This window comes from Acinonyx jubatus, chromosome B2 (assembly GCF_027475565.1).
Source record: "Acinonyx jubatus isolate Ajub_Pintada_27869175 chromosome B2, VMU_Ajub_asm_v1.0, whole genome shotgun sequence".
Classification (NCBI taxonomy): Eukaryota; Metazoa; Chordata; class Mammalia; order Carnivora; family Felidae; genus Acinonyx; species Acinonyx jubatus.
In genome coordinates this window covers 102,162,341-102,234,429 of record NC_069385.1, presented here as the reverse complement: position 1 = coordinate 102,234,429, position 72,089 = coordinate 102,162,341, and the positions used below count along the sequence as shown (strand labels likewise).

Here is a 72,089-nt window from a genome sequence, read left to right as displayed (position 1 = left end):
CAAGTGTCCTGTTCATAGTATATTTACTGCCACATTTTTTTTTGCATTTTTGTGCTTGTTGGGGGGATTTCACTGTTTAAAATGGCCCTCAACCATAGCACTGAAGAGTTATCTGGTGTTCCTAAGCACAAGGAGCCTGTGATACTCCCTATGGATAAAACATATGTATTAGAGGAGCTTCATTCAGACATGAGTTATAGTACAGTTGGCCACATTCCATGTCAATAAATCAACAATAGATATTACATAAAATGTCTTTAAACAGAATCACATAATATAAAGTTAGGTATTGATTAGTTCACCAAATGTGAGCAGAGGCTCACAGGAACCTAACCCTGTTATTTCCCCTAGGAGCAATGGTTCAATATTTGCTAATTCAGTGTTTGTAGTGACTTCTAGAACATAATTACTGCTAATAATGAGAATATGTATACACACATACATATATATATGTATATTATATTTGTGTGTGGGGGGGGTGTAGGTTTTGCCTTTAAAATAAAACAAAATCCAGAAGTTATCACAATTGAAAACCTCTTAAAATGTCTACTAACTGAGAAAATATTGTAGGGGAAAAGCAAAAATAACATTGGGTTTTAATTGTGTATAATATTTTTAGCCATTGAAATTTCCATAAGGAATTTTAGCACATGCAGTTAATTTGCATGAGAGGCAGCTGGAGCATATTGGCTCTTTCAAAGCCACTATGATTTATCAGCTCAATAATGCATGAGCTTAGACAAAGTTATACAACCGTCTGTATTTTTAACAAGGTGATGGAGTAAGAAATTTGCTAAAACAGCCATTCCAGACCCAGGTGACTAAAAGGAGGTTAGATCATTTACACAAACTGGAACACAATTTTATCAGTCCTGTTCTATTTTGGGTCTCAGACTTTTTTTTTTTCCAAACAAAATATTTTTTTTGGAACAAGTGCCAGACTGACAGATAGACAGTCTGAGACACTGAAGTCAAGGATTCGTATAGGCTATTAGTATAATTTGGAAAGAGTCAATTAAAATCTCCACTAAAGTGAGCTCTGGAATTAGATTCATCCTGTATAGGCAGCATCTGAGGAAGAATAAACGATTTATTTCTGTTTATTCAGTAAAATGTATGACATTTATTAATTAAAACTTAAATCTCACTAGGCAAAAATAGCTTATTGGAAATGTCTCCTTTTTAGAGTCGAGTTTATGTCTCATGTTAAGGTTTGAGGCCCATGTTGCCAAATGCCACTAAGAAGCTATTGTTGTAGTACAGGTGTTCATTAGAAAACCTCCCATAGGGACTCTGAGGTCAATGGCAGCAGTGTGGAAAATCTAGACAAAATTACGAATTCAAACTGTAAATGAAAAATTATTCGATAGGACAACATATAATGACCATTGGTATAAAAGAGAGAGATGAACTATTTGAAGATTCCAAGTTTTTAACCTAGGTGACTAGCTGTATTTGTTTTAGAGCTGCTGTAAAACTTTGAATTTATCCATTAGAACTCATTTTAGGCACTCACATCTAGACTATAAACTTTAGGGGCACCTGGGTGGCTCAGCCAGTTAATCATCGGACTTCGGCTCAGGTTATGATCTCACCATCTGTGAGTGTGAGCCCCACGTCAGGCTCTGTGCTGACAGCTCAGAGCCTGAAGCCTCTTTCAGATTCTGTGTCTCCAACTCTCTCTGCCCCTCACCCACTCATACTCTGTCTATCTCTCTCTCAAATATAAAATAAAGACATTAAGAAAATCATAGACTATAAACTTTAATATGTAATATGCTGATTTTATAAGACAGCAATTCTCTACTCTAGATACTCCCACCCTTTTTTCTCTGTGAATATATATATATATAGGAAAAAGGAAAATAAGAGATGAATTTTATGAGAAATACTAGCGCCCAGTCATCTTATCTGCTAGAACATCTTGGGTTAGCAGGTTGAAACAAGAAATCGGTCCTACCGCCTCGCCAAGTATGTTGACACAGGGCTAAGAGTTACAGCAGGTCTCTCACCATAAAAGGTCACTGAAGTTTAAGAATAAATCAAGCTTCCAGTGATAAAGTTACCATGTTTCATTTAGGTTAATCTTACTTCAAATACCAAGTCAGGAGACTGAAAGGGAAACCAGATATTTATTACATTGCGGCCCTAAGACTAACTGGAGAAAACTTCCTCCTTAGGAAGGCAGCCACACTGTCAGAGCTGAGAGTAAGACATATTAACTATGACCTTGCAACGATAACCCCTCATATTATAATGGGAAACCTCAGACCCAAAGTTGTAAACTGAATCAGGGCAGGAATGAAAATAGGAACAAGTCCTCTAAGTCACACATTCTCAAAATTGAATGACCTCTTTCAGTGATCAACCATTCTCTAGACCAGCAGCTCTCAAACTTTTCTGTGCATCAGAATTACCTGGAAGGCTTATTAAAACACAGACTGCTGGCTCCACCCCCAGAACTTCTCACCCCATAGGCCTGGGATGGGACCAGAGAACTGTTACTTTGACAAGCTCCCTGGTGATGAAGACACTGCTGGACTGGGGAACACGCTCTGCTCTACAGACCTTCTAGTCTAATAAATCTTCCCACTCCAACAAATCCCCTTTCAGGGGGAAAAAATGGACCCTCCCCTGAAATACCAGTACAGTGATCCAAAAAGAGCATTTGATCTGAGATACTGGGATAGTAGGGGCCTATAATCACACAGCCAGCACAATTCTATCTATTCAGAAACTAAAGTGTTCTTCACTAGACAGGTATGATATGGCTATGCTGAAATGATTGCTGAGAGCTGGAGATCATTTGCTTCCCATCCCAGTGTGAAAATTTCCTGGCCTTTGAGCAAAGTGGATCATTAGGATTTGTCTTAATGCAACTAAAGGTGACATTATGCAGCTGTCTTTTTCCCTCCCCAAATTGAAATAATAATATAACAATTATATTGTGACAATATCGAGTATCTAAAGTCTAGGTACAGAATTTAGCAAACAGATATATACACAGAAAACATCAATAGATAATAGAGAAGAGGGAGTAAAATAGGGGGAACTGAATTCCACTGGAATAGAATACAAATACAAAAAACAACTGTACAACCACTATGTACAAAGCACTGTACAAAGAGGAAAGATGCTGAGAAAGGCCTAGCCCTCCTCTCAAAAACCTTGAAGTAATTGACATTTGAAGGATATTAAATAGATGCTGAACATAATATTATGTATATTATATATATTTATGTGTATGTATACACATATTACACTGGGCAAATTTAAACAAGTCTCTCAGAATGAATATTGAAAGACTTTTTAACAAATACAACATTTCCAGAAAGAAACAACAGTGACAAATCTAGTGCACTGTAATCATGACGAATTTGAATCATAGATATCACAGAGCACCAAAGGAGGATCAGTATCTCTGCATAAAACACAACAAAAATAGATTAGAAACTGTTTCAGACTTTATTGACTATTTTGAACATTCTAGTTTTTATCTACTTGTATACCTACATCATCAGAAACTTGATATTTTGTCATTAATACTTAGAACCATACAATTGTCTGTTTATAGATCCCAAACCTCACAGTTAATAATCAAATACAATCATCAACCTTTACATTTTACTTTATTTTATTTTTTTTATTAGAGAAAGTGGGAGAGAGAGAGCAGGGAAGAGGAGCAGAGGGAGAGAAAATGAGAGGGAGAATCCCAAGCAAGCTCCATGCTCAGTGTGGAGCCTGATATGGGGCTTGATCCCACAACCCTGGGATCATGACCTGAGCTGAAATCAAAAGTCCAAAGCTCAACTGACTGAGCCACCCAGGTGCCCCCTACATTTTACTTTAAAACATATTTATGGAATCATATAAGAAGCATATAGAATCCAATTTTTAATCCACTCTTTAACAATTAAGTTAAAACACAATGATCCAGTTGGTTAAAATGACATCAAAGAATCTGACATCGTATGCCTTTCATTTAATGGAAGTGCACTGTGAGTGCAATGGTGTCTCCTGACATACATACGTGGATCTGTTGATAATACTATAGAAACAGACATAATTTCTTCCTGAGGTTGGAATCTGCCAGGGCCTTCTCTGCCTGTCATGTGGAAGAACTGTGATGTTGAATATATTTGTAAGAGCAAGAAAGCAATTCAGCATATACAGAAAAAAAAAAATTGCAAGCCAACTGTCAAAAGGAAAAACATGCCTTATGCACCAGTCACTAAAGGACCTATCAGTGTAACAAAAACGGTATCATCTATGAATGACAACAGTTTTAAATGTAGGATAAAATGGAACTTTGTACAAATGCACTGCAAGGAATTCTCTGAGTGCCAAAAAAACAAACACAAAAAAAAGCAAATTGAAAGGAAGGAAGGGTCTATCTAATAAGGGTTGCTTGTGTCAACAGAGATCTTGGTGAATACTTCAGCACTCACTTCTCCAGAAATAACTCCCTTATCAGCATGTCTGAGCTGTCCTTTTTCCAGGGCTAGTCCTGTATCTTCAGCTGGATTTCACTGAAATTTTTACCCAGCCTCAAACTCAAAGCAAAAGTATTCCTTATGTTTCCCTTACCTAAACTGCCCATGACTTATAAGCATTAGTAAGCCTGAGTCACCTGGGTTGAAGCACAGTGGCAGATAAATGACAACGGATATCTCTTAACCATGTATTGTTTTCTTTTACAATAGTTTGAAAAGAGAATCCTTGATCACTGTGGAATACTAGCTGAGTTCCTTGGCATGGTATTCAGGGGCTCTTCCAATGATCTAATACCAACATACCTTCCTCCCCTCTCCTTGTATTCTACAGAAAATTTGTGCTCTGGCCAAAATATCTTTTCACTGTCTCCCTTAATTCCATGAACCTTTCCTTGTTTATGGCATGACCCCTTGCCCGTAATGTCTATCTTCACTCTTTTCTGAGAATTTCCTTGTTCAATAACATAAAACCCTGCAGGTAAAACAAAAGAAATCCAGATGAAAAACTCCTAGTGACTGAAGTCATGAAAAGCTCATTGGTGACTTTTGCCAGACCCGTTTTAGTAGCATTTCAGAAGGAAGAGCTAGAAGGCAGGTTGAGAAGTGAGTGGAAGACTGGCATGTAAAGATGGCAAGTACAGCTCAAAAACATAATGAGGGACAGAAGGGAGGAAAAGGGAGTACCAAGTAGACAAGAGCATAGGTTGCAGAAGGATATCTTTTCTTTTTCAAAATTGAAAACAATTGAGCATATTTAAAGACTGACTCAAAAGGAGCAATATAGGAGAAACTGGAGACACAGGAATAAGGTCATAGATGGACCAAACACCTGAAAAGGTATGAACGGATTACAGTTAGAACATTCATGAGGGGGTCAGTCTCAGGAATATACACATTTTCCATTATTTCACATGATGAAGACAAGATAAATATAGGTAAATATAACTGTCAGGGGCAGTGGGGGGGCAGGTGGAAGAATGGGAGAATCTGTTTAGGGGAATATCTAACTAGTAGATAAATATGTTCTGGAGACCTAATACACAGTATAGTGATTATAGAAAACAAAACTGGATTATAAATATCAAACTTGCTAAGAGACTAGATCTTAACTGTTCCCAACACTAGAAGGAATGTTAATTATGTGATGGTATAGAGATACTACTAACACAACAATGGCAGTCAGACTACAATATAAATGTATCAAGTCAATATGTTGTACACCTTAAACTTACACAGTGTTGTATGTCAAATATAACTCTAAAAAATAATTAATTACTATAAGTTGAAGACATTAAGAAACTCCCCTACATGGTTATTTTTACTGTTGTTGATGCATTTTTTGTTAGTGGTGGCGGTGTGGTTTTGTTTCTTTAGCAGTGTTGAAAGCAAAAAGAAGGCAGAGGGATCCGTGCCCTTTGGAAAACAGGGAAGATTTCAAAATTTAGCTGTGGGAAATTAGTGAGGCAGTGCTTCAAGAACCTATAGAGAACTTCTTAGGCAGTGACAAGGGCCCAACAGATATTGGAGACCATGTATTTATATTTGAAGGTTATTCTCCAGCAATACTCAGAAAACTTAGCACTGCATCCAAACAGAGAAGCTGGAGAGGTGGTCAGTAGGATCCATCTAGGAATGGATTTTTGGAATGATAAAAGAGAACGGAGTTGAGAAATTTGGTAAGCATTAGAAGCAATGATCCTAAGTCAAAAATAAAATAATACAAGACTGCAGAGAGTTGATCAAACAAACAAAAACTTAAGATATTAACCACATAAATATAAGGTGTAATGAGAGGAAAGAATTGAGACAGCTGGAAATATATGGCATGTCATCAGAGAATTGGAAGTCTATAATACGTTTTCAGAAGTAAAAGAGTTCCAAGTCCTAAAAAGGTCCAGTCTCTGAGTTACTATTGCCAAATCTTATTCTATCCTCACTTTTTAAGAAGGACTCACTATTTGGTTGTTGTTTCTCTGAAAACTTCCTCCTAATACATCTGGGCCCCTCATAGAATATGGAATAAGATAGGTATTTACCACATTCTTTCCACTGTTGGATCCTACACAAAACCTGGATGCCTCCTTCAAAATCTGAGGGAGAATCTCATTCTTTCACAAAGCATGAGCATTACACATAGTCAAGAGAAAAAACCGGTTACTGGTTTCCAGTCCTCACATACCATTAATTTTCTTTTAATGTCTCAAAACCTGCTCTCCCGAGGCTCTTCTTAAAGGACAGCACCTCCTTTGTCTCTTCACTGAGTCACTCCCCAATTTCACTGACAACTCTGATGCCAAATTTACTCTACACTAAAATTGAATATCTGTATGATATCCTGAGTGTTTAGTGTCCATATGGATGCTTCTACCTACATATTAGATAGATCCTCAGTTATTTCTAAGACCAACAAGTCCTGTGGATCAAACAAAGGTGAGTATATTAAACTTACTGTAGTATGGGGAAACACTACTTTGGTGGAGTCCTAACTGCTTCGGAAAAGAAGGAAGAAATTAAAGGGTATTTGTAAAATTTGGGGATCTAGGCTCAAATGATTGAAGATGGATCTTTCAAGAGGTCTTAGCTTAGACTCGACAAAGTCCATGACATAATAGGAAGGGTCTTGAAGCAAGTCTTGATGAGCTGATTGTTGTCCTTATAAATGTGCTCTCAGTCCAGGTAAGAAATCTAGTGTCCTGTTTAGATAGCTATTTTCCCAGGTAAGCACAATGTCTACCGAGATAAATTGGTATAAAGAGAATATTCTGAAGCAGAGTGAAGTTATTTATCGGTATGCAGTCTGATCTTTCTGGCTAAAAATTTTTAAGTGCAAACAGTTATGTTGACACAGAGGATCTCAGTTTACAGAGATGACCAAAAGGGGAAAAGATCCTGCTTGAATGATTTCCTCAGGACAAAATTATTCCTTGTGAGGAATAAGAAATTATAGCATCAGATCTAACACATTATTTAGATCTTGAACATGAGTTTGTAATTGGATCTCAAACTAAAGTCAGTTCTCTAGAAATTAAAGGACAACAGACTTGATATAATTCTTCTAAATGACACAAGACCATCAGCTCTTAGTTATTCTTGCAGACAAACATCTCCCCTATGGAAGGAAACCATTTCCAAGGTGAAGTTCTCATAAAAGCTCTTCTTCCTGTCCATCACAACTCCCTGGCAACTTGGACTCTGTAGCTCTAATACAGGAAGATTTCTCAGCAAATCTGCCTTCCTTCTTTTGATTCTTTTCTTTTCTTTTTTTTTTTTTTTTTTTTTTTTAAAGTTGGCATGAATCTGTTCTCTAACCAGCCCTCCCCTGGAGCCATTTCTCTTACTCTTTCTTTTCTCCTTCCTCAGTTGGTATGAGATGTTTGCCTCCTCCTTTACACTCAACGGCCACATTCTAAAAGTATTTCATCCTCTTGGCTTTCATAATGGAAATGTTAAATTTTCCATGGAGGACGTGCCCTGGAGGGGAGTTTTGCTCACACCCTAGAATGGATGTCAGTTAATATTTAGACACAATTAATTAATGGTAAACCCTAAGGCAAACTTTGCTGTTAGGAAAATCAGACCATATCCCCAATTGAATGAAAGGCTGCTTTCCTGACCAAGTCAGCAGATGTTCTATTATCAACAAAGACTGACATCACAAGGTGGTGGATGGGGACATAGATTAATTAAGAATACTTAAAATGTATGGCTGAAATAGCATCAGACTTTCTTACGCTAAGTTGCTGAAGTTTCCCTATCTCCTGAATTTCTCTTCTGCTACATTTCTCCTCCTTTCTACCACATCCCAGGTTTCAATTCAAGAAGCTATCAGGTCTCAAGATTTCTAAAAAGCTCTTTGAGTCACAGTGAGGTCTTCTCAGACCTTTTTCATATAATTCAGCCTACATTGATTTGAAGTTTTTATTGCCACCATATACACTGAGAACTTTTTAAGATACTCATGTTCATATTTTCACCTCAGTATGTACACAAGGCTGGATATGGTTGAATATAATGATTGAAGGGCTTATCTTGACATTGTAAATATCATGAAAATATACATGATGTAGAGTATACTATTCACACGGTAGTAAATACTAGAATTTACTCAATCCAAGAATTTGTAATTCTTCTTCATTTTAGATCAAGTCCATGAAATGTGTTTATCTTCTGATAACTTATTCAATATTTTGTGAATGTCTCTTGTGTACTAGCAACTTTGCAAGAAGAAAAAATAAATTCAGAAAGGACCCACTGGTAGGAAAATATGCAGAGTGTGTTGGGAAGGGAACACACTTCCTCCCCCTCCAGATATGGAAGGAGCCCACATCTAGCCTAATCCACACTTTTCTTTCATTCATGTCCAGCTTGAGAAGACAAACTGGACATGGATAGCTACCCCCCTTCCTAGTCCCTTTACCTTATAAGTTTTGGGATCTGCTGGAAGTTCTCTCACATTGTGCCACACCTAGAAGAGTTGGCACATGGCAGGATTTGCTTTTTCTAGGGTGTTTTTTACTAAGAAGTTAATTGTCTAGTTTTTGAGTTCAGTATCAGGGGCCCCATATGCTACTGCCCATTTTGAGCTTTATCAAAATAAATACATTTTATATCCCACTCACTTTATTGTTTGATCTTAATTGGTTCATAACTCAAGGGAGAAGAGGGGTACAATTTAATTGATCAACACTTAGACCTCAATAAAGTAGGGAAATAACTATGATAAAGATTTAAGTTTCAAAGAACTAAGAGAAATACAGAAAGGAAAGCAAATAACTCTAACTGGAACACCAGCAGTTGCAGAAAGAGAAAATCAAGGAAGATTTCTTTAGATTATAAACTCAAGGATGACAGGGGTCTTGTCTGTTTGGGATCATACTCTCTTCCCAGAATATAGCCATAGAGAATGAATTAATGAGAAAGGTCAAGACTTCCATGATCAGGATTAGGAATATGGGATGGACAAGAAGAGAGACATGGGAATCTCTCAGCAGAGGAGGAAAAACTGATAAGTGGGCAGGGATAAGAAATACACATTTCTCTAAGACTGAATATACCAAAATGTTCACTTCATCAAAATTTGCCATCAAAATGAAAGCATAGAGTGGCTTTAATATAGAAAATGTACTTACCTTGTTATAGTATTTTTTTTTCCTCACAGCAGCCTAGGACATCTTTGTTATTTACACATTTAAGTAAGATAACTGATAAAGAATAAGACTATCTGTGTACTGTAGATTAAGAAGTAAGTTAAAGATTTATTTATTCTGATTTTTTATAATACATTCTGAATGTGGCTGAAATCCTTAAGCAGCCTTCCTACCACTCAACCAATTGCTTTAATGAACTATGAACTTTCAGCCTACAATATTTGTATTGATATAACCACTAAGAGGTATGATTAGAAGCAGGTTTGATGCCAAACTTTGTAGCTGTGTTTTTAAAGATACAGGCATACTCCATTTTATTGCACTTTACTGCACTTCACAGATACTGGGTTGGGGGGGGGGGGTGTTTTTTTTGTTTTTTGTTTTGTTTTGTTTTGTTTACAAATTGAAGGTTTATGGAGGCAATCCTGCCTCCCGCAAGTCTATCAACACCATTTTTCCAACAGCGTTTGGTAAGTTTGTGTCTCTGTGTCACATTTCAGTAATTCTTGTAGCATTTCAAACTTCATCATTATTATTATATGTTATAGTGATCTTTGATCAGTGATAACTCACTGAAAACTAATATGACTGGCGTCTTTTAACAATACTTTTAAATTAAGGTATGTACTTTGTTTTTAAAACATAACACTATTGCACACTATTTTTTTTAAGGAAGTAAAGGAAGATAGGGACCATGGGGTATTGGACTGTATTTAAATTGTTTTATGTTTATTTGTTTTTGGGAGAGAGAGACAGAGATAGAGACAGCATGAGTGGAAGAGGGCCAGAGACAGAGGGAAACAAGAATCCGACACAGAGCTTGAACACATGAACCTTAAGATCATGACCTGAGCTGAAGTCAGACACTAAGCCACCCAGTTTCCCCAAGACATAACATTATTGCATACTTTAACAGACGACAGTAAGGTATAAACATAACTTTTGCATGCACTCAGAAACCCAAACAATGCATGTGACTCACTTCATTGTGATACTTCCTCTCCTGCGGTGGTCTGTAACCAAACCCACAGTATCTCCAGGATATGCTTGTATTGGGTATACTAAATTACAGTTCTTTCCAGAGGCACTTCCTCATCTGTCTTCATTTCAAAATGTGGTGTCTATCTCTCCTGCCCCAATTCCTCCTAATTTTACAGTCAGCAAACCACTCAGCTGAGGAACTGCCCACTGAGAATCCTACCAAGTTAGGGTACAGCATGGCACCCCTTGAGATAACAGCAAGCCCTGTTTTGTTCTATAGAGTTACAGGCAACAAGGCTTTGAAATTAGGATCAACAAAAACTTTGTTTGTTACCCTTTTTTATAAAAAAAATTGTTTTCTTGTTTTGTGTGTGTGTGTATGTTTTTAAAGAATAAGAAATGAACTCTCTGAAGAACAAAGGAAGCAGAAACTCCAGAAGTATTTTAAGCCTAAGGAAAGTTAGAAGCCAGAAGAGAATATGAGTGGCAGGACATATACAGTCGACCTTTAAAGGTTTGATTTCTGTTTTAAGTTCTGCAAACGCCCCCGGCTTTCCCCCACATAAAATAAAAAAACCTGACTTATGTTCAAATGTGGCCTTCGCCCTTCACCCTAACACCAAACACCACGAGGAAAAAAAATTAGGGGTGGGAAGGCAACATGTCTATAAAGATATGAATATCCATCCCCCGTACCAGCTGAATCAAAGATGAAGCTCTGAGATTTGAGCCTGGTGGAGAATCACGATGTAGTACGATGATTCTTAAGCATGGGGGTCACACTCAGAAAGTGCTTTGTGGCAGTGCTGGCGAAGAACCTGAAACCCATCTCCTCTTCTGACCATCCTTCCCGAATCACCTACCAAGAGCCTGCATTTGACCCTGGATGCAAGTCCCCGCAAGGCAAAATCACTTTGATCTGTGATCTTTGTTTCATCTGAAGTTTACATCCTGGGATCATTAACACTCTGGCTATGTCCACACCAGCATTATTAAGCAATGCAGAATTGAAGAAGTTATCTGGCGAATCAGCCCCACTCCCCCTCCCAAAAAAAAAAAAAAAAAAAAAAAAAAAAAAAACTCCACAAGACAAATCTACTTTAGCCTAAAATATTTAGAAAATGAAGAAAAAATGACCTTGCTATTAGCTGAAAAGTATACATAATTGATTCAATTTTCTATTTTACTTTGGAATGGACTGAGTTTTATTCTCTGCTCAGTTACAATTTAGTTCATTACTATTAAAGACCATTAAGAGGATGGTTCAGAACAATTTCTGCCAAGTTCAGTATTATTTTTTTGCTAATGGTCATTGTGGTGAGAATGGTTTAAGAAAGTAGGAATGAGTGTGGATTCTCGCTTACAATTCAAAATCCTGATATAGAATATTTTGAAGCCTATTAAAATTATGAAATTCAAACAGTCCCATGGGTTTGTATGCTTAATAGTTACCTTTTTTTTAATCAAGGAGAAAGACAACACATCAGGAAAAAAAATTGTAAAAGCCTGTATAGGCAATGCACAAATCAAGTAACACAAATGGCTGATAAGTGTTCAACTCACCACTGAGATTTAAAATATTAAATTAAAATGAGATACAGTAGCAAAACTTACCAGATTGGCAGAGACAAAAAATAAAGAAAAAAGAACACACCAAGGCTTCTCCAACTTTCACATGCAACTCGCAATTCAAGGTGAAAACACCTACAACCTTTCTGAAAGCCAATCAGTAAGCTACAGTGGAAGTTTCAACAATGTGCACATCCTTGTTCCCTACAATAGCACTTCCAAGGTTTATTCCCAATGAAGTATGAAGGATGGATACAAGCTTCCATCCTTAGCTTCAGGGAATAAACATTATATCCAAAAATAAGAATCGGTTAAGTAATTTGTGTTAAACTCACATAATAAAACACCATGCAACCCTGAAAAATAATGCATCTATGTTTTAGGTAAAAGTAAATTTAATGATATGGAAAAAAGGTATTTATCACATAACATACTGAATACAAAGCCATTTTACAAATTAATGCATAAAAATAATCTCTGCTGTGTTTTTTGAAAAGGTATATATCACCAAAATGTTACCAGGGGTTGCTTTGGTTGTAGAATTTTACATATTTTTAGTTTTTGACAACTAAAAGGCACATAATATAATTTCTTCTTAATTTACATTGAACAGTTCACAAGGAAGTAAAGATGCACAGGTCATCTACAGCAGCGAGCAGAGAACTAAAATCATGAGCCCCACATCACTAAGTAAACCAAGATTATTTGGTTAAAAGCTATATGAACATAACCCCAAATAACTTAAGAAAAATACAAAATGAAGGCATTCTCTGTTAGCTGCCTATTTTGGTCTTCAAGATACAATTTACAAAATTTTACACTTCTTATTGGAATGCTTTAGTCAAAATATGACTGTCAGGGAGTTCAGCTTAACTGTTCAGGAACAAGAGCTCAAGTCTCCTCACATGAGTATTGGATTTCAATGCCATCCTACACTGGATAGTTCTTTAGTAATCATTTCTAAACATTAATGGAATTCCATTTACTTTCCTAAGTAAAAGATGTCATATAAATTCATAAAGATGATAATGACATGCTGTTATAAAAGAAAAACATGTTTTTATTTATAATTCTCTTTCCCAGTGGTATTTTCTGTACTCTAAACAGAAGTGGAGGTTTTGCCTGAATTATCAGGATATTGCCACACTTCTGATCTTTGTTTTGCTAGGAAGTATCTGACATATGGGGCTTGCCCAAGGTTGTTTAAAAATGAAAAAAATGCCATGAGGGGAATACAGACATTCTGACTAATTCAAATGTACCTCTCATTATTTATTCATTCATTCATTCATCCACCCATGCCAACCCAGTTGAGTTTGTACAATCCATTTCTCCCCTACTGGGATCTTCTCTTCTTCTTCTGACCGCATTTCACAGACCTGCTTCAATACAGATAGCTGTCTTCCACTCTCTTCCTTCCTCAAAGTTGACATGTCTTTAATTTCATAAGATCAGATCTTTAGTCTTTTAATAATCAGATTTTAAATCATACACTAACTCCCTATAGTTGACAATGCCCACCTGAAATGATTGTTAAGGATTCTGAAGAAAAGAGCAAAAGGATTCTGACTGTATCCCAATTCACTTGGAAACACCTTCATGACTGATTAGTAATGTCTGCCATTCATAAAATTGAGGGGAGGGACAGAGAGAAATAGTTTTCATTTTCAAGGAGTACATTTCTAGTTTGATCCTTCACTCCCCTCTGTCTCTATCTTACTGTTGGGGACACAGCTACCCTGCAATAGACTTGCCTCATCAGCATCCTGGACCTGAAACATTCACCTATGTGGAAGCTTGGTGAGAGCTGTCATGGAGCCCCATATTCTTCTTCCTAATTAGGAGAACTTTTCCTCTGTTCTGGGTACTCAACCCAGTACAACTCAGTACAATCCATTACAACCCAATACAACTCAATACACATGAATGTCCTTGTACTACGTAAGCTTGTGGGTCATAAAGAACCCGGCCAGTCCAACCAGTCCATCTGCCTCCAGAGGAAGAGAACCGGGTCTTTGCCAGCAACATCAGAGTGTTATGTACAGTCCACTACCTTGAGCGGCCATCAGAGAGACCTGTTAGCCATATTACAGACACTGATCTTGCTGCATTTCTTCTTTCTCTGAGTAGCCTACTCTTCTGACCAGTGCCTTGTGTGTTGAGTTCTCTGCAGGGATCTGAAGCCTACATGAGGCAGTGGGTAGAGAGGTCTGTGGGCTCCTACTGCTAACAGTTGGCTGTGTTCTGATCTTTGCTGTCTTCCAGTGGTGGGGGAGTCCTCACTTGGGGTTGGTACTTGGGTCTTCTGGCTCAGCACCTACCATAACTAATTATCAATATTTCTTTTTTTTTTTTTTTACCTACAGTAAAGCCTGTCCTGGCACCTTTCAATATGACAAAACCACCCCTTCCTAATATTCTACCATATTTCAGTTCTCTTCTTAAGTCTTAATCCCTCCATTCCATTATATACGGAGCATTAACTAAGTGCCCAACTCAGTGGCTGGAACTCCAAGAAAAATCACTGCGACCTGAACTGGACAGTGAAGAGCCTATAGCCAACCACACGTCACTCCAACACTCATAGCAAGCCTTTACTTGGATTTATATAGAAAGTGATGCCTTTTAAGACTGCCTGGGTGGTTCAGTCAGTTAAGCATCCAACTTTGGTTCAGATCAAGATCTCACAGTTCATGAGTTTGAGCCCCACATCTGGCTCTTTGCCCACAGCTTGGAGCCTGGAGCCTGCTTCAGATTCTGTGTCTCCCTCTCTCTCTGCCCCTCTCCTGCTTGTGCTCTCTCTCTCTCTCTTTCTCTCTCTCTGCCTCTCTCTCTCTCTCTCTCTCTCAAAAATAAATAAACATTAAAAAATAAAAATAAAAAAGTGATACCTTTCAGGCTAATTGTATCTCTAGTTCATACTGAGGAAAACAATACTTCCTAAACATTTAATGGGTAATGAATGACAATGTGTCCCAGGTTTTTTCTCTTCCTTTTTCTTTTTACCTTCCCCTCCCTGCCTCCCTCACTATATCTGAAATGTAGCTTAAATAATAATATCAGGCAGAAAGTCCAGCCCAGGAAGCTAACTAAACTCCTGTCCTAAAGTACTTGAATACAACTAAACACAAAACAGGAGTTAAATGCCACTGAAGACCATCAACCATATGAACGGAGTAAGATTTTAAGCAATTGCATAATATTGCCTCGAGCAACAAACCTTACCTAATCATGTGAGTCCACACTACTTCAGCACAAATATAAACATTGCGAGACAAAGCCACATTCAGCCTTGAACCGAAAGCAGCAAGATGTGTGCTGAAAAATATTCATCTAATGTAAAAGGAAAGGGCTAATGGCACTAAGTTACATGAGGAAACTATCTACCCAAAGCTTTCTTTGCAAATAAAACAAAACAGAGCTAATGTGCTGCAAACAATTAATTCTATTCCCCATGAAGGAAAAAAGTCTAAAATTTGCATTTACCATTAGGGAAAAAATTTAAATATTGATTAATATGTTAGGTATAAGTGCTAATAGGCATTAGGCTCTTAGAACAATGCCTGTACATGGTAACACCATATGCTTTGGCTATTATTATTATTATTATTATTATTATAGTACCCCTATTGTTAATTCAGAAGTCCCTGTGACTCCTCCATCAACTGGACCCAAATCTATGTACATCAGAAATCATTTTTTTGCTGTGACACTGAGCATCTCACTTTGCCTCTCCAGATCTCATTTGTACTCCTCTTTAGAATGGGAAGCCTGTGCTCTGTGACTAAGCCACCCTACATAGACTACCTGCTCCTCCTGTGGGGAGGGACAATTGAGTAAAGGCACATGAAAAGGCTACAGATGCCCATGCTTCACAAGTACACAGGATTGTAAAGTGAAGGGGAGAAGACTTCTGCCTTCATGGTAAAACAAACAAACAAAACCCCTCTCCCTAAAACAAAAAATAGTCACTTTCCAATTATTTTAGTGCCAGATTTCCCATGTTGTTTATGACCGTGAGTTCTGTTCTAAAAGGCCACCGCACTAAGTCCACCAGAAATAAACACCTTATTGTGAAGGAGTCTCTAAGATAAATTTTCAGTACTCTGAAATGAGTCAAGAGAATGCGGGGGGAGGGGGGATACCAACTACATACATTCTTCTAGAAAAGCCAGTTAAAGTCTGAATCGTGGGGAGATGTCTGCAATGGAGTACCCTAAACAGCCTGGAAAAGATGGGCACTGGACAGAGAGCGATGGTAGCAGTAAGGGGAATTACTGCCCATCTGCAGTTTTATTTACTTAGCCATTCTATGAAACTTAACCTATCTGGTAATTTTAATTCCTGACGGGAGTCCTCAAGGATAGCATGCCCTGGTTTGGCTCAGTTAGTCTGTTTACTTGTTTTGTCTCAGTAAAATTACTAATAATACCCTCTTTCTCTCAAGTAACCCAGTTTGGATCATCAGTCATATGTTGATCCTGAATATGAGCAGTGTTAAAAAAAAAAATGTGATGTCACTTTGTTCTTTCTCTTCAACTAGGAAGTATCCAATGCTCCCATTTGTAGCCTCCATCCTCCCTACCGTTTCTGATGACATATTCCCTTACAAATATAGAAGGAAAACAAAAATAGCTTTATAACAAGGTAACTTCCTATAAAAGTTAGAAAAAAGAAATTCAAGATTGTTCTACATTTACTTGGACTATGATGACATATGCCTGGAAAAATATAAAGTGAGGGGTGCCTGGGTGGCTCAGTTGGTTAAGCAATCAACTTTGGCTTAGATCATGATCTCACTGTTTGTGGGTTCGAGCCCTGCATCTGGCTCTGTGCTGACAGTTCAGAGCGTGGACCCTGCTTCGGATTCTGGGTTTCCCTGTCCCTGCCCTTCCCCCACCTCTACCCCCACTCACTCTCTGGCTCTCTCACTCTCTCTCTCTCTCAAAAATAAATGAGCATTAAAAAAAAAAAAAACTAAAGTGAACACAAGTGAATCTGTAAGCCACTGAACCCGAAGCCAGGGCTTCCATGCACACTGTCATTCCACATTCAACAACTGAAAGAGTGGCAATTTCCTCTATGTAGGACCATGTTCCTTCAGTTCCTGATAATCTCTTTCAATACATGAAAGACTTTGTCACCTACTTTGTCACATACATGCTTGAGTTCCAATTGTAATGAACTGTTTAAATTACAAAAAGGGCATTTCTACATAGAACCAAGATCCAGAGGCTTCCTATTTGTGACTGCCAAATTGATTCTGCAAATATTGTGGTTAAATGCATCATATTCATGTAAAACTTACCAATCATTGATATTTGCTTTTATGATTTTAGGACTGTAAGGATAGTGTGCATATGTCCAACATGTCAGGTTGTTAAAATTATTTAAAATTCCAGGGGCACCTCAGTGGCTCAGGTGGTTGAGTATCCAACCTCAGCTCAGGTCATGATCTCATGGTTTGTGGGTTTGAGCCCCAAGTGGGGCTTTGCACTGACAGCACCAGAGCCTCCTTCGGCTCCTCTATTTCCCTCTTTCTGTGCTCCTCTCCGGCTCATATGCTCTCTCTCTCAAAAATAAATAAACATATAAAAATAAAAATAAATAAAATTATGTGCCTCTTTTTTACCAAATCTTTGTTAGTATTACTAGATACTGAAATTCCTCCCAATGGACTTTGTAACAAGGAAGGAATTAGTAAACCCTTGAAGGTGCCTAGATAAAAAGGAATATGAAAGAAAATCCACATTTATTGCACTGTACTATCTACCAAGTACACTGAGTTAAATGTTTTCCTTTTGTTTATCTTGTTAATTCTTGTGAGAGTCTGGCAAGATAATCCTCCATTTTACAAATGAGGAAACTGAGCTCCAGAGAGCAAATTGTCTAGGATTCCACAAATACTGGACAGTAAATCTGAAGCTCCAACTAAAACCTGTTAGTTCAAAAGCCCGTGCCTTTCTGCTGCTCTCTGATGCTGCTCAAATTTGGGGATTTCATAAGGCATTTCCACAGAATGACTGTCCCAAGGAACAAAACTAGGAAACCAGGGCGGGACTATCTCCTGCTAGTATTTTTAAATCTTTACCTGTGTACTGTTTTCTCTTATAAACAGGAGATAACAAATGTGATAAATTTTTGAGAATTTTTCAAAAATTATATAAATGCAGGGAATTATTTCTTTTGTTAAAGTGAAGAGGAAGTAGGTAGGCATGTCTACACTCCATTTTACCCACAGTCTGCTTCTTGCTTCATATATAAAGTCTCTGGGGGCCCAAGTAGTGGGAAAGGCTCCTGTTACCAAATTCAATAGTGAGTCTGTCTGCTTTTTTTGGCTATCCTTTCAGCTACCAATTCATCAAACTTCACAGGTTTGCATATAATCTCAATACCAAATGGACCCAAAGAATCTGGATATTTCATCATGAAAACAAATGTAGAGTGGAAGAAGAGGAGCAAGAGGAGAAACTTTTATGTAGACTGAATGAATTTGAATAGGATCTTAATAACAAGGCTAAAATAACAAAAACAATAGCAAAATGCCAATTTGAAAGGCAAGTACTTGTACAGTTAATACTTCTCTTCCCAAAACAAATGGACAGTTTTCTGGAGCACCTGGGTGGCTCAGTCGATTGAGCATCTGACACTTGATTTCAGCTCCAGTCATGATCCCAGGGTTGTAGGATTGAGCCCCACATCAGGCTCCATGCTGAATGTGGAGCCTGCTTAAGATCCTCTCTCTGTCCCTCTGGACCTCTTCCCTGCCAGCACTCTCTCTAAAATAAAATTTTAACAAACAAAAGAAACCAAATGGACAGTGTTCCTCAAATACTTGCATTGTGTCTTTCTCATGTTGAGAAGGACTCAACATCACTTCTTGGTATTCCTGACAAAAATACATGATCTGAATCTAATCGTTAGGAAATACTAAACAAACCCAAAATGAAAGGTAATCTCTACTCTTCCAAATTATTGAGGAATGGCCTGTAGTCTTCTAAAATATTAATGTCATAAAACACAAGAGAGATTTGTCTTTTCTGATGAAAGACAAACTGCCTCCCCACCCCCACCTCAGCCAACAAACAAGAATATAAAGAAGCAATATGGACACTTTTGGATTCTGGGACTGAAATTTTTCTTTTGCTATAAAGACACTGTGGCATGAAATTTGAACGATTTTTATATATCAGATCTGTATAGATGTACATTAATGTTAATTTCTTGATCTATTATACTGTGGTATGTCAGAAGATATTCTTGCTTTTAGAAAATACACTAAACCATTTGGAAGTAAAAGGACACTAATTCTTCAACTTACTCACAAATTTTTCAGGCACATGCACACACACATACACACACATAGAAAAAGATACACCCAGAAAAGAAGAAAGGAATAGAGATCAAGAACAAGCCAAAGATGGGGAACACATGGCTCAGTTGGTGAAGTGTCTGACTCTTGATTTTGATTCAAGTCATGATACCAGGATCATGGGATTGATCCTTGCATTGGGCTCCAAGCATGGAGCCTGGTTAAGAGTCTCTGCCCCTCCCCCACTCGTTCTTCTCTCTCTCTCTCTCTCTCTCTCTCTCTCTCTCTCTCTCAAAAAAAAAAAAAGAACAAGACAATGAGAAAGTAAATATGATAAAATATTAGCCATATTTAGAGACTGTAGGTGAATTATACATGGAAAGTCTTTGTACTACTTTTCAAATTTTCTGTGTATCTGAAATTATTTCAAAATCAAAAGTTAGAGGAAAAAGTCAAAAAAATCCCTCATTCATGAGACTCATATCTCCTGACCAAGATGAAGCTTTTCCCCTCTCCCTACAGCACCCAGCCCTCAACCAGGCACATTAAGCATTCTGTATAACATACTGGCTGGCACAGAGAAGGATCTAAGTGCACATAACTTAACCCAAAATTGAAGCCTACAGATTAGATTCCACTCATAAACACGCTTTATTTGTCTCCCTCCATGTTCTGACATCTGCAATTTTCAGCAGATAACAAATCTGGAGATTTCACTTGAAAAAAAATCACACTTGAGGGCTTCTTCTCTTTAAAGATCAGAAAATCGAGCAACATTGGGCTCACATGAACTGAGAGCAGCTTCCCTCTTTAGCTCATATGGATGCCATTTCTCCACAGGCCTCACCGCTTGTTAATTTCTCCCAAACTAAGATCTGGTGTGAATGGCTGTTGATCCTGCTCTTGCACAATTATCTGCCTGTCTTTGTCTAAAGTGAGCAATAGAAGAGAGGCTGATAGCACTTTGCTCTCAGGCCCCTGTGGGCATTTGAGTTTGAGACTCTTGACTTACCCCATTGTGAGGGTCCGGACTTAGTTTTAAGGCCAGCAAGATACTTTGGCTCCAACTAAGCCCCCTCTCATCGCTGAGAATTAGAGTTAATTCCCTGTTTGAACAAGCTTGAGGGAACCTTCAATACGTCAATATCTACTAGTGATTGAGCAGATGCTGACAAGGAAGACACTACAGGAAAGAATCATTAGATAGATTTCTTTCTTATTTTCTCTGACAGAGCTAGGAGTCAAATAATAAGGTAATGGGAAACAAGGCTTGGCAAGAAGTGGAAAGGTGGAAGAGGTTTATCACCTGGAATCCATGCAAAATGCGAGTCCTAACAGTTTCCGTAATTAGCTTCTTCCTTCTGTGGGTAAAAAAGATAAGAGAAAACAAGTTTCAGAACAATCTCTCTTCCCCAATAATAGCAAACGGTGTAGCAGTTAACGGTATGCCAGATTCTATTTCTTTATATGGTACATGCAGTCTTTACAACAATGCTGTGAGGTGGGTTACTATCATCACCCCATTTTATGGACAAGAAAACTGAGAAAAACATGAATTCACCCATAGTCACACAGGTACATTATGAAGTCAGGATTCTGTTCCCAGAGATGACTCTCTTAATCACTACACTTCTTTTGTAAAAATGGCTCTGATTAACTATTTGCAGTGAATTCTGAAGCAATTCTGTTAAGGTTCAGATCCTCATGCCCACCACTACTAATGCTTTTAATGAACTTGCATACTACCAGCTGAGGAGAAACAAAACAGTCACTTTCTATTAAGAATTGAAACCATGACCTAAATGTGTGACAGTTGGTTTTAAGTAACTCTGGGCTGAGGAGACATTTGACCGTTGAGGCTCCTAGGAGTACATCTAGGATGGTGTGTCCTAACTTTGGCCTGGGGCCCTCTGTGTGGCTCTCTGAGGCCCAAACTTCCAGAGTAGCCCTCTGGCCATATTTCTGCAGGTTATAGCTAGGTCTTTCCATCTGAATCTGCTTTCAGAAATGATAAACAGTTGACTACGGATGCTTTGCAGAATTAGAAGCAATGACCTAGCTAGCAGCTTAGACATACAGGTGGCCTTGTAGACATTTAACAATCTTCACTCCAACAGGTACCCAGAACAGGCTCACCATGTACCATTTGCTTTGCAGGAAGCAGCTGTTCAGCAGAAAATAAATGTGTTCTTGCTTCCTTAGGAATCTCTCTCCTTTCACAGAGCAGTGCTCACAGAGCAAAAGGTCAGGAAATTAAAAGACTGCCCAGGGCCTCAGAAGCTCAACCCATTTTGCTCATCCCTCCTTCCTCTGAAACTCTACCCTCTGGATTCCCAAGGTCTGTTTTATTTCATGCCTTTTTGCCACTTTGCTGATTTCCTTCAGTGTATTGGGCCGACTTCACGGTCACCAGGTGTCCTCTGTCCTCCCATCAACGGACACTTAAATGAGCAGATGGTGCAAATGGGCTGGCAGTAATGTGATGCCTGAGCAGGTGGACTGAGAAAGGGAAAGAAAGCAGCTTCAAGGAAAAGGACAGATTGGTTTGGTGTTTGTACCGCTTAGAATCAGCTAAGTGCAGAGAGAGGTGAGAGGCAACTCTTTTTGTAATGTGGAAGTAAGATCATTTTGTTTAAAAGGAAGAAATGGATATAAGAATACAGGGTTCTCATGCTTCTATGTGGGGGAACAATTGGCACAACTTACAAAAGGAGCTTTCTGAGATTTTCAAGGCCTTGTTGGTCAAAATGACTTGTCTTTGAAGTTGGCTGGGTAAGAACACCTTTCTCCTCATTTGTTTATTCATCCCATAATGCACTCTATGCCAAGGGCTCTATTAGGGCTTGTAGGACAGTCCCCACCATCCCTGTGCTCAAAATAATAGTGTTTCAACTAGAAGAAGCCATAAGAGCCTTAAGCCCAGGGGTTCTTGAACTGCAACATTTATAGAAATCACCTGGGAACTATTTCGAATGTGCATTCTGATTCCCAAGGTCTACAGTGAGGCCTGAGAGTCTAAGTTCTAACCAGCTTCCAGTGATGCTAATGTTGCCGGTCCATGGACCACACTTTGAGTAGGGAGGTCTAATCTACTCTGTTGTAGTACAGCTCAGCACAGGAAGTTCCAACTATTAGAGATGTGTCAAGGATCACAAAGCCAGTTAGTGACAAACCTAGGCTTGCGAACCCAGGCTGGACCTTATTCCACAATGATACATGGCTTCAGCAGCAAGGGGGGATCCAGTGCTTTGGCTCTTCAGTGGCCTCCCTCTCATAAAAATGAGTTGATAATAACTATACTCACCATCTGTTGTCAGGGTTAGTGAGGTAAAATCATTTAGGCGATTCAAACAAAAGATTATCTTTACCAATTATCCTTTGTAGTCTGAATCCAAACCACAGAAATCCTGACAATCTTTCTATTGCCAGATGCTCAATCTATCTGCAAATTTTCATTGAAGCACAACTTGTTTGCAAAATGTAAAATTAGAAGTGACAGACAGATCTATTTTTATAAATCTTAGTCTGTCTATTTTGAGGCTCTGCATTTTAAAAGAAGAATTGAGGCCAGCTGTTGAACTTGGCTGAAATATCTAATGATGCTACTCTATTTCCTTGTAATTTATAAGATATAGCCATTTTCCCCCAGTATTAAAAATATGCACTGTGATGTAGGGCACCTAGGTAATCATTTCAGTCCTACAGGGGACATGTTTTAGCCTGGTGTTTGTTAGATTAAGGCTGAGAAAGTGGCTGTGGTTGGGTAATTCGTGATTTCCTAGAAACAGAGTACCGGCTTAAATTTACTTTCCATGTGACTTTAAATAAAACACTGTACTGTCTAGACTTAAGTTTTTTCATGTGTTAAATAGAGATAAAATGGCTTATTTCCTTGTTCACCCAACTATTAAATTTGAATGTCTTGTAGTTAAAAATAATGCCTTGCACTTAAAAACAAGCATCACAACAGGAAATTTAGACTTCAAAGAGAGCCTTAACCATATATGGAACTTTACTTCAATTTGTGTAGAATCAATGTCTCAATCAACTGATATTCACTAAGCTGTTCCTACATGCGAAGTAATGCAATCAAAATAGGGGTCTTAATGTTTCATGGGCCTTGGTCTCCAACTAAAACAAGTTCCAGCACATTCTTATTTAAGATATAATTAGAATCATAACTAAATGATGAAACACTAAGACATCCAAGTCATTTATAATGCCAGTAGACATAAAATTTCCAGTGGAATTCAACAAGAAAAAGGTGGACACTGAGAGTGAAGTTCTGATAGCCACCATAATGGTCTATTAACAGAACTGGAGGGCACTCAAACAAAAATGTGCCCCATCTTCCTGGCTTTTTGTCACGGTCAGTAATCAGACCTTCTTCTGAAGCTAAATGGTCTTAATTTGTATAATGGCTTCTCTTTTGTTTATTTGTTTAAACCCTGCTAATTGATTGCTTCAAACTACGTCTTCTCTTTCGATCATTGATTCCATTCTTTAGCCAATGTAGGTCTTTTTATATTTATTGGGGTTTTTTTAGGTTTATTTATTTATTTTCAGAGAGAGAACATGCAAGCAGGGGAGGCGCAGAGAGACAGAGAAACCCAAGGAGGTTCCTCACTGTCAGCGTAGAGCCTGATTCAAGGCTTGAACTCAGAAACCATGAGATCATGACCTGAGCCAAAATCAAGAGTTAGATGCTTAACCAAATGAGCCACCCAGGCATCCCCAACGTAGGCCCTTTTTAATAGGAACCCACTTCATCTCCTCCTCACCTTTCCCAAAGCTCCTCAACCTGACTTCCAAAGAGGTACGTAAAACTTATAGGTAAACTGCAGTTTTCCAGTCAGAAAGCCTAGTTTCCTTCCAGCCTTCCATGATAATAATAGGTAGCAAAATTGGGAGGAGACTAACAAAAAGCACATTACATGTGCATGTCAATTTAAAATGTTCAAATGTGTCTCAAGAAGAAATATGGCATATCTAATTCTTACAGTAACCCATGTGGAAGGCAATAATTCTTCCTCCCATTCTAGAGATGATGTTACATCTAATGCACAACTGGCCTAAGGTCTCATAGTCTGAACCTCAACTTTGTCTAAATTTTCTGATCTTCCTGCTATATCACATTCTAAGTCCCTCATTTTCCTCTCCTTCCTGCATTCTTCCTTATTATCCTTCTCTTCCTTCTTATCTTCTTCATTATCTTCCTAAGATTAAGAAGAGACTTTTTGATTCACCTTACCATCTTTCCTGGCAGGTCTCAGCCCCAAGGTTTAGAGGAGGCTAAGGTTCTTTCTAGATTTAGCATCATCAATCCCTGAGCCTGTCGAGAGCAAGAGATTGATTTAAAGATATTTTAGGCTTTGGGATGACCCTCAAAAATAGGTGGTCAGAGTTGATGCTGAAGAGAGAGAGGGATAGCTAACTGCGTTATTTTCTTTCCTGCATTTTTCCTATCAAATCCTACTCAAAATTCTTTGCTGTATTTGATATATTTTTTAAAACCCTTGGTCTTTTCTTGTCCACGTAAAGAACTTCAATCCAACTTTTCTCTCTTTCTTAGCTTCTTTATAGATGCAGAATTACAAAGCATATCATCTAGTGAAGACCTGACTGGTCTTACTGATTACCATAGCAACTCCTCCCCCATCCAAAGTAGCAAAGTACCTGAGTATAGTAAGTGATCTCTTAATGTTGTTTAAAGAATGGATAATTATTATATAATACAAGAAGATTAGAGTTCATATAAAATAGAGTTCAGTATCCATATACAGTAATTCTGTACCAAATTTATCATTTGGGTGTAAGTAGTGGTTCCTATAACTAGGGGTGTTTTTGTACACATGCACACACACACACATCAAAGACATTTGGCAATGTCAGGAGACAATTTAGTTTTCACAATTAAGGGAAAGTTGTTATGGGCATCTAATGAGTAGAGGCCAGAGATTCTTCTAAACAGCTCCGCTACACACACACAGAGCAAAAGACTATTCAGTGCAAAAAAAAAAAAAAAATCCACAACACAATATTGAGGAACCCTAATACAAAGATATTTAAGTAAAGGGACCCTAGAAAGACTTCAGTCATCTTGACTTCAATCCTGAAAGTGTGTGTTCTGTGCTTAGTACTCAAGCACACTGCACTGAGCCCAGAGTTACTGACTGATGCTCTCCAGACAGCACAGGTTCCCTCTTATGCCCCCAAGAATCTCACAATCACAATGTGACAGATGCAACAGATTGTGTTATGAGCCCATGAGATAAGGTACCTGCCAGACCTGCCACATCTTCTGAGCAGTGTGGTGCATTCAGAAGAGGGCATTCTATGACAGAGCTGGGTTGGAATCCCCATGCTGCAACTTTATTAGCTGAACAGATCTGAGTAAATCACTGAAAGTGTCTGAGCCACAGTTTTGATAAAACAGGGATAACTCCAAGATTCCAAGGTTGCTATGAGTGTACAAAAGAAAATGATAAAGTGCCTGGACACTTTATCCATATTTGAAAACAAAAATGGTGCATATTTGAAAACAAAAATAAGGCAGCTAGTAGCATTTTCTCTGACTCTGATTTTACAAACTTCACTGTTTTAGGCCCATCGGTACTTGTATTCACGCCACAGTAAGGACTACCTTTCTAAAAATGTATACAGATTTAGTCCAACTCACTGTAGTTGATTTTATTATTACCCAAAGCATTTACTATCCCTCCTGAAGAGAGGATTATATATCTCACCTCACTGACATCATTGGAAATCAAGTGGTACGTAAGTGGGATGAAAACCACTCCCAAGGTTCTGCCATGTTGTATCCTCTCTGTCACAAAGATAGGCCACGTCCCAGAGAAAGTCAGTTCCTTCCACTTAATATTTTAATGAAGTCAATGGGGAGCCATACTTAATCCACAAGACATGCACTGACAGTAAGAAATAAGCCTTTGCTAACTATCTAAGGTTTAGGGGTTGTTTTTCCCATGTTAATTTCACTAGGTTGAATGAAATTGCCACCAATCGCTCAACCAGAAATATAAAACTCCCTTCTAGCCTAGGAAATCTGGCACCATGTAGATGACAGTTTACTGGGAGGCTAAATGCTAAAAAGGACAGGGTGTAAAGTCTTCTCAGCCTAGAGTCCATGAAAAGCTCCATGACTTGGAATAGCACCAATTCCTTGGTACTGAAAGCATTGACTATTAAAGCCAGAATCAGAACACGGCATGTGGACTTGTCCTTCGTTTTTTTGCTCGAAAATTTGGTTTTTAGCCTTCTTCAAATTTACCTGGCCCTTGGGAAGTCCTTGCTTATCTTAAATGGGCTTCACTTTATGGAGTAATTCAGAAAGTTGCCAATGACCAAAATCAATTTATTATACATAACCACGTGTGCATAATGTGTCTTCTTTCAATTACCTGTTAGTACATAATTCTCTCAACAACCTGATTATTAGCTTCTCCTCCAAACTTCACTTATTTCTAGAAGAGTTGTAATTGCTTAACAGCTTCTTCTAAGGACTCATGATTGCCTCTCAGGAAATGTCACTACATGGTGAGAAAGTCCACAACATGGTGAGAAAAAAATCAGTTTGTAGATGCCCTTTTTCCCTTCTCTATTGAAAAAAGAAAGAAAGAAAGAAAGAAAGAAAGAAAGAAAGAAAGAAAGAAAGAAAGAAAGAAAGAAAGAAAAAATCATTTTCCTCTCTGCCAACTGATTATGCAGACACGTTGTTTGAAAGCTTGCATAATTTACATTAGCATGCTTAAGATCTCAGGTGACTATGCCTTTGAGGCCAGCATGCTAACCCCAGTGGGCCGATTTGATATTCTTCCCAATATCTGACCCTTTTTTCCTTGTTAATTACAGGCAGACTTCCCTGGTCTGGCCCTGGATCTGCACCTGTTTCCCATCTTTGAGCAGCTGCTAATTAGGTTGAAAATGGTGGGGCTGGGCAGTGCAGGCCACACATGCCTCATCAGGCTATTGATCAGGCTGGCATACCACACGGGCAGTAATGGAGGCTGTACAACCCAATTCCAAAATAAAAGCCATTCTTGGAGTTGCATGTTTGAATCTGAGCATACTCCAGGCTCTACACCAAATATAAAACATGTGAAAAGAAGAGACCTTTTAGTTTCAAAATAAAGTTTTTCTTTGAAATGCCAAGTAGGCCCCTAACTACTATTTGCTTCTCATTCGATTCTTTTAATTTGGAGTAAGAAAAACTAAAAAAACTTCTTTTAGGAACAAGATATGTATATTTATATGGAAATAATTTAAAAGATATATGAATACGAATTATATGTTTGACAAAATCCTTATTCTACATCCCCATTCGGCCTTGTGCATAACACAGTTACGTGGAGCTTCGCACTTCATTGTGATTTAGGGCTTGGGTAACTATGAACATGTAAAACACTGATTACCAAAGGGACATTACAGCTCTCTACGGGTAGTTTTAGAAATGGGTAGGGGTGTTTTGGGGTTGTCATAATGATTAAGGGGTGCTACTGGCAGTTACTGAGTGGATACCATGTATTCACACAACGATAATTTGTCCAACATCTGTTACAAACCACAAATAATGGACCAGGTTAAAATCACTTTACAAATATCTGTATCTAGAACCTAAGTCCATTTCATATATAAATATAAAACTTTTGCAACTTTAATATACTGAATTTTAGTATCTTAAATTTTCCAAGAATGCAAATCCAGGGAAGATTAAGCTTTATTTGGTTTGAAATTTTCCTAGAGTTATTCAGTGTTTTGAAGAGCACATCACTATTCTGATATTTCAGTTACCAATAAGTCACATCATAACATTTCTTTATTTGTAGCTTCTGTATTCACAATTCTATGTACAGCTGTAGCACCTGACTACCTCACCGTATCATCTAGTGTAGTCGAGCCTAAGCATTTACATACTGAAAAAATATACATTATTTTTATATACTATTCCTTGGATATTACAGTTAGATGATTATATTGATTTTTTAATTACATTGATTTTTTAAAATTTATATTATCTATAATTTTCACTCAAGGACAGTAAAGAGAAGATTACAAACGATTTATCATGAAAAGGGAAGGTTGGGTCTGTTAGAACAAGAGTCACTGTCCTCAGGTAATAGGCCTGGGTACAGTTTCCAGATGAAACATGCTTTTGCTATTGACTTTGTATCTTTGGTGGCTGGTATATGATAGATAGCCAATGATTTGTTTCTTAAAATTCTGTTTTTTACTTTCCCTCCTGCCATTATCACACATTCTACTATTGTCTATGACCCACGCACATTGCCCAGCAAAGTGGCCCCAACACAGCCACCCAAAGGTCTAAATGCAGAGAAGCCTCCAATATCCCAGAAATGAGTCACAGTGTCCTTCTAACTTAGGATAAACCTCATGCTCACTCTATGTAAACATTTTAGAGGCCAATAAGATGCAATACTCATCTAAAGTGCTATAAAGGTCTATTAATCTTGACCTTTCCTGAGTTCTCGTATCATATGACTCTAAATGACTAGTTATTCACTTTGTTCTTTCAAGAAATAAAGAGACTTTATAGAAAGCCATGACATTCACCCTTCTTTGCTCCATTTCCTATATCTTAACAGTTGGGAAAATTGTAAAATTAGACACAGGAAACTTTCTAAAGCACAGTCCATCAGCTTTCAAAGGGCTTTGGTTATATACTCAAAGACACATGTTGACTGTTTCTCCCTCTTATAAACTGAACTATACCTTAATTCAATTACATTTCCTATAAAAGCACTCCCATTAATAACCTCTATTAAAGTATTAAAATGGTATCTCTAATAATTCTCCTTTCATATTCATTATCTTGAATGATCTGATAATTATGGACATGATATGTTTGAATCAGTACATAAACTACCTAGAGTTATTAAAGATGAAAGTTACTAAAGGCCCATGACACTCTCATGAAGACCAGTAGAAGACTGGTTCTTAACTAAATTAGCTAGCATATTAGGACATACAGGAAAATGCAGCTCAACCTTGTCACAAAGATCCAGCTTATCTGCTCTGCCTTCTGAGTGGGAGCCTCCTCTTTGGTTCTATGTAGTGATTCCCCTAGAGTCACCTCACATAGTGCCCACAGGAGAAGAAAACGTCCTTTCCAAGGGCCCTCAACTTCTTGAATTGTGTGCCCATGTATGAACTGACTGATCATTTTGTAGTCAGGGAGATGGGCTCTGCTGATTGCCTTATTCCAATCAGAATGCATCCTTAGAGCAAGGTGTGGTTTATTACCACTTAATCTCACTGTCAAGAGTAAAAGAAATGCAGTTTCCCAGAGGAAATTTTTACCAAATAAAGGTTCTATGGATGCTGACTGGCAAAACCAACAGATGTTCATTGTGAAGACTTTCCCCTAATTAGATTGATGATTGTTGTTTCATGTTTTAATAAAACCTTGAAAACATCAAAAAAGTATGTAACAGATTCTACAAAAACAAATTTCTACATTTCTACATTTCAAAAAAAAAAAAACAAGCTCTAATTTTTTTTGCAGTTTAAATGAGTATCAAATTCAAAGCATTTCTCCATGTTTGACTTCTTAGCAGAAGATAAATAATGGTGATTCGTGATGTTTTTTCTTTACATATACTAGAAAGAATTATCTTTGTGTACCATACTCCACATTTTTTTGCCTATTTTCTAAATATCCCTATGAAATCAAATCATATTGAGTATTTCAGAGTATCTCTTCTTTAGAATTTGAATGAAAATTCTTGTTGCAAAGCCACATTTGGAAAAAGTTGTTCTTTATAAAATGGATTAGCTAAAAATTTGCATACCCTAAATATTAACAAATAATTTGAAAAATTCACGCTTATAAAACATATAAAGACCTACTGCTTATCTTTCTCTATAGGGAAGAGTGAGTTTTGCAAATCTGTGGTTGAATCTCTTCTCACTATTCCTTTTCTGGTTCTACTTGAATTTATAATAGGTAGGCACAGACAACATAGTCATAAATACTTGTAATTTCTTCCAGTGGTCTTAGCTTCATGCTGTCTTCTTCACTGTCCTTAATTTCTTACTGTTTGGAAGACACAGCTCCAGGTCTTGTCTCTCCAATCAGGGAAATAGCCCTCTGCCTAGCAACTCACACCAAACATGTTTACGGGGAAGAGGTATCATGTAACTTCATAGCTTTGGAGTCCCTGATGCAGCCTGGTTAAATCACCTGTTAGGTTACCTAATGGTGCCACTATCTACTTAGTCAGGTATTACAAGAACTGTGTGAGTTTCCTATGTGCTCTCTACTTCCTCATCCTAGATATATGTTCAGTCTTGAAGTCTGACTACTCAACTTTATGTCTCTTACATCTCCATTTCTGCTACCACACCGTGGGACAAGAACCTCCTAACTGTCCTCTTGTAGACAGGCTTCACTTCTAGAATTACCACTACAAAATGCCTTCCACACTTTGTCTAGAGTTAAAGCTGTAAAATACAAATTTGAGTATAATAATCCACCATATTAATCCCTTCCAGAGCATGACAAAGCTGGAGGATAAATCTCAACAGCTCCTGACCATTTTCATGACCCACCAGTGCTGATTCCTTTCCTTTTCCAAGGAGAAAAACATTGTAAATTGTAGCATTTTAGAAATACACACAGTTCCTCCCAGAAAGCCACTATCTGTCATACCTTTTGGTCTTTGTTGTTTCTTCTGTCTGCAGTGCCCTCAACCTTACCATCTTACCGCTCCTTCATTATGCGATTCAAGGTGACCAAATGGGAACAGCTTTCCTTGACTCCTCCAGGCAGATTCCAGAATTTTTTCGTTGTATGTTTTCATGCTGCACCAGTTATGAGATTGTGCTGTGTTTCTTACTTTGTTTATCCATTTTTAAATTAAACTATACAATTGGAGGTAAATCCTGTCTTTTTTTCTTTCTCTCTTCTTGTCAAATGTATTTTCAGAAAACAGCAGTGCACATGCAATGCAAACACTTAATAAAAGCTGCTGGGATGGAGCAATGTGGGGAAAGATGGATATTGCACTAATACATATCCTTTTATGTAGCTTACTCTATAAGTCATCCCTATAAGCTGACCTCCTGTCAACTACCTCATCTTGTTTTTACCTTTCCCTATTGCATACAACCTCTATATAGTCAGGAAGGCTGAAGTTCACCTTATTACTAACTTATGTTATGCTACTTCATGTTACTTAGCTTTATGTTATAGCTTATGGTGATCTTCCAGCCTATGACAGTGCCCACTGTCCCTAACTGTGTCCCCATATTTAAATAATAACAGTATTCAAGCCCCAGACTAAGTGCTACCTCTTGTATAAAGTCATCCACCAGCCATCAAATCCTCTGCAGTGGTTGTCTTTTAGAAGTGATCAACCCCAAAAGAACAAGTCAATGATATCAGTAATTAAATCACACAAGTAAGAAAATTCTTAGGTCAAGATTTCTTTTTATATCTCCCTGATGCAGGTTAGTTTACTGCAAAAATATTCTTTCTTCTCAAATACCACATAACTTTCTGCATGATGCTACTGCATGTATCTATTGTAGCATAATGACCATTTTATATATGTATTCTTTTTCCCTCTTGTATGAACCCTAAATCGGCAGCCCCCAGAAATCAGAAACAATGCTTCTTTATATTGTCAGGGTGTTACACAGTACCTAATGCACAGTAAACTGTTAATGAATGCATGTACTCACCACTCTTTATATGGTGATATGGTCTGTTAAACAGGGATTGTTTTCCTAATTTGTCCTAGTAGCACTAATATCTAGCATACAGCCTTCCATACAGTGAGTTGAATGGATTAATTGTTGAATGAATGGGAAAATTACTTATATATCAATAAGTAGTTAGTCATAACTGTTTCCCATGTTTTTGTGATCTGCGAACCTATCGCATTCAATCAGAATGTTAAAACTACACTAATACTAGTATAAATACCAACAGCTTCTACACATATATGCACATAGAGAGAGAGATGGTACATGAAATGGCGAGCACAGACAGGATGATTCTAGGAGAGTAACAAAACCTGATCAGGCACACTACTGCAAATTCACTACTGCAAATTCAACTTTGCATGCTTTACAAAACAGAAAGAGATCACAATCTACTAAGTACAGCAACTCCACCTGCCATTCCAAAAGAAATATACCCTCCTTTAGTCTCAGTCCCCATATTCCTATCCTATGATAGATGTCTTGCTTTGTTAAAAAGGATGCTCATCTTTAAGGTTATGTACGTTTCATACAGCATGGCCCTTAAGGGCAAACCACTACTTTGTCTGAGCCTCAGTAGGAACTGGAGTTTCAATGTTGGAGGAAAAGATAATATATGCTATGTTGTTTTCCAGTGTGGCACCTTCTTAGGAGATTTTCACGGGTAACTAAGAAGCAGTTTTTGTCTGAATGCTGCAGAATATGTTATTCCACTGATTAGAGTAAGAAGCACAGGGCTACAAGCACAGAACTATGAAATGCATTGAGAAAGAGAAGCCATTGGAGACAGGAAAAATAGCCAGAGGATTAAGAGGAAAATCAACAAGTGTCAGTGTTACAAAAGCTAAAAAGTGAAGTATTTCTAAGGAAATAAGTGATTAACAACTTTCAAATTCAGCAGAGATCTAGTGAGGATATTAAGATCACCAAATCTTATTCAAAGCAAAGTTCTGATTAGCCTTGTTAATGGTAGTGTAAGTAAAACCACAGAGTATTTTTTTTCTTCAGTGATGGGCATATGAGACATATATAATATATAACATAATAATACATACATGAGGGGCGCCTGGGTGGCTCAGTCGGTTAAGCGTCCGACGTCCGACTTCAGCTCAGGTCATGATCTCACGGTTCGTGAGTTCAAGCCCCGCGTCGGTCTCTGTGCTGACAGCTCAGAGCCTGGAGCCTGTTTCAGATTCTGTGCCTCCCTCTCTCTCTCTCTGACCCTCCCCCATTCATGCTCTGTCTCTCTCTGTCTCAAAAATAAATAAACGTTAAAAAAAATACATACATGAAAGAGTATTTCTGTAAATATCCTACTTTGTCAATTAATAAAAAATAGAATAATTTCTGTCTGGAAAAAAAGATTCTGTTTTGAATTCCTCAAGGTAGGAGTGAGATCAGCCCAAACAGACATAAGGCGGTTTCAGGGATATATAGAAGACAATAGACATGAGATGAGTGAAGAACTGGGAAGTAAAACGAAAGCAAGAAATAGCAGCTTCCCCAACACATAACTAGGTACTGAGAAAATTTATGTAGAGTTCATGGTGAAAGGGAACCTAGAACTTAGAGGGTTGGAAGTAAAAATGTCTTTTAAAAACATTCTGCACAATCATGCCTGGAGCCTATAAAATGAGTTTGGATTGCTAAAAAGTAAGTCCATGATCAGACCAGGAGGCAACATCCTTATAAAGAATTTGCCCAACTATTAAAAGTCACTCTTGGATATACTCGACTCACAGGAACAAAGGAAACAAGAAAAAAAAAAAAAAAAAAAACAGTGAAGGAGAAAGTTGAACTCAAACAGTGTTGCTTTCTCATCCTCAGTCTTGAGGAAATTGGTGCCGGAAGTTGAAAGTGCCCTGAAGGCGGCTTTAACTTACCTGACCAGTCCTCACCCCAGGGATCGCCTCAGGTCCTGCTGACCTAGGCAACTGTTTGAGGGTCAACCTTCCATGCAACTCAACTGTTCTTGAAGAAGCCCTCCTGTGTATTCAAGTGGACAGCAATTGTTTTCCTCTCTCTCAGCTTGCTTTTCTCTCACAGTTGTTTGTTCTTTAATGGTCATCACTCGGTTTGTGCTGCTGGCAAAGATAGGTCCTCCAGAGGGTGAATTAAGGTAAGACTATGGTATTTGGTCCTTCCCTCCTGGGGCAGTAACAAGTGCCTCTCTGTTTGTTTGTCATTTTCATGGTGATACTCTGCCAGGCTCTAGCATTATAGGCTGTTGAACTGACCCTGTATATTCATGGAAATCAGAATTCCAATTAATAGGACAGTTGTTATTTTTCTAAGAGTCAATAGTACTGCAGATATTGGGCTCAGTTTGGTTGGTTGGTTAGCAGGGAAGTAGAATGGAAGAGAAATGGGGGAAATAGATGATTTGGAAAAGAGGATTTGCATGGGAGAATCTGTTTCAGAAACCCCAATCCCTGAAATGCAGACTGACTTCCGTGCATGTTTCCACAACACTAAGCACTGTGACCTGAATTATTTTTTTAATATATATTGGAGGAGAAGGCAACATTTACATGCCTAATATAGTAATAGGCACTCCTGGAGGAGTTTATTTTTGTATAATAATAAAAAAATGATATAGGGTCCACAAAAATCTTTAAAATGTCAACATTATATAAAATGTAAAATCCATAATGCAATCTGCTTCAGATTAGCTGGAAAAACAATACAGCCTATTTTTACAGCTAGGCTTCATTTCCTGTATGCATCAGTTATGCTGGCTCTGTTCCGAGGGAACAACAGGTAAGTGCCCTCAACCTCTATGGTGCGACCCTCTGCCAGAGCTCAGGGGCCACCTGGGTCTGGCATTCCCCCCAGGGAGGGAGCAAGGTGGTAGGCTGGGATGGGGGGAGCTGTCCTTTGCACTAGGGGCCATGAGCCAGCCCATGGCACCTGTGTACTCTAAGACAGAAAATTCTGTGTTTATTAGAACATCACCACTGCTGCACCAAGAGCACACGCATCTTCGGGGGGACTTGGAATTCCCAAGAATGGCCTTTGAGAAATGCTGGCAATAATTTCTTTAAATTCCATCTCTTAGTTTTCCATGGAAACATCAAGAAACCATGAACAACTCTAGTAATGCAGTTTACCTGCCATTTCCTCCATGAAAGCCTTACTGCCAAGGACATGTTAGACCAAAAAATTAATGAAGTTTTGTCTTCCAATGATAAGGATGCCTTCTATGTCGCAGACCGGGGAGACTTTCCAAAGAAACATCAGAGATGCTTAAAAGCTCGTCCTTGGATCACCCCCTTTTATGCAGTCAAATGCAATGATAATAGAACCATAGTGAAGACGCTCCTTGCCAGAGGGACAGGATTTGATTGAGCCAGCAAGACTGAAGTACAATTGGTACAGAGTCTCCAGGTGCCTCTAGAGAGGATTATCTACACAAATCCAAACAAGTGTCTCAGATTAAGTATTCTGTCAATAATGGGAGTCCAGATGATGATAGTGAAGTCAAATTGAGGGAAGGTGCCAGGGCACATCCAAAGGCAACGTTAGTGTTGCAGATTGCCACTGATGATTCCAAAGCAGTCTGTTGCCTCGGTGTTAAATCTGATGCCACACTCAAAACCAGCAGGCTCCTTTTGGGGCAAAAGAGCTCCACATTGATGTCATCGGTGTCAGCTTCCATATGGAAGTGGCTGTACTGATCCTGAGACCTTCATGCAGACCATCTCTGATACCCACTATGTCTTTGACATGGGAGCTGAGGTTGGTTTCAACATGTTTCTGCTTGATATCAGTGGTGGCTTTCCTGGATCTGAAGATGTAAAGCTTAAATTTGAAGATATCACCAGTGTTATCAACCCAGCACTGAACAAGTATTTGCCGTCAGACTCAGGAGTGAGAATCATAGCTGAGCCCAGCAGACGTTATGTTGCATCAGCTTTCATGATCACGGTTAATACCATTGTCAAAAAACTCATATTAAAGGAATAGACATGCTCTGATGATGAGATGAGTCGAGTGAACAAATCTCTATGTATTACATGAATGATGGGGTATATGGATCATTTAATTGCATTCTTATGATCATGCACACATGAAGCCCCTTATGCAGAGAGACCCAAACCAGATGAGATGAGAAGTATTATTGAACCAGTGTATGGGGACCGACATGTAACAGCCTTGATGGCATTGTTGAGCACTGTCACTTGCCCAAGATGCATGCAGGCAACTGGATGCTTTTTGAAAACATAGGTGCTTACACTGTTGCTGCTGCTTCTACTTTCAGTGGGTTCCAGAGGCCAACTATCTATGTGATGTTGACACCAACATGGCAACTGATACAACCATGACTTTCCACTAGAAGTACAAGAGCAGGATATCAGCACTCTACCTGTGTCCTGTGCTTGGGAGAGAGGGATGGAGCATTCTCCTGTTGCCTGTGCTTTACTTAGCATTAACAAGTACGTGCCACTCCTGTAACTGTTAGATGCAAGTTTAGCTTGAATTATGAGATTTGGGGGAACTGTTGAACTTAATCACTGCTATTTTTGTGATGCTTTGTAAGTAGGGTTGGCATGGATGCAGCAATAGAGAACTCTAGGAGATGGAGTCACTTATGTGTGTTCCTATGGAAACCATTTGGATATTTGTTTCATCTGGATTTTTATTCACTTGTCGAACATGCTACTAAAGAGTGCCTCCCAGCAGCTGAGCAAGCGTTTGTAGCTTGTACATTGGCAGAATGGGCCAAAAGCTTAGTGTTTTGACCTGTTTTAAAAATAAAGTACCTTGGGGAGCCTGAGTGGCTCAGTTGGTTAAGTGTCTGACTTGATTTTGATTCAGGTCATGATCTCACAAGTTGTCAGAGCACAACCTGCTTAGGATTCTCTCTCTCTCTCTCTCTCTCTCTCTCTCTCTCTCTCTGCCCCTTCCCCACTCACTTTTGCTTGCTCTCTCTCTCTCAAAAATAAATAAACATTTTTTAAATAAAACAATAAACTATCTTGAAATTAAAAAAAACTTAAAACAACAAATATATTCATGTACTCTTGCCTCCAAGTGTGAGATAAATACAAACTATCACTTCTGCTAAAAAAGAAAATAAAATATATTTCCAAATGAGTGAAGGCATAGTGAGGTCTTTAATGACACATCAGGTGACCACATGCCCCAGTGTGTCTGGGACAGCCTCAACTTACCCTTGTTCCCCAGCATAATTATACATAGAACTCCTCCCATTCTCTAATGTATTGTAGTTTGGACAATAAATTACATGCATGTCCTATAAAATAAGCCTTCTTTAAATGACTGTAGACATCAAAACTTCCCACAAAAGTACAATTTTGGCCCATTATCTTTACTCTTATTTAGTTTCCATGAATACATAAAATTCAATAAGATCTAACTTTATCCTCTCTCAGTTTAAGTCCTTATGAAGTTTTTATAGATTTAAATTATAACCATTTCACTTTTAAAAAACAGAAAAGACACAGTCGATGTGGAGAAATCAGGACACTTGTACATGATGGTGGGGATGAAAAAAAAATGGTGGCACTGCTTTGGAAAATAGTCTGGCAATTCTTCAAGTAATTAAACAAACTTACCGCATGACCTAGTAATCCCATACCTAGGCATCTAGCCAAAAGAAATAAAAACATATTTCCACAAAAAAATAGCATCATATTCATAATTGCCAAAAGGAAACAATTCATCTACTGATAAGTAGATAAACAGAATGTGGTATATCCATACAATGGCATATTTTTCAGCCATAAGAAGGAACAAAGTACTGATTGATATGTGCTGAAACATGGATAACCTTAAAAACATTATGCTAAATGAAAGAAACTAGTCTCAGAAGATCTGTTCTAGCATTCCACTCACATGAGATATCTAGAAAAGGCAAACCTAGAAAAGAAAGGAGATTAATGGCTACTTAGTGGTGGGGGTGTGATGGGAGATAGGGGAGTGGTAGATAAAGGGTTGGGGGGGGTTTTTTGAGGTAATGAAATGTTCTGAAGTTGTACAGTTTGCACACAACTGTGAATATAATAAAAGGCATTGAACGCTACACTTTAATGGGGAGTTGTATAGTACTTAAATGATATATCAATAAAGCTGTTAAAAAGAAAAAGAATAAAAAATAGTACTATACGGAATGGCAACCACTCATCACTGATAATAACAACCAATATTTATGGAGAATTCACTCCCTGGCAGACACTGTGTCTACTGTTTTATATTATCCACGAACCTTCACAAAAGATCTATGACATTCTGGAATTATACCCATTTTAAATATAAAACATTCTTTTTTAATTTTTTTAATGTTTATTTATTTTTGAGAGAGAGACAGACAGAGACTGAGTGAATGAGGGGCAGAGAGAGAGGAACACATAGAATCTGTGCTGTCAGCACAGAGCCTAACATAGGGCTCAAATCCATGAACCGTGAGATCATGACCTGAGCCGAAGTCAGATGTTTCACCAACTGAGCCACTCAGGCACTCCAGAATACAAAATGTTAAGTAAATTGCCCATGGTCACAAGAGTCCTGGAAGATGACAACGAGTTTCCAAACCTTCAAAGCCTAAGCTTTTAGCCACACCCTGAACTGCCAACCATTCAAGCAAACTAAATGATACCACAGTGTGAGTAGCTTATCAGATCCAGTTCCCTCTGGACAGAGAAACATTCCAACTTCAGAGAAGTAGAGGACAGTTGGAGATGTGTAACTCCAAAGGTACACCTTAGTTCCGTCCTGCTTACCTACAGCCAGCCTTGTGATTACACCCTATGACATTACTGAACTTTGCCTCAGCTTGGAGCCTGCTTTTGAGCAGCAAGTACATGGAAATCACAACTTGTTTCCACATGTCAGAAAGAACTTAGAGCAGCAATGAGTTCAAAACCCAAATTGAGCTCTTAGACTTACTTCTCTGTTGCCATGGTCCTTCCATTACCAACTTAATCATCTTGCTTTTCTTGTTTGAGCTCCCTCTCATTTTCTCTTCCACTGGCCACCTGTTTCGGTTACATAGAAAACATTACAGTTTAGGTCTTCACTCTTGGCCTGGTCTTTGTATGCAGGATATATACATATATTTGGAAATATTTAGAGTATTTATTTGAAACAAATTTTAAAAAATGAATTAATACCTTCAGCCAACTTAAATGAAAATTAACAATGAAGCAAAAGATAAAGTATATAAATGACAAAATGGGTGGGTCTTTTCCTTAAATGACTTGAAAGAACTTAATCAAGACATTTATATTTACATAGTGTTAAAAGCTGGCTCTTTGTTCTTTGAGGAATAATACTGTATGCACATGATAAAAATTAGATCATGCAGGACAGATGATTTTTCAACAGTTAAAGCATCACTGATAGGTCAAAGGGTGTAAATAGGAATCTGAGAGAAGCAATGACACCTAACTCTGCGTGTCAGACTATTCCAGCACAGACCTCAATCCCTTTTGGAATTATTTCTCATATAAGATTCAATAAATGACAGGTTCAGGAACAAATGGAGAATCCAGTGACTCTTTGTCTACCAGGAATCATTAACCAGCCAGAAAATACTGGTACTCACTCTCCAAGAAGAATGTTTGTGTGCGTGAGTATGTATGAGTTGAAAAGAAAGTAAAGAGAAATAGAATCTTCTGATTCATTACCTGAATACTTTCACTGAACAGCCATATAAGGGCCTTTAAGATCCAAAGGATATAATAGTGCTTTGGATCTATCAGTGCTGTTCAACTATGCATATGGTGCTTCCTCCACCATGGAAAACTGATCAGCAGTTTCCTAAAATGTTCAACATAAATTTACCATACAACCCAATAATTCCACTCCTAGGTATCTAATGAAGAAAAATTAATACATTTGTGTGCATAAATACCTGTATTTATTGTCACGGCTGCATCATTTATAATAGCCAAAAAATGTAAACAACCTAAATGCTCATCCACTGGTGAGTAGATAAACAGAATTGGTATATCCATACAGTGGAATATTATTCACACATGAAAGGGAATGAAGAACTTATGTGCCTTGCAACATGGATGAACCTTGAAGACACGATGCTAAATGAAATAAACTAGTCACAAAAATACAACATATTGTATGATTCACTTATATAAAATGTCCAGAAAAGACAAAATCTGCAAAGACAGAAAACAGATTAGTGGCTGCCTAGGATGAGAGGCAAGAATAGCAAATAACAGCAAATAGCCATTAGTTGTTTTTGTTTGTTTGTTGGTTGGTTTGTATGTTTTTAGGGGAATGGGATTGCTCTAATATTAGATTGTGGTTATGAGTATTTACAACTCTATAAATATATTTTAAAAAATCACTGAATTGTACACATAAGAGAATTGAATTATATGGTATGTAAATAATACCCCAATAAAGCTGTTAAAAATCAGTCAATATACCCTATAACATTAAGAAAATAAAAGAAGAAATCAATACATTCAGAGAAAGTAGATGACAAAATTCAGTATCGGATGAATAATTTTAAAATTAACTTTCAAAATTTGTCTCCCTAAGAGCCAGATTTCATGCAACCAAAAGGATGGTACATCAATTAAGATAGAATAAGTTATTCTCTGCTAACAGAAAACCCCAAAATTTCAGTGGCTTAAGACAGCAAAAGTTTATTTCTCTCTCAGACTAAAAGGCCAACAGATGTCATCAGTAGGGATTGGGGGATAGAAGAGGACTATATTAACCTTGGTGCTCAAAAGCCAACTCTAATGGAAGAGTCATCTTAATACATATTTCCAACATTTCCAGAGAAGTATAAGAAAACATGGGATATCATGCCCTGCTTCATGGCTTCTTCTTGGAAGTGAAACACATCACTTTTCACATCTCATTGGCCAGAGTAAGGCACATGACCATAGTCAAAATAGTCTAGAGAAATGCAAAGCTACCATACATTCAGCAGGAGGAAAAATAATATATTTATAAACAGCCCTCATAATTACAATGAGATAAACCTGAATCTTTCCATTAAGTTACCTACATCTGAGTGGAGTGCAAGCTAGCTCAGAACCCACTAACAAAGAACATGGTAGGTTAAGAAAAGCAGATATGTTGGGCTGGGGGACACATGATCAGTATTTATATTTAACAAGTTGATACTTTAACAGGAAATCTGGAAAGCATGGTGAAGCCCTAGATATTAAAGATTTAAAGCAATATTTTAAGATAGACTTACATCTTAGGACTTAAGAGTTATGCTTCAGTAGCTGTGCAGACTTTAATGGAAAAAAATTCTACAATATTAATAGGCAGGATATTGCTAGAGTAATAGTGTGCCTTTGCCCAGGCTGAGGCCTGGTCAGATAAAAAATAGGACTATAAAAATAGCAGTGGAGTCCAGAACTTGGTTTAAACATTAAAATCATTCAGTAAATGTTGAATTTTATTACAGCTGTCTCTATATCACTTGAAAAGGTCATATGAATTCATATCTTTATTTTCTTAACTATTTGATAATGGTGATCTACCCACCCCAAGTACTACCTATAAAAAAAATGGAAAGTATGGGAGGAGGAGCCAAGATGGCGGAACATCATGAAAGTTTTTTTTTTTGTATCTTGCATCCATGAAATACAGCCAGATCAGAACTAAACCATCCTGGACATCTAGAAAACTGATTTGAGTATTAACACAACACTCTGCACAACCTGAACCACAGAACTCAGCAGGTACGCAGTGCAGAGAGGTGAACTGGGGGACAGAGAAGCCGTGGAGGGCATGCAGCTGTTTTTGCTTGAGGAGAGAGGATGGAGATGGGGGGAGAGTACCAGAAAAGCGCCCCCAAACAAAAGAAGCTGGAGAGAAAGTGGAAAGGTAGAAACAGCTGCAAGTACTGAACTAAAAAGGAAGAAAGGAGAAAGGAGAGGGTTTAAATTCCATTAAGACTCTAAATAGGGGGAGTGCAAAGTCTGAAACTCCGCAGTTGGATACCCAGCGCTGCTCTGGTGGGAAGGGTGAATCACCAGCAGCAGAGTGAGGTCTGGGGGTCCTCAGGCCACAGGGGAGAGGCGGCTCCCCTGCTGGAAGGACATTTGGTAGAGGCTGTGCAGCCCCACCACAAACAAAGGTGCTAGCAGACCCAAGAGAACAACCACATTCGCTGGTGTGGGAACAACATTGTTAAGGGTGAAACCTGGTGCCAGATATGTGTTGAGATTTTCCATAATCCCTGAAACACCGCTGCTACACGATTGCGTGAACATTTTCTGGGGCAGGTTGGCACCCAGACACAGTCTCTGGGCATTGGCAACAGCACAGTCCTACGAATGTTCCTGGCTGTGGCTGGCACCCAGCCATTGCTCAGTGAGACCCTCCCCCAGAAGGTCTGGGCAGGTCAAACGTATAGTCCCTCAGAAGGGAGGGGTCAGGAAACACAGGTGCATCTGAGATAAAACACAGCAGGGAGGCGCCACCTGGCAACTTGAAGGCTTGGTCATGGACAGTGTAAAAGCAGGGAGTGGACAGAAGCCAGACATAAAGGACAGGTGCATGATTGCTGATCAGGGAGAATACAGTTCTAACACTAGAGACTGGGTAGCTGGGTGACACCATTTTCACCCCGCCTACGCATGGGTATACACACCTACAAGCGCAACAACAATCCACCCAGTAAGCTAAGCAGTGCCATCTACTGGAGAACAGAACCATTACACTAAGCCCCGCCCAACTAGGCCAAACTGGCTCTTCAAGAACACCACAAGTCTCTCTGCCTGCTTAGTTTAGAGACTATAAAGTGCTTTGTAGTTTGACTTGTAGGGGAAAATGGTGTAATTTCAATTATATTTCAGTCTGTTCACTCACTGGTCCATCTATTCAATTTTCTTTTTTCTCTTTTTCGTGTCTTTTCTTTTTCTTGAATACAGAAAGAAAAAAATTTATTTTTATTTGAAATTTCTATTAAAATATTTTTATTTAATTTTTTCTACTGTATTTTTTACTTTTTTGTAAATTTTTCAAATTCTATTTTATTTCCTTAATTTCATTTTATTCTATTTTATTCATTTTTTTTGAATTTTCAGTTTCCTTTTATTTTTTTCCTTTTTTCTCTAATCTGTCAAAATCCATTCAACAACCAGACCAAAACACACGTAGGATCTAACATCATTTATTTGATTCTTTTGTGTGCGTGTGTGTGTGTGTGTGCATGTGTGTGTTGTTTAGTTTTTCAATTTTACTTTTTTTTACTTTATTAATTCCTTTCTTCCTTCAAAACAATGAAACAAAAGAATTCACCCCAAAAGAAAGAGCAGGAAGAAATAACAGGAAATGACTTAATCATCACAGATACAATCAAGATGTCTGAACCAGAATTTAGAATCACGATAATAAGAATACTGGCTGGAGTCAAAAATAGATTAGAATCCCTCTCTGCGGAGACAAAAGAAGTAAAAGCTAGTCAGGATGAAATAAAAAAATGCTATAACTGAGCTGCATTCTAAACTGGATGCCACAGTGGCAGTGATGGAAGAGGCACAGCAGTGAATCAGTGATATAGAGGACAAACTTAAGGAGAATAATGAAGCAGAAAAAAAGAGGGAGACGAAGGCAAAAGAGCACAATTTAAGAATTAGAGAAATCAGCGACTCATTAAAAAGGAACAACATCACAATCATAGGGGTCCCAGAAGATTAAGAGAGAGAAAAAGGGGTAGAAGCATTATGTGAGCAAATCATAGCAGAAAACTTTCCTAACCTGGGGAAAGACACAGACATCAAAATCCAAGAAGCACAGAGGGATCCCATTAGATTCAACAAAAAACAACCATCAGCAAGGCATATCATAGTCAAATTCATAAAATACTCAGGCAAGGAGAGAATCATGAAAGCAGCAAGGGAAAAAAAGTCCTTAACCTACAAGGGAAGGCAGATCAAGTTTGCAGCAGACCTATCCACAGAAATTTCACAGGCCAGAAAGGAGAGGCAGGATATATTCAACATGCTGAATCAGAAAAATATGCAGCCAAGAATTCTTTATCCAGCAAGGCTGTCATTCAAAATAGGATATTAAAAATTTCCCAGACAAACAAAAACTAAATGAGTTCATGACCACTAAACCAGCCCTGCAAGAAATTTTAAGGAGGACTCTCTGAGGGGAGAAAAGATGGGGGAAAAAAAAAGACCAAAAGCAACAAGGACTAGAAAGGATCAGAGAACACCACCAGAAATTTCAACTCTACAAAAGAGATAATGGCAATAAATTCATATCTTTCAGTACTCACTCTAAAGGTCAGCAGACTAAGTGCTCCAAGCAAAAGACATAGGGTAACAGAATGGATAAGAAAACAAGATGCATCTATATGCTCTTTACAAGAGACCCACTTTAGACCTAAAAACACCTTCAGATTGAAAGTAAGGAATGGAGAACCGTCTATCATGCTAATGGTCAACAAAAGAAAGCTGGAGTAGCCATACTTATATCAGACAATCTAGACTTTATAATAAAGACTGTGATAAGAGATGAACAAGGGCATTATATCATAATTAAGGGTTCTGTCCACCAAGAAGACCTGACAATTGTAAACATTTATGCTCCAAATGTGAGCGCATACAAATATATAAATCAATTGATCACAAACATAAAGAAACTCATTGATACTAATACCATAACAGGAGGGGATTTCAACACCCCACTTACAGCAATGCACAGATCATCAAAACAGAAAATCAACAAGGAAACAATGGTTTTGAATAACACACTGTACTGAATGAACTTAACAGATACATTCAGAACATTTTATCCTAAAGCAGAGGAATATATATTCTTCTCGAGTGCACAAGGAATGTTCTCTAGAATAGATCACATACTGGGTCACAAATCAGTCCTCAACAAGTACAAAAAGCTCAAGATCATACCATGCATATTTTCAAACCTAATTTGCTGTGAAACTCAAAATCAACCACAAGAAAAATTTGGAAAGGTAACATACTTGGAGACTAAAGAACATCCTACTAAAGAATTATCAGGCTAACCAAGAAGTTAAACAGGAAAATTAAAAAGTACATGGAAGCCAATGAAAATGATAACACAACAGCCCAAAACCTCTGGGATGCAGCAAAGGCAGTCATAAGAGGAAAGCATATAGCACTCCAGGCCTTCCTAAGGAAGTAAGAAAGGTCTCAGATAACAACCTAATCTTACACCTTAAAGAGCTGAAAAAAGAACAGCAAATAAAACCCAAAACCAGCAGAAGACTAGAAATAATAAAGATTAGAGCACAAATCAATGCAATCAAAACCAAAAAAAAAAAAAAAAAAAAAAAACCAGTAGAACAGATCAATGAAACCAGAAGTGGGTTCTTTGAGCATTAACAAAATTGATAAACCAAATAGCTACTTTGATCAAAAAGAAAAAGAAAGGGACACAAATAAATAAAATCAAGAATTAAAGAAGAGAGATCACAACCAACACAGCAGAAATAAAAACAATAATAAGAGAATATTATGAGCAATTTTATGCCAATAAAATGGGAAATCTGGAAGAAATGGACACATTCTTAGAAACATAAACTACCAAAACTGAAACAGAAAATTTGAACAGACCCATAACCAGTAAAGAAATCCATTAGTAATCAAAAATCTCCCAAAAAACAAGAGTCCAGGGCCAGATGGCTCTCCAGGGGAATTCTACCAAACATTTAAGGAAGAGTTAAAATCTATTTTCTTGGAAGATGATCCAAAAAATAGAAACAGAAGGAAAACCTCCAAACTCTTTCTATGAAGTCAGCATTACCTTGATTCCAAAACCAGACAAAGGTTTTGGAAAGGAGAACTAAAAAGGAGAACTATAGACCATCTTCCCTGATGAACATGGATGCAAAAATCCTCAACAAGATATTAGCCAACTGGATCCAATAATACATTAAAAAAAATTATTCACCACGATCAATGGGATTTATACCTGGGATGCAGGGCTCATTCAATATCTGTAAAACAATCAATGTGATTCATTACATCAATAAAAGAAAGGACAAGAACAACATGATCTTCTCAATAGATGCAGAGAAAGCATTTGACAAAATACAACATCCTTTCTTGATAAAAACCTTGAGAAAGTAGGGATGGAAGGACCATACCTCGAGATCATAAAAGCCATATATGAAAGACCAATGCTAATATCATCTCAATGGGGAAAAACTGAGAGCTTTCCCCCTAAGGTCAGGAACAAGACAGGGATGTCCACTCTTGCCATTATTATTCAACATAGTATTGGAAGTCTTAACCTCAGCAATCAGGCAACACAAAGAAATAAAAGGCATCCAAATTGGCCAGGGGAGGTCAAACTTTCACTCTTCACAGATGACATGATACTCTATATGGAAAACCCAAAAGAGTCCACCAAAAAACTGCTAGAAGTGACTCATGAATTTAGCAAAGTTGCAGGATATAAAATCAATGCACAGAAATCCGTTGCATTTCTATACACCAACAATGAAGCAACAGAAAGAGAAATCAAGGAATCGATCCCATTTACAACTGCACCAAAAACCATAAAATATTTCATAATAAATCTAACCAAAGAGGTGAAAAACCGATACACTGAAAACTATAGAAAGCTCATGAAACAAATTGAAGACACACACAAAAAAAAAAAAATGGAAAAAGATTCCATATCCTGATAGAACAAATATTGTTGAAATGTTGATAATACCCAAAGCAATCTACATAGTCAATGTCATTCCTATCAAAATACCACCAGGATTCTTCACAGAGCTAGAACAAACAATCCTAAAATTTGTATGGAACCAGAAAGACCCTGAATAGCCAAAGCAATCTTGAAAAAGAAAATCAAAGCAGGAAGCGTCACAATCCCAGACTTCAAGTTGTATTACAAAACTGTAATCATCAAGACAGTATGGTACTGGCACAAGAACAGACACTCAGATCAATGGAACAGAATAGAGAACCCAGAAATGGACCCACAAACGTATGGCCAACTAATCTTTGACAAAGCAGGAAAGAATATCCACTGGAACAAAGATAGTCTCTCCAGCAAGGGTTGCTGGAAAACTGGACAGCAACATGCAGAAAAATGAACCTGGACCACTTTCTTATAACATACACAAAAATAAACTCAAAATGGATGAAATGTAAGACAGGAAACCATCAAAATCCTTGAGGATAAAGCAGGCAAAACCTCTTTGATCTTGGCCGCAGCAAATTCTTACTCAACATGTCTCAGGAAGCAAGGGAAACAAAAGCAAAAATGAACTATTGGGACCTCACCAAAATAAAAACTTCTGCAAAGTGAAGGAAACAATCAGCAAAACTAAAAGGCAACTGACAGAATGGGAGAAGATATTTGCAAATGACATATCAGATAAAGGGTTAGTATCCAAACCCTATCAAACTCAACACCCAAAAAACAAATAATCCAGTGAAGAAATGGGCAAAAGACGTGAATAGACACTTTTCCAAAAAGACATCCAGATGGCCAACTGACACATGAAGAAATGCTCAACATCACTCATCATTAGGGAACTACAAATCAAAACCACAATGAGATACCACCTTACACCTGTCAGAATGGCTAATGTTAACAACTCAGGCAACAACAATGTTGGTGAGGATGCGGAGAAAGAGGATCTCTTTTGCACTGCTGTTAGGAACACAGACTGGTGCAGCCACTCTGGAAAACAGTATGGAGATTCTTCGCGAAATTAAAAATAGAACTACACTATGACCCAGCAGTTGCACTATGAGGTATTTATCAAAGGGATACAGGTATGCTGTTCTGAAGGGGCACATGCACCCCCATGTTTACAGCAGCACTATCAACAATAGCCAAAATATGGAAAGAGCCCAAATGTCCATTGATGGATGAATGGATAAAAAAGATGTGATACAGACACACACACACACACACACACACACACACACACACACACAATGGAGTATTACTCAGCAATCAAAAAGAAGGAAATCTTGCCATTTGCAGCTACATGGATGGAACTAGAGGGTATTATGCTAAACAAAATTAGTCAGAGAAAGACAAATACATGACTTTACTCATATGAGGACTTTAAGATACAAAACAGATGAACATAAGGGAAGGGAAGCAAAAATAATGTAAAAACAGGAAGGGGGACAAAACATTAGAGACTCTTAAATATGGAGAACAAACAGAGGGTTACTTGGATGGGTTGTGGGGGGGGATGAGCTAAATGGGTAAAGGGCATTAAGGAATCTACTCCTCAAATCATTGTTGCACTATATGCTAACTAACTTGGATGTAAATTTTAAAAAATAATTAAATTTTTTAAAAAAGTAGGTTTCTTTACCATACAGGGAAATGACTATGAAATTAAAAGACAAAGAAATTTAGGGCACCTGGTTGGCTCAGTCAGTTAAGCATCCAACTCTTGACTTGGGCTCTGGTCATGATCTCACGGTTCGTGAGTTCCAACCCCATATCGGGCTCTGCACTGCCAGTGGGGAACCTGCTTGGAATTCTGTCTCCTCTCTCTTTTCACCTCCCCCACGCATTCATTCTCTCTCTCTCTCTCTCTCTCTCAAAAATAAACTTTAAAAAAAGACAAATTTAATACTAAGTATAAGTCAGAATATAGAACAGCACTCTTCCCTATAACAATGATGAAATGTGGGCTGGAATATAAACTTCCTAAAGTAATAGGTAGAATAAAATGAACATAGAGCACAAAGTGACATCAAACTGTCATATTCTTTGGAACTTGATTGGCAATGGTTTACTCTGTTCATTCATGTCAAGCAGTAATTTCAACATAAGGTGATAGTTTGAAAATTATCAGTCAGATTATCATAGATGCCTCCAGAATCCTCATTACTTTTTTGTGACTGGTTAGTGGTTTGACAGGTTTTAATTTTGTTTCACACACCCTTTTCCCAAATAGCACAATGCATATTATTGTGGTGTCTTTACCTCAGAGTTCTTTAACGGTACCACATACATTCTGAAAGTTTCTCTTACGCATTTAAATTAGAGTATATTTAAGGGGGAAAAAAAAGGACAAGTGTGATTTTAAAGTCATTTGGCAAACTGATTCTGTCAAGAAAGCTTAGTTTCATTCTGTTTGCTGCAACAGCTTTTTTTTTTTTTCATAACTCCACTCTTCTTGTTCTTGTAATACATTTGGGAGGCCTGTCAAGGCCTATCCACTCTCTAAATAGCTTTGCAGATTAAATTTTTAACTCTCTTCTCTTCATGCAGATGTATATTTCTGACAAAGAATTGCCCTGAGATGTCAGCTTCCATTTTTCTCACTGGAGAGAAGGCATATAGGTGCAAGCATAGATCCTCAGTTCTCAACCTCATTGGGAAACACATCCACACATGTGAAGGCTCCTTCCCAACACCATGCATTTGTGTCTGCATTGTTCACCCCTTTCAGATTTCCTGCTCTGATTTTATAAACCTCCCTTTCCTTCAAGGGGTCTTGAAGATAAATATGTAAGAGACTCAAACAAGAAAATAAAACCATTTTTATTTTTGTAAATTGATAACCTTAATAATAAATATATGCCGAGGTGCTAAGAGAGTTCAAAAGAACAGCATATTGACAAAACTGGGCTATATGGGGATGGCTTTCTTTTGCAGATGGTGCCTGAGATGGGTACTTCAAAGTACTGGGTACTTCATAGAATCAAAAATGAGTTTGTAGGAGACAAAGAGAGAGAGAGTCAATTTCAAGCTAAGGAAACAACAAAGGTAAAATCATGAATTTGTGGAAACATCATGGTCTGTACAAAGATCTTTAAGGGGCACCTGCGTGGCTCAGCTGGTTAATCATCTGACTCTTGATTTCAGCTCAGGTCATGATCCCAGAGTCATGGGATCAAGCTCCACATCGGGCTCCATGCTGGTTGTGGAGACTGCTTGGGATTCTCTCTCTCCTTCTGCCCCTCTCCCCCACTTGTGCGCTCTCGCTCTCTCAAATAAAAACAATACTATATTGAATATTAGAAGTATGCTAAGAGTAGATTTCAGGGAGCTCTCATCACACAAAAAAAAAGGGTAACTACATCAGATGACATGTTAATTAGCTTGAGTATAGTAATCATTTTACTGTGTATATGTAGATCAAATCATCACATTGTCCACCTTAACTATATACAATATTTTAAATAATGAATTAATTACTTCCATGAAATTAGATGAGGAAAAATAAATGATTAATAATAAACACATAAAATTTGAGTTCAAAGATAATATGGGCCAAAATATGTGGTTTGTACTTAGAAACTTTCATTTTAATATAAGTATTATATATGCTCTATGTTGCTATAATGTGTAAGTTACATGAAGACACAAATAAAACATGGTAAAAGAAACTGAAGAGTCTACATTCTTGAAACTACAACAGTGAAGCAGGGCAGAGAGGGAGCTGAAGTCAGACTTATTTGGGGCAGAAATATGACAAAAAATTGAGAAAACAGTGCTCCTGTGGCTGAGTTATGGAAATTCTTCCCGATGCTATGACATAATGAATAAAATTGCATACAAATTAATCATGCAACTAAAAGTCTTCCAGGAGCTCCTGGGTGGCCCAGTCCATTAAGCGTCCAACTCTTGATTTTGGCTCAGGTCATGACCTCACAGTTTGTTGGATCAAGCCCCACGTAGGGCTCTGCGCTGACAGCATGGAGCCTGCTTGGGATTCTCTTTCCCTCTCTCTACCCCTCCCCCACTCTCTCTCTTCTCTCAAAATAAATACACTTTCTAAAAAATAAAAAAATAAAAACAAACAAATAAAACTCTCAAGTTCCTCTTTGCTCCCAAATATGAAGCTTGTAAGAGGGCACAAAATTCACTCCTTCTCTTTCTCCCAATGATGTCATCTGAAACATAATAATAGTAGTAACAAAAATAATCAGCAATACTAGCTAACATCCATTTGGAAACTACTATCCATAGCAGTTTTTCAACTGTTTGAATCTGAATCTGACCACAAAGTTTCTAAATAAAAAGACCCCTAAGTGCAGGGTAACTGACTTGTCATGGAATGAACATTGAACAATGGGAGACAGGAAAGCAGTTAAAATTACCCCCTCCTTTTCTTTCTCCCAGGGAACTAACAACAACACAATTTGTATATTTAATCTTAGCTGATCACTTTCACAGTTTTTGTTTGTTATTAAATGTTTGTTTACTTATCTTGAGACATAGAGCAGCTAAAACAGGGGAGAGGGAGAGGGGGGGGGAGAGAGAGGGAGAGGGAGAGAGAGAGAGAGAGAGGGAGAGAGACAGAGAGAGAGGGAGAGAGGGAGAGAGAGAGAGGGGGGGGGGGAGAGAGAGGGGGAAAGAGAGAGAGGGGGAGGGGGAGAGAGAGAGAGAGAGAGAGAGAGAGAGAGAGAGAGAATTCCAATCAGGCTCCATGCTCAGTGCAGACCCCAACCTGGGGCTGGATCTCAAGACTGGGAGATCACAACCTGAGATGATATTAAGAGTCAAACACTCAATCAACTGAGACACCCAGGCACCCCGTAATCCTAGCTGATCACTTTGTATTGCACCATTTTGATGCATCACATCTTCTCTTGCTCACTTTCCTTTTTTCTTCCTCTTTCCACCATAGGTTGGCACCTCTCACATGGATTATCCTTTAAATGCTTGCTTCAGTTGCTGTGTTCTGGAGGACCAATGTTAAAAAGCAAGGTGATCTAATTTGTATTTTAGAAAGATCACACTGTAATTACTGACTTGGAAGTGGAAGAAAATTGGAAAGGATAGTTAGGAATTGATTGCAGTAATACAGGTAATAATTGATGAGTTCTTTGAACTATCTGGTGGTAGAAGCAAGAGAGAAAAGAAAGATTAAATTCAAAAGCTAAATTCATAGCACTTGGTAATAGATGAGACACAAAGGATGAGGCATGAATAAATTAAGGAGTTTTCTAGTCTGAAAATTGGGAGAAAGGCAGTTGAGTATTGTAGGATATAGTCATAATTTTTTAAATGCTATTTTTAAATAAGTAGTACATGCAAATAGTTCCAAATTCAGAAGTTCTAGAAGGGCATATAGTAAAAATTCTTCTCACTCCTAACCTCAAATCATTTGTTCCTTAGAGACAACTGTTGCCTGCTTTTATATATTCTATCAGAGATATATGCACATAAATAGATGTATATATACTTTTTATACTAAGGGTACCTTACTCTATACACTGAGAGGACTACACAGAGTTTGATTTACTTAACAATGTACCAGTACTTAAAAATATTCCACTGTACCAATACACCAGATTTATGTAACCAGTCCCTCCATTTATGGTCATTTAAGTAATTTCCAATCTTTTATTATTCTCTGTTAATTTATAATGTATAATCCAGTTTACAAGGGATATACATGCATCAAAAAGAATTCAAGCAATGAAGAGAAGAAAAAAACTAATTCTCCCAAAGTCCCAGCACCCAGAGTCAACATAATACAGTTTTTTAGTAAATAATCTTTTGGACATCTTTCTGCACAGACACAGTAAGATATATGTTATGGTAAACATTTCTACCTCCTAGTCTAATTGTGAGGAAAGCATTCAAATTAAAGGAAAACAATTTGGGCCTTGGTCTATAATAGGGATGCTTTGCATTCTAACCCAAGGCAGGATGGTAGTAAGCTTCTTTCTTTTTAACATCATGATCCAATTTTCAAGAAATAGAATCAAAGGCCTGAAACAGAGATAGATGAATTTTTCATGTAATTCACATTAGGGAGATTAGGGGGGAAATTTTCCTTGCAACTTTGCTTACCTAATGCTCTAAGCTGAACCCACATTTTTCTGGTTCTCATATCCTCCTATTTCCTGGATTTTGTTGGAACACATCCACGAGTAGCTGCCTAGGACAGAGAACATTGAAAGCAAATTTACTTACTATTGATGGTCAGAAAATATTCTTTCCTCATATTAAAAAATGGTTTGATATGGCATTTGTCTGATTTTAGATTTTAAGGTTACAAATCATTTTCCTTGAAACTTGGAAGGTTTTGTCTCATTAACTTTTAGCTTCCTGGCTTATTTTGGAAAATCTGTGTCTGTGTGATTCGTGTTTCTTTATAGAGAACATATTTTGATGTTATTTTGGGTAGGTGTATGGAACTGTTTGCAGCAAGTGGCAGAGAGCGGGAAATACAGAATCCACAGCAGGCTCCAGGCTCTGAGATGTCAGCACAGAGCCCAATGTAGGGCTCAAACTCCCGAATCAGGTAATGAATTTTAAAGGGTAATCATTCACATCTCTTTTATTCCTTCTCCTGTTTGCCTTCTCGCGGTCTTTTTGTTTTACTTCCTAACAAATTTCTCCTACCTTGTATTATCACTTCTCTCTGAATTTTTTATTTCAGGAATTGTTTTTTGATTTTTTTCTTACTTATCCCTTCTTGGTCTTTTTTAAAATTATGATTCAATAAATACTTTTACAAACATCTTATACTAGAACTTCATTATATCTGGGCTACTCTAATATATGTTTTTCCCCACCTCAGTGCCCCTCTTTCATGTTGAGGAGTTGCCTCAAATGCTTGATGATTCTCGATTGAATATATTTGTAATTACAAAGCACTAAGCCTCTGATTGGGAGCTTTGTGTTCCTGTATTATTGACTTTGCATTTGGATCTAGGATCATCAGAATGCCAGCCAATTTGATAGGGGAGTACAAAAATACAGAATGTGAAGTCCTTTTCTCTGAGGCCATTCACTTTCTCCAATAGAAGAAACCTTCAATCTCCTACCTGTGATTTCCGGCCTGGGAGGGAGCAGAATTATGACTGTATTACATATATATATTTTGATTGAGGGAGGGGCTGGCTGTGAGTCAGCTGTCCCACATATAAATTTCAACAAGTCCTGTTTTTATCCACATTTCTCAACTTGCACTCTGGTTTCTCTTAGATCTAAGCCTCGGTAAGATTCTAAGAGGCAAGTTGGCTCCTTTGCCCATATTCTCCTTTATGAAGATCAAAGCTACATCTTTCTTTGCCCTACTACATGAATTACCATGCTATCTGCTTTTCATCTTCCAGAATTGCTGAAACCTCTTGATGCCTGAAGGACACTCTCTTCTTCAACTTTGATCTAGTATTACCTAACTTTACATGCTATTATCTACCTCTATAAATTTACATGTGTTTATTTCTTTAGCATTTCAGAGAGGCCTTTAGAGGAAGAAGAGATAAACATGTTCTATCTCTCGTCTTCCAGTGGGGCCTCTATTTTCTTTCTAAACTTAAGTTCAGAGCTAGTATCACTAATTTTCTAGATCACTGTTGATCTAAACTCCCTTAGATGGCTAACCCAGATCTCCAGGCACCATCCTTACTAACTGATTTGGAATCACTGCATTAGTGCTAAAGTGAATATTCATTTTTTTAACAAACACTCCCACATTTATTCTAATACAGTGGTCCTCGAACACCCTGGGGAAAACTGTCCTAGATAAACTGAATTTGACAAAAGATTTTTTAGAAAGTTGAGTGAACAGAGGTGTGGGCTTCCAAATGACTGAGAGGTTTTCAACTGTTTCCCAATTTGGTACCTACATCTACTCTATTGATATACAGATTAATTGTGGTTTGTAACATGTCTGCTTTTATTAGGACTCCCTTTATGGGCCTAATATATAGCCTTTTAAAAAAAAGTTTCATAGACATGTTAAAAAGTTGTGTTTTCTATATGACAGAGAATTTAACACACTTATTATTAGATTAATGATATTAATTCTATTAATTAAATTATTAAAATACCTATAGCATAATTTATAATTTGTGTCCCAGATTTATCAAGAAATCAAGAGTATATTAATATTTACATCATCATCACTATACATTCAATTCTTTTTAGAATATCAGAACACAGTTTCACATATTTTCCTGCTTTGTAATTTGAAACATGTAAGTTCATTACATTTGATGTAATTTTTCTTCAGCCATACTTTTCATCATTACTTTTAATGTGGTTGGGTTTTTCCCCCTACATTTTAAGCCTTTAACCTGAACTCAACTTATAATAACTTAGTTACTGATTAGTAACTGGTTTGTTCCTATTTTTTACTTTTCTACTTGTAAACTGAGATTTTTTTGTTTTGGGTGGCAATCATTTTTGTTTTTAATACAATTTCATATTCTTTTTCTTTTAAAACTATGTTTATCCCAAGACATATATCATATACCTCATATGATATATAACATATACATGTTCTATAATTTTTTTATGTTTTCAGTCTTATAATTGTCATTTTATTTCTATTGTAACTAGTTTATTTTTCCTATCTTTGGCAATAGGTCTTTATTCTTTAATTTCTCCTTCAATAATTTCATAATATAGCTTATGTTGTTCATTTGTTTTTTAAGTTATTAGTTTTTAACTTAAAATTATATTTCATTATTTTTTTCACAATTTAACCAGAAAATTAAAATTGTGTCTGTTAATTTCTCAATATGAAAGATACAAACATTAGCTCACTTTTTCCATGAAGTTATATTTTGCTTGGCTTGGTTAAATATTTGGATGATGCATATAAACCTAGATACTTAGGTTTGTGTCGTGGTATGTATCTAAATTGATTTTTGGTATAAATATTGTTCCTAGGAATCCTAGAAAGCTCAACCAGCTTGACTGCATAAGCTTAACTAGCACTATGTATCGCTCTATTATCAAGGGAATCATAAAAATGATGCATGCATCCATCTATAATTTAGTTTAACTTGTATTAATAGTTATTCATTCTCCATCAAACTTGGAGGTAGGGCCAAGATCTCTTCTTTGAGTATGGATCTCCTGATTGAAGTTACTATTTTTAAAGCAAAAACTATACCCATAAAGTATTATCCAGTATTTTTAGTTTGGATTTCTTTAGAATTGAGCGTCTTGATCACATCTGCTAAGCAATGTATAGAATTGAAAATGTTTACCTTTTTTCTATCATATTCACAAGAGAGTTCAAAACCTTGTACTGAAATTTATTTTATCAAGTATTCTTTAAGTATTCAACAGTTGTCACAGAGACAAATATTTAGCATAGATCTTATTCGTTGATATAATTATAGTGAAAAATACAAATTTGGGAAAACAGAACTCATGTGTGGTAACCATACATCTCAATTGATAGAAACAGAAATGCAAGGCTATTAGCCTGAAGGCCATTAGCTGCCAGCACCAGCCAGTTTTACTGTAAGAATGAAGAACCAATTAAAGAGAGGCCAATAAATACATTGACTTTCCTATTACTAGCATATATCTAAAATCCAAGGGTATAAATAGATCACAAAATGAGCAAAAGTGTAACATGAAGCGAGAAGCTAAAAAAAAAAAAAAAAAAAAAAAAAAAAAAAAAAGGAAAATTGACCAGAAAAGGACAAAAGAAGCTATTAAATTGAAGGCTTCAAGCAAGCTTACTTAAGCCATCGAATGCATGGATACATTTTATTATTACTGTTTGTTGTTTGTTCTTGTCTCCCAACAGCTTGAGTTGCTATGTAAGACAAAGCAGCACATCACAGAAACATTATTAAAAGCTATTATTTGTAAAGAGAGCAATTTATTTTTTAAAAAGGCCAAGACTTAATGAAATATTTGCTAAAGCATCCTCTCCCACATTCCTTGCAGTTTTGGTGTGGAGGGGGGTATAAAACCCCTCACCAAGAGATCCTACTTAACTTCATGATTGTGGGTAAAATTTCAATAACATGTAAAACTGTCAGGTTGAATAAAATACATTCCATTTTTGTATAATGAATTATTTGAAATCAAAAAACCTTTATTTGGTAAATACATCACCAAATTCATCAAAACAGAATTTCATATTGACCCTACAAATGAAAATGGAATTTTCTCTAGATTTCTAAAGTTCCCATATACCATATATCCTTAAAGGAAAAAAAATGGTATTGGTTACCATTATAGAAACTAAATAAACTAAATAAAATACGTGACTTATTGTCTTAACCAATGGGATAATATTTCCTGATGTTTACTGCTATTAATAGTATTAAGTCAATATTACTATTCTCTCTGCTGGGTCACAGACAGGGCTGTGGAGATGTATTAAGTATCACATGGTCACTATCCTGAGGCCATTGAGTCTAATAAGAACAAAAAGGCAAACGTTAATGAGAAGTTAACAAACAACCCAAAATAATATGGGAAAAATACCAAGTGTGCCATCTAGGAAATGTAGTGTCGAATAACTTATCATCCCTACATCCTTACTCATCGAAAATGTAAAATATAATTATGCCTATAAAACATCAATCTACATTCTGTTAATTATTTCACAGCTTAATCAACTTCTTAGTGATTGCGGGGTTTGGTTTTGTTTTGTTTTGGTGTTTTGCACTTTACCTATGTGACTGCTGAAATCATTTATGCCACCTCTGTGTTAAGCATAGATCAGTTTATGAAGATAGCTATGTAAAAACATATGTACACTTCACCATGCTTGGTAGTTTTGCAATTTATAGCCCTTGTAAACTAAGCATCCAAATGATATCTTGATATCCTTTATAATAATAAACAAAACACAGTAACAATTGACATTTTTCCTGGATTAATTTGTTCGTTCCGTGATCTATAGCTCACTCTTATCTGTTCCATGTCAGAACCCTTTGTTCTACAAGATTCCTTTTCTTGCAGTATTGATCCTTATTGATCTTAACCTAGTACAATAGTGAATAATTAAATATTTCCTCAAAGAAACAAGTCTTTCCTTCTTTTCAATATGACCTTCACCCGATGTTCAAATAGTTCCAACATTACTGAGGAATCTTTTTGGTGCAAACTTGACCTCTGTTGTCCTACTTTGAAAATGCACTTGATTTCTAACAAGAGCTTTTAGAAATGTAACAGTGCTGATTTGTTAGATAATGAAATCCAAATTGTTCTAGAAAAAGGTGCAATTATACAGCATGTAATACACAAATAAATTGACTTAATGTTACATTATAATGAAAACTGTGCAAAATCCTCTACACAAGCACAATAAAATAATAAAAAGTAATAGAACAGGTAATAGATGTAAAATAAATGCTAAAAAAGTAGTTCAAATCATTTTCATACCAGTCAAAAGATACTGAGGAGGGCGCATCCAATCACAATAAAACACCAGAATGAAACACTTCTAAATAGTAATATAAATTTTTGTGGACACTTCATGTCCCATGATGTGGAATTGACATATAGTTTGATTTTCTTTTTCCTAATGTAAGCCACAGTTTTACAGTCCTAGTGAAAACATTTTATTGCTGGGGATGTATTAGACATGGTTCATTTCCTTTCTCAGTATGGCTTTAATTTTCCACATCCATGGCTTGACACAGACCCAAACACCAGAAGATGGTTGTCTGCTATAAACTGTTTGGTTTTCTTTGATTGCTTTACAATTTAATCTATAGTTCATTCCATTAACCCTTTCCATTTTAATGCTGCCAAGTCTCCCAGCTCCTTAATATAAAGATAAACTTCCCCCAAACATTTATGTGTATTCCGGTTTCTCATGCCCAGAGAATTACGTGCTGGGGGGGGGGGGGGGGGGGCAAAAAAAAAAAAAAGGAAATGTTTCTTTCCTAGTTAACTTTTTCAAGGCTTTGGGTAATTGCAAAATAATTGATATTTTACAATGGCGGAGGGGTTCCCTTTTGCTTCATAATACATTCGTCATTATTCATTCATTGGGTTCAGTTCTATTCCTACTGATGTGCTGAGCCAAGAAAGTGCCACTGTCATTCTAACTTTCTCCTCAAATCCCTGATCTTTCAGAGGGTGTGGGGTGGACAGCGGGGAGGGGAATCCTTTCCCTGGCTGCAGTGTTGTCACATCCGATATCCTGTTCCTTCCGGCAGAGAAAGTGTATCTGGGAGGGTCACCAGATCAGCCTGTGCCTCCGGGCGGCTCGCCTCAAGTACAAAAGACTCGACTCAACTCATGTTAGTCTTCTAGGTGGCCTATCGGCGGTGACGGACTGCCAGCTCGGGCTGTGGGCGAGCAGTGATGACTGCCTTGAAATGCTAAGTGCTTAATTAAGGACCTTTCATATCAGTTATTGAGGCCTCTGTCTCCCATAGCCCTGGGCATTGTACTTTACCAAGGGCTCCCTGGAGCCAGAGCCAACTTTACTGCAGTGACAAGTGGAGAAAGAGAGAGAGAAACAAGTGGTTTCAACCCTCTCAGAGCCTTCCCCAAATCTAAATACAATCCGACAGCTGACTAGTCATACTTGGCCGCCTCCTAAAAATATACTTTTTCATGTTCACGGAAATACTGCAAACTTGTGTCTCACTTGCAGTGATGGACCCCGGAATCCTAGGACAAGAGCAATCTCATTTTCCGTGGCCGCGAAGCAAGCGCTAGGCAAAAGCCTTTCTTTTTCCCCTTGCTCTCACCAAGGCAACCAGCTGCACCCCATGGAGGTCATATTTTTAAAAGATGATGCTTCTGCCTGATGTCTTTCCCATTTTCAGGAGCCCTGATACTATTTTTAAAATCCATCTTAAATAGTGTACGATGGGGAACAATTCTGCTTGTAGCTTGTGACCATTTTATACTCTTTTAGAGTAAAACTCCTAAGTTAACTACTTGAAAGGACTTCTATATATCTCCATTGCCAAATATTTTTGAAGTTACTAAATAACGAGAGATAAGTAAAAAAAAAGAGCTCCAGCTGATGGTGGTATTATCTTGATTAATAGCAATTTGGCTGATCACTGACAGATGAAATGCAATGCGTTTTAAAGCAAAATACAAGAGGAATACAGACTGCCTGCACCTAAATGACAAAGTAAAAATAGAGTCTTCATTCATTTACAAAAAAAAAAAGGCTACTATTGCCCAGCACATGTGATAGAACACAAACTATGTATTTTAAAATTAAAACAGAAGAACCATTAGCAAGTGATTTTGACTATGACTAGAAATGAACAAATCCTGGCAAAGAGAGAATCTACGAAACAATCATGGTTGATATTACACTGCAGTGTGGATGCAACATAGCTAAAATTTTTAAGACAAAAGAATGTTTGGAGACCACTTTCTCTACTCTCCGTGTAGAGCCATTTTTTGGTGACAGAATGTTTCCACATCAAATGCCAGCTACCACTATCTCTTCCTAATACACCTGGGGATCATTTACTAATTTCTTATCCTCTCAGTGAGAAATGTTTATATTATCACATGTATATATATTATAGTTATATTTATGCACATATAAATAGATGCATATTAATATCTAGAAGACAATGCTAGATTTCCATTATGTTTTCTGAGACAAAGTAGTCCATGAACAAAGCTCATGAAATTGAGCCTCTGGAGACAGTTGGAATTTCAATGTTGATGTTCTCTCCTGGTTCCAATGATCAGGTTAACAGCAGAATTGGGATGGAGGGTCATAACATTATCTCTTAATTTGTTTCTAGGGTGACTAGGAGAGGGCACTTTGGTGATTTACATTTACAAATCAGAAATGAGTTTTAACTCCTAAGAGTTAAGGTATCAGCCTTCAGCAATGTACACACCCATTAAAATTCAGTATTCCCACCTCAGAATACTGAAAAGAAATTGTCCACTTCAGAAGCTACTTTTACCTAAAATTATACCTCAGCATTTAAATCTTAGTCACTGCCCTCTACATGTGTCCACGTTGAAGGGATTAGTCATAACATTTTTGGTTAACAGAAATGGCCTGTGCAAGTTAGAACAGTATATTCATGCAAATAAAATATTCACTCCACACCCATCTTTCCATACTAGAAGTCCAGAGAATGAAATTGCTGAAGCAATTACCTTAAACCTTAGCTCATAGAACCATCTATATAGTGTAACATCTACAGAAAGGGGCAAGCAGGAAATTCCTTCCTGGAAAAAAAATACCATGCAAAATATTACAATACACTTATTTGTAGCAATTTACTTTAATAGTAAGATTTTATATTCATGTAGAATCTGCTCCACATCTATATTCTATTCTATGGCTCTGCTAGTAACCCTAGGAAAGCCTGAATCAGGGCTTAACCCTATCTACCCTTCTGATTTAATACAACCAACCAACGTAGATTTCACTGAAGGACTACTGAGAGAATCAAATTTCATAAAATTTGAAAATCTGTAAGACACACACAGTAAACTATTACCATCTCTTCCTCTTTTACTCCTAATAAAGAATTAAATAATCTAAGTTCTCCTAAATTTGATTCCATATATTAGAGAGATGAGTAGCTATCTCAAGAAATTCAAGCAACATAGGGAATATATCTCAATGGTTTGATCATGAAAGGGGAATATTTTAGAATTTGAAAAGTCCAGCATTATTTTAACTTTTTATTGTCTGTTGTTAGAATTCAACAGATAATAGTTCAACTTTCTAAACTTCTTCGGTTAAGTTTAAGGAAATGGAGATATGAGACTGAAGAGTAAATGTAGCTGGCTTAGCCACGACTTCACTTTATAGCAAAGAACAAAAATATTGGCCTAGTGTCCCAATAAAATGACAGGTGGCTGCATTTGAACCTCGTCATGCAGATACTACCTAAGCCACTCATCTGAATATTTTATCAAATACCTTCCTGAAAGCCACACAGAACCCAATTTGGGGGATAGGGAGGGTTGGGAACGATAGGATACCACAGGAGATAGATATAGACAAGATTTGATTAAGGAAACTAGGTATTTGCATAGGGGTGTGGTAGTCAAAAAATGATAGACCTTTCTAAGAAAAGTGTAGATTTTTATCATTTAAAGTTGGTTTCAAGAATCTAGATTTTTTTTCTTTTTTTCTTTTCTTTTTTTTTTTTATTTTTTAGCATTAACATCTGACATCTGTATGCTTGCATCAGCCTTGGAAACACTCAGCATCTTCACTCACATATCTGTGAAATAAGGCTCACACCACAATCTGACATTAGAATTTAATTATAACTAAAGATTAATTGCAGAAAATGTCATAAGAGAATTTTAATACTTATCTCAAAGTCAAATAGGTACAAATAAGTCAGAAATACGTGTGATTTTAAAACACTGAATTATTAAATCAAGAATAACTACAAAATAAAATAAAATTCTCAAAATCCAAACCATATGATTTTTTTTCCATCTTCAGTTCACTTGTACTTCAATTTACAGAATGGCACAACTTGTTTTTTCATATGCGAATACAAATACTAAATATAGCTATGTATATTTTATTGCACATTATTTTATTTGCATATTAAATGTTTACCCTTAAGTTAAATTATTTGCATAGAATTTAACCTGATCCCCGAAAATCTGTATCTATCTAGTTGGAAGAAGAAATATAATACTTTGAATCATTATTCATTTGCATTTAATGAGCTTTTAAATCACTTAAAGGGAAATCCAAAAATGTCAAATACTTATAATACTACTCATAAAACTTAATTTGGCAGATAATTTTCTGAGATGTTTCAATACACAGAAAAAGCAGGAGTATCCTTGTTTTTTTGTTTTTTCTGTTGTCTTGTTTGCAAAGAAAATTTGAATCCATTAAATGAAACAAACTCAAGAATGGATGGAATCGTACTTTTGAATCAGGCCAAATTCTGGCATATAAAGGGAATTCTGGAGTGTGATTAAATTCCAGAGGAAAAGAAAGCCAGAGAGGGAAAGAGAAAGAGTGAGAAAGAGAGATCACTAAAAAGATTATTGATAATTCAAAGGCCCAGCGTCTGCACTCACGCAGCAGTGTGATACTGACAATTATTAACTACAAAACTGTGGCCGCAGCGGAAGGGTAAATAAGCTATCACCATGGAGCTGAGTGGTGGGATGGCGTTCCACTGGAATGTATTTTCCGGCAGCAGGCGCTACCTGATGACAGCTACAATCAAGAGTGGCTGCAGGCAGCTGCCTTGCTCCAGGCCACATTCAATTATGTCGGACTGCATTAGTCCCTGGCGAAGCTGTCACCTTCTAGCCTGTGAAGTGATAGCGTGAAGAGGCTCCTGAAGTCTCTCCAGTCCCTTGCTTCGGGTTTTAGTGGGGAGGAAGGGAAACAATGTAGAGAAAAAAAAAAAAAAAAGACCATTAGTACTCTGACTGCTTGCAGTATTCATTTTCTCAGAGTAGAGGGGAAAAAAAAATAGCTTAGGTGAGCTGGATTCAAGAAGTTGTCTGGTGTTGGGATAATTGCAGGGTTATTTTTTTTTCCACTCCAACAAGTAGCTCTTTTTCAGGACTAGTGCCAGGATAGTGTCCTATTTTCAGGATGTGAGAGTCACTGTGTGGCTCACCCTCGTCAGGAGATAGCATTGCACTGGAATATATTTTCTAATATGTGATATCCCCCAAGGATTCTCTAGCAGTCAAGATATCTTGCAGAGTCTGATCTGCAAGTGTGGAATATTTGATTTCTTTTCTAAGCTTTCTAGAACTTTAGCTTGGATGGATTTTGAGATTTCTTTCCTAAGGGATCACTTGACTTTCAGAGCTAAAGAGAAAAAACTCAGGTTATTCTGGGAAGTTATTTGGGGACATAATGTATTTTTGATGATCCACCTGCCCAGAACAGTTTGTAATCTTTACCACGCTACAACCAATGTCTGAAGGAGGGTTAAGATTAGAGATCTTCAAGGGTAAGTCAGTAATTTCACTTTTACACAGAGATATAAATTCTCAAATTGAGTTCAGTGGGGTTATTGGGACCCATGATAATTCATGAAAATGTCTTATCAAGTACCAGTACTTAATGAAATTAGCAGGGGGACAGGAGTTACTTACAGAAGGCACTAAATACATTCCAAGGAGAATGGTATAAAAATGTGATGTCTATTCTAGGAGAAACATAACATGTAAAACATTGAAAATAGTTCTAGAATATACAGGACCCTTTCCAATGACTCACTGGGTAATACTAGACAAGTCACTTAATCTCTGTTTTTGAGTTTTCATGTTGGAAAAAACAGGTACAAAGATGTCTCCAGATAGAGATTATGAGAGAATAGATGTTACATGCTTTTTACCACTTCCAAATAAATTTACCAAAAATACATAAATTCTGAATTATCCAGAGTATTTTGCTAATTTAAAATTCTTTTCTTCATCTGAAACATTTAAAATTTTTCATTACATATTGGTAACTTTGGGGATTTTGTGGCATAAGTATAGCAAATGATTATCTAGTGATTATTTAATGAATGCCCAGCAGCACCATGGTCATAAATGGACAAACCTCTTACAGTTGAAATCTACAAATTGTTATTTTTTTTAAGTTTATTAATTTATTTTGAGAAAGAGGCAGGGAGAGAATTCCAAGCAGGCTCCGTGCTGTCAGTGCAGAGCCCAACACGGGGCTCAAACTCATAAACTGTGAGATCATGACCTGAGCTGAAACCAAGAGTCAGACGCCTAACCGACTGAGCCACTCAGGCACCCCCAAAGTGGTATTTTTTAGACTAGGGATGGGTTGCGTGGCTCAGATTAAACTGGGCTGAGGAGCTGCCTTAGCTTTGTGAAGCTGTGGGACTCTGACTTCTTAGTGACTCAAAAAAGTAAACAACTGAAATAGCAAAAGCTGCGGGGCTCAGATGCCATCATGTCCCCGGCATGCTGTGAGGTCCTGAAGACAAAACCCTCACTCCCCACAGCGATGGCATGACAGACGGTCTCCGTGAGTCTTCCTCCTGCTTATAGTCCTCCACACTTGGAAGGAATCAGTAATACACCACCCTTCCTTCTCGTCCTACTTCTCAAGGTTTATAAGAAACATGATTGAAAATCTGAAAACCAAACTCCCTCCAAAAAGAAAAAAGCCTGTTTTGGCGGTGGCAGTAGCAGTAGTAGTATGTAGATCTTTGGAAGAGTTTTCAAGTTTTGCGCTTCCTGTCTGCTTCTCTGTGGTTTCATTTCACTGCATGGCCCTGGAGTTTTTAAATTTTTTTTTTAACGTTTATTTATTTTTGAGACAGAGAGAAACAGAGCATGAACAGGGGAGGGTCAGAGAGAGGGAGACACAGAATCCGAAACAGACTCCAGTCTCCGAGCTGTCAGCACAGAGCCCGATGCGAGGCTTGAACTCACTGACTGCGAGATCATGACCTGAGCCGAAGTCAGCCGCCTAACTGACTAAGCCACCCAGGCGCCCCGGCCCTGGAGTTTTATTAGTGGTCTAGTTATATGCAGGCTACACTGATCATTTAAAGTAAAAACATACAGCCCAGCCCCTCTATGAAAAGAACACCAGCTGGGGCACCTAGATGGCTCAGTCTGTTAAGCATCCAAGTCGATTTCCGCTCAGGTCATGATCTCACCGTTCCTGAGATCAAGCCCTGCGTCGGGCTCTGTGCTGGCAGCATGGAGCCTGCTTGGGATGCACTCTCTCCCTCTTTCTCTGCCTCTCCTCCATGCTCTCTCTTTTTTTCTCTCTCTCAAAATAAATAAACATTAAAAAGAAAAAAAGAGGGGCACCTGGGTGGCTCAGTCGGTTAAGTGCCCGACTTTGGCTCAGGTCATGATCTCAGGGTTCACGGGTTCGAGCCCCATATCGGGCTCTGTGCTGACAACTCAGAGCCTGGAGCCTGCTTCGGATTCTGTGTCTCCCTCTCTCTCTATTCCTCCCCTGCTCTCACTTGTCTCTCTCTCACTCTCTCAAAAATAAGTAAAGATTAAAAAAAATTAAGGAAAGAAAGAAAGAAAGAAAGAAAGAAAGAAAGAAAGAAAGAAAGAAAAAGAAAGCAAGCAGACCAGCTGATACCTAAGGCATTAAGAACACACATTCAGGGGCACCTGGGTGACTTAGTCAGTTTAAGCATCCAACTTCGGCTCAGGTCATGATCTCTCAGTTCATGAGGGTTTGTGAGTTCAAGCCCCACAATGGGCTCTGTGTAGACAGCTCACCCTGGAACCTGCTTCGGATTCTGTGCCTCCCTCTCTTTCTCTCTGTCCCTCCCCCACTCATGCTCTGTCTCTCTCTCAAAAATAAACATTAAAAAAATTTTAAAGAACACATGTTCATGCTGATCCATCTTTCATAGAATCCTGGTAGATAACCCACGCTTCTAGATATAGATACACCTCACAGTTAGGATACACGCTCCTCTGCCTTGTTGCTAAAGTGGCCTTGTATGGCCTAACTTTTCCTGTTTTCTGATGATTCAGGCCTAGAATATGGCTTCACAGTTCATAGTTCCAAGGATATTAATATGGAAAGGTTGAGCATGGAACAGATTGCACAGTTGCACACAGGAGTAAATGCACCATAGGCTCAAAACCATTATCACTCCTCCCGTAATCACAGCCAGAACGGAAATCCCGGAGGGAATCTCATACTGGAAACAGAATGCCTTTATTTATTTATTTTCGTATCATGGCATAATTTCCCAGCTGCTGGAAAAAGCCTTAGTGTGCCCCTTTATCTCAGAAAAATAAAACTGATGCCATCGTTAATAGAATGAGGCTTCACTGTGTCTCCAAAGTAACAAGGACTCTACAACGTGCTGTTCTCCTAAAGGAAAAATATTTCATGGCTAAAATAAAACCATATTGATTCTCTGAAATCTTTCTTTTTTAAAAAAGTCAAACAGTAAAAAAATAAACAACTGGGAAATAATATTTTCACCTTTTGAAACAAATTCCTGTGATTTAAATACAAAGAATTCTGTTTTATTTCTTGTATCCTGATGGTGAGGATAAATGATGTAGCCTTTAGACCCCTACTTTAGCAAACATTTATGTATATAAACGGAGGTGACCCCAGCTGAGGTGAAAGACAGTGCTGCATGTGGACTGGAAGAGAGAAGAACCATGTGGAAGATCCCACTGTACAAAGTAAGTTGTATTAAGGCAAAGAGAGGAAAACAGAGTGGTGGGGAGAGGCAGGAAGACCAGGCTGTCTAGACTAGAAAAGCCATGGTCAGAAAAGTTAAACCTGGCCATATTTTAAGAGGTATGAGGAGAGGAGATGCAAATGATACTTACAGGTGGTTGACAGAAACCACTGGATCCCCTGACATTCACTGAAAGCACTTTGTTCTCTGAATTACTTGTTCCATTTTCTCTTTTGTATATCTAGGAGAATTTACCAACAGGCACTTTGGAAATGATAATGAAGTGAAGAATATAATTTACAAAACATACCTGACAATGCATCATGACAGTAATTTCTCAAATAAGGATGGGCATATAATATATATATGTATATATGTATATGTACTTATGTATACATACTTACTGGCTACACATATATATGTATATATACATATATATCCAAAGGTATATATCCAGATAGCATGCACATAAATCATTTTTCATGTTAATGAAGATCTCTGAACCTCCCCCAAAAAAGATTCTTGTAAATACTTTGTTTTGTAGAGTTTTCAAAACAATTTTCAAAAAAATTGATGCCTTAAAGGAAAATTAAAGAACATATTAAAATACCTACACAAGGCAGATTCTTGAACATAGATGGTATGCCAAAGTTTCATGACTAACAACATTGTGCTTTTAAATTTTAAATGTTGTTTTGAAAATTGCTTTTTACACATGCAATGGCATTTCATGTGCATAAAATATGTGGTAATCACAAAGTAGCCAAAAGTTAAGGACAGTCATTTTTAGGGTCACAAACATTCATGTTCCCCGAGTTTCTTCAGATGTATATGAAGAGAAGTATGGATTGAATATTGATATATATCTGAGGTAAAGTATTAAGCTTCAGCAGAGCACACAGAGATCAAAACCTCCTTGTTCGCCCAGATGAGCAGCAGTCAAATGTTTTCATCATTGGATTTTGTGAACAGAGACCCTTGATTAATCACATAAAGGCTCCTATAGTTTTAGCAAGTGGATGAAGAAAGGAGCCAAGTTGATCAGAGCAATGTACACTTCCCAGGAAATTTCAAAAGACATGCTTAATAGAAGCTCCTTGAACCGAAAAGAAAATTATATGTACATATATATATATACCTTTTGACAGAAGTAAACATATAGAATGGAATTTTCAAAAATAAACCAGGTATCAAAGTTTCATATGATATTTTGCTTTGCCTTTTTTCTTTTAAGATGATATAACACTAAGATATAAACAAAAGGTGATTTATCTGTCTCCTTTTCAACTTGGCGAGAACAAGGCTGTAATGTGCTATTACATCAGAGTGGTTTTACCTAGTATGTGAAGCAGGAAAATAAACTCTAGTGATCAATATTTCTCAGTGATAGTCCATAACTGCCTTTTCTGAATATCACTTGTTCTCTTTAGATTCCAAATAAGAGCTGCCATCTACTTAGAAATATAACCCACATATAGGGCTGCAATCCCCTATCCCAAACATGGGACCAGATGTATTTTATGATTCAGAATTTCACAAAAGTTTAAAAGTAATATACTATACATTATGTAGAACCCTCAGTGGGGCCTAGGGCTGGATCCTCATGAACACATTAACATTTCCATAGTGAAATTTGTGAATATTCATAATAACTAGGATGAATAAAGTTTTTAAATAGCCTATTTAGTTTAGGTCAATCTTTTATGCCAAATTAATTTCTTACAACTTAGGGTTTCCAGAGGCTTTTGGATTTCAGAATTGAAGATGGGAAATATGAAAATGTTTTTAGAAATTTCTTACTATTTTTAAGTTATTACTTATAAAATTCACTTATTACTTATAAAAATGAACAAAAGATTTGAAAAATTCTAAAAGCTATTCTCACTAAAATACTATTTAATGTTTTTAAAAGTATTACTTATGGGATTCAGAATTTGTTCAAGATTCACTACATCTCTAATTATTTAATATGTTCCACATAAATATTTTCCATATTTCTATTAAAATATTTTAAGGGGCATCTGGGTGGCTCAGTTGGTTAAGCATCCAACTCTTGATTTCAGCTTTGGTCATGATCTTGTGGTTCATGAGACTGAGGCTTATGTCCACTCCCAGTCTCAGTGCAGAGCCTGCTTGGGATTCTCTCTCTCCCTCTCTCTGCTCCTCCCACACTCATGCACTTTCTCTTTCTCTCTCTCTGTTTCTCAAAATAAATAAACTTTAAAAAAAAAACTTTTAAAAATATGAAGAGTCTACACACAACCTGAAACTTTAAATATTTTTGATAGAATAAAATGTGGAGCCCCAGGGATATGAAAGGACATTAAGTATTAAGATTGAGAAACACAAATTTTATTAACTTATTTGGTTTCATCCAAAGGTTTTTTTTTAAGATAGCAATTTTCTATTCTTAACCTAGAACATCCCAAAAATGTGAGCCTTGCATGTTAGTCTAACTTGAGATATTAGAAAATTTGTTCCTGTAGGGATATTTCACTTAGGAAAGAAATAGCAAAATGTGGCTTTTTTGCTGATTAAATTTAAGTCATACAATTAGAATCCCTATCCATGATTACCATATATATCCCAATAATTAGGCAAGTCCCAAATATTCCATTCTGGATTTTTTTAGCATACCCACATGAATTGAAGAGAGAGAGAGAAGAGAAAAAGAAATGAGAAAAGTGAAGGAAGGAAAGGGTAAATGAAAGAAGGAAAAAGCAGAACAGACAGACTGATTTTCCTCTGAGGCATAGGTTCTTTGGCACCTTGACCCTAACTCTTCAAGGATCAAAGTGAAGAATGGTGTCCCCTATGGATGCACTATTTGTAAAAACCCAGGAAAACTCAAAAAGGGTCTCTAAAGAATCAGGCTTGGAAACAATGCTGATATCCATGAAATGAAATGGAACCTGAAATAGACACTTAGGAATCAAAACCACACTAACAAAAGCAGCCGGATGCCCAGAAGCAAGGGCCACCTATGGGGAAATGCAGACTGAGACAGTTGGGTGCTCTTAGACCCAACTTGAGAATCTAAAGCTGGGATCTCAAATAAGATCCAGAGTTAAAATAAGGCACAAACATAATCCATGTAGGCTGAATACTGGTACAGAAACAGGATCCTCAGACATGCCCTTCTCTTATAGAAAGAGAAAACCAGTAGCCCAGGCTCACAGAGAGCCCATATCTGGGCAGCAGGTTGCTTGGCCTTTATCCAGTTAAAAAGCCACTTGCAGAGCCATAGAGCTGGCAAGAACTCACACCAAGTATATAGTCACATATATCCTTATGCCTTGCAGTGGTTTATAGCACACAATACACAGGACATCAGAATAACAATAAGTGAATATGACAACCTGAATTCAGAAACATAACAGTAGCCCCCACGTAAGTATTAATTACACACTCAGCATGAAAACACGGCCAGATAGAGGGCTTTCTTGCCGTTTTCATAAAAACACTGTCAGTAGGTCTCCATCCCACCTCTCCTTGTCTTCACATCCCTGTCTTGTGCCCGAGAATGAGTGTACATAGGAAAAGAATGAGAAAGGAAGAGAAAAAGAAAGGAAATAAAAAAGAAAGGACAGAAACTCCCTCAGAGGCATCAGTTATGCGTATCAGCTTTGTCATAAAGATTGCTCATACGAACTGTCAAATGTGATGTTTGCTCTGATTCCTTAACTCCCAATGTCTTTAAAAAGCAAAATAATAATAGTAATAACTATAGTACAGTTTATTCTTGGTCACAGAGTTAATCAGTTCCTACGGTGCAGGAGTACCATGGGCTGTAGACTGAAGATGTTTTTCATTGGATATTTTCATTTTTGCCTTTGGCAAAAATTCCACCAGTAGTAATAAATAATTCCATACCCCTAAGTGGGTATTATTATTATTTTCAAGTGTAAACCACAGTGGCTCCTAGCCTGTCAGCTCTCCCAGAGTGGCAGATGCTGTGTGCATACCTGTTGACAATTCTGTGGGCAGAAACAGCCCATCATTCCCCCTTCCAACCTTCTGCTCTTTCATCCTAATGGTGTCCCTTGAAAACACAGCCAGGGAAGGGAAGAGGGACAGACTGAGGCAAAGGTGCAAATAGACAGTGTGGATTTTGCCTGCAGGGTTAGAGTATATACCTACTTCTCAGATGTTGTGTTTCACAGGCAGCTGACTTGTTATATGCCAGGGAATGAATGAAAATGCAAACCCACCATTATTTTAAAGGACAAGCATACTGTCTTGCACATAGTAGGCACTAAAAATTGCTGAATAAATAAAAAAAGTAAAGGAGGGTTAACATTGATTTTGCTTTACTTTTTTAAAATCTATGGGCCTCCATTTCTTCATTTTACTATCTTCCTAGGGTCTTTTGACAATCATACTTCTCCCATCCCCTGGTGTCTCCTATCTTCACTATAATGCTCCCTGATTGGCCCCAATGCAATAATCCACCTATGCTCAGGTATAATTTTCTTTTTAAGCCTGATTTTTTAAAAATGTTTATTTATTTTTGAGAGAGAACACAAGTGGGGTAGGGACAGAGAGAGTGGGACAGAGGATCTGAAGCAAGCTCTGAGCTGACAGCAGTGAGCCCAATGCAGGGCTCAAACTCACCAACCATGAGATCTAGAGCTGGGCTGAAATCTGATGCTCAACTGACTGAGCCACCCAGGCACCCCTTATTTTCAGACTCTTATCTCTTTTCCTCTATCAAAATGTGCTCTTCCAGCCAATCAAATGTCCTATGACAACCAGTCCTAATTACTTAATCGGATGACAAAATATTTTTAAATGTGTTACCCACCCAGCGATTGGATTACTCCTTGTCTGTATCCGTATCCTAAACTCAGCTATGGAATTTGTGAAACAATGGAAATTCCCAACATAAACTGGCTGGAAACTAGTGAACAGAAGACTTATTTGCAAGTGCTGCTGAAATTGCATTATACACTCTTTGCCATCCCCAGTTGTATAGAGCTGGCCATCTTTATTAGGCTCAAATAATGAACCCATATTATTTTTGAAATAATATCATCTATACTAATTAACAAAAAGAAGGGAAGATTAAAATGAGAGAAAGGGGGCATAA

At 37.6% G+C, this 72,089-nt stretch overlaps 1 long non-coding RNA gene and 1 pseudogene across 1 annotated transcript; one reads left to right on the top strand and one right to left on the bottom strand.

The window, feature by feature from the left end:
* Positions 1–20,742: 20,742 nt before the first annotated feature.
* On the bottom strand, positions 20,743–53,078 carry LOC128315426 (uncharacterized). The gene is made up of 3 exons (XR_008298171.1): positions 52,989–53,078; positions 39,153–39,241; positions 20,743–20,863 (listed from the first exon to the last, which is right to left on the bottom strand). It is a non-coding gene; the product is annotated as an uncharacterized LOC128315426 (long non-coding RNA).
* Positions 35,327–37,047, top strand: LOC106981613 (ornithine decarboxylase-like; annotated as a pseudogene).
* Positions 53,079–72,089: the final 19,011 nt, after the last annotated feature.